General features: G+C 36.8%; 1 long non-coding RNA gene across 3 annotated transcripts; it reads left to right on the forward strand.

Annotated features, from left to right (window-relative positions):
* Positions 1–9,649: 9,649 nt before the first annotated feature.
* LOC134739423 (uncharacterized) lies at positions 9,650–58,815 on the forward strand. 3 transcript variants are annotated; one of them, XR_010126061.1, is made up of 5 exons: positions 9,650–9,930; positions 54,386–54,445; positions 54,815–54,882; positions 57,054–57,222; positions 57,494–58,815. It is a non-coding gene; the product is annotated as an uncharacterized LOC134739423 (long non-coding RNA). The 3 variants fall into 3 exon arrangements; XR_010126062.1 differs by having other exon boundaries at positions 9,650–9,902; XR_010126063.1 differs by lacking the exon at positions 9,650–9,930 and adding an exon at positions 33,105–33,143.
* The last annotated feature ends 13,274 nt before the right edge of the window (positions 58,816–72,089 follow it).

Below are 72,089 nucleotides of genomic sequence, written 5' to 3' on the forward strand. Positions count from 1 at the left end.
ATAGGAAGTAACATCAATTTAAACTTTTTGCAACACCAGTATTCAGCCTCTCAGTTTGCCAACAGTATTCTATCTGCTAGCTGCCTTTAGTTTAAGCACAAAGTTCTGATAATCATAATCAATCATACATTTCAAAAGCTTTAAGATATTCATATTGGAAAACACAGTATAATTCTATTTGTTAAGGGTGCTGTGAAATAATCAAAATCATGAAACATATTCCTATCAGAATGAAAATGCTAGTTACACAACTGTTTTATTCTAATAATATCAGGTACATTTAATTATGCCTCTCCAATCTCCTACCTTTGGAAAATAATAATTAGAAAGGTATGCTTATTATAATACTTAGTAAGTGTGATTCTGGTAAATAATTTTTCACACACTTGATATCCACTTTTGATCCATCCACCTTTTTCCATAATAAGTTCTAAATATAAGTCCTTTAAAGCATGAAAGATAGTTTTTGACCACTAGAAAGAATGACTATGTTTGTCTTGTCCCATGGTTTTAATCCCTTGGTAACAATATAAACAGTTTATATAACATATTGTATTTAGAGGTTATCACAAGTTTCATGGTAATTACGTGAATAGTAGGGCGGCTTACCCAATTATATTTCTATGACTAAATATCTCTAAAGCTATATGGCAGAACTGTCCTATACAGTAACATATAGAAAATTATCTGAGGACTCTGGGGCTTCAAAAAAAATTTGGGATAATCAGTGATAAAATCTACCCCTGAATATTGTATGAGCAAAACTGTACTCATGTTAAAAATATGTTTTATGAGATATATATCATGTAACATATGCCAGAAAACAATCATATTATACATATATAATTAAGCTATATTCTTGGTAGACTTTTATACAAAGAAGTGGTAATTAAAGAGAGTTAAAGGTAAAGGTGTTTGTACCCAATACAGCATTAATATATAAAAATTAAATTACAGTAATACTCAAAGTTGGAAATATGATTTGGGATAAATCTTGCATCCTCATCATTTCTGCTAAAATTTATATCCCAAGATACATTTTTCACTGCTGTACTCATCTAGAATAATTTTTTATATTATGATTTTTTCCTTATATATAGTGCTAAAAACTTTTTCTTCTTATTAAAAACTAATGGTGCCTCCCAATAAAACACCCAAGTTTCAAACATATATGCCTTTTCTATAAATTATAAGTGAAAGTCATGCTCAGTCATACTTGACACTAAGAGAAACCAAACAGGCAGGTGACAAGACAGAAACTAAAGAATAAAAGGTTTCATCTTTTGCTTGATCGTCACTGACTGATAAACCCATGTTAACTCCCAGAAGATAACTTAATGGAGAAAAAACCGAAATCTCTGTTTCTTCATAATCTCTCAATCCCTCTATATGAGTTTCAAAAACTTAATTCAGTTGAAATATTAGGTTGGTGCAAATGTAATTGCGGTTTTATATTTAAGTCTAAACTCAGTGGCTACATTTTATGGTGCTGGAAGAAAACTACCTAATAGAGCTATATTATAGCTCTATTAGAACAATGTCCTAAGGAGACGGAATGAAAATACAAATAATGCAGAAAGTGCATTAAAATTACTGTAATAACAAGTGCAAACACTTGGTGAATGCCAAGCTTCAACTATTACCATGAGGCTTAGGTTAAATACAGATCCTCTACTTAACAGATATCTATTTTTGATCACGTTTTTAAAATGAGAATTTAAAGTTGATGATTCGACTATTTTCCAAAATTCTTCAATAGGCACATTGCCACTCCCATTACCAAGATTCCCAGTGAAAACTGATGACCCATGTGTGTATGTATATATGTATGTATGTATGTATGTATGTATCCAATATTTCCCTCCACAAACTTGAACTCAACTTCAGTAGCATATTACAGGATTGTATCAGTCCAATAAACTTAACTGAAAACGCTCAGTACTGTACAAAGAGTATTTAGTGATTATATTTTTAAAGTCTCAAAATATGTAGAAATATATATGTCAAAGTTATATCAAAATTATGTCAATCTTATCAGCATTTCATTTATATTGAGTTTACAGAAAAACTTACAAGGCACCCGGTTTTCTCTGAAGATATATATCACATGAGCAATGGCCATAATATACCTACGTTTAACCTATTTTACTACGTTAACATTGCTTTGACCAGCTGATTTGTAAACTATCAATAAGAGTTATATTGGAGGAATTTAACACATTTAATAGAGATGATACATTAGTAAATGTCTGGTATTCATATTTTTAAACATTTAAATATGGCATAAAACTTTCAGCATCTTACACTGAAACCCTTTTGTTTTTGCCTGTGTAAAGGGGCATAAATTTAGGATGGAATAAATTTAGAAAAATCTATAATCATTTAATCTGTGTGGCAACAGGCGGGATAAAATTAGTTCTTTCAGAAAGGTAGTTATACTATTTTATAACACTGGGAGTTCCAAGCCTTCTTGGATATTATGCGAATGTGAAAGAAATATACTTTCAGAATGCATAAGTAAATACTTTGCTACAGACGTTATCTGAAGATTTAGAAAACAGTCACATATATTTTATAAACATGTGCCCTCAGCGTAAAGCATGTTTAATTCAAATGATTGCTAGTGCTATATTTTTCAATGGCATCGTGTCTGTCTCTAAATTCATTAAAATGTTTGCTGTATGGCTGTAACTTTTAAATTGCTAAATAATGACATTAAAGTAAGACCTAATAGGATTTTTTTCAGAGTAGTTAAGCTCAGTTCTCTGCCACGGTAAAATCTATGACAAAACACAATGAAAGGAGCAAGAGATGGGAGATGAGCAGATTAGACTGAAGAACCAGTTCTTTCCTGAAATGGTGCAACAAAGCAGGTGCCTGTCTTTGCCGTTCTGCCTGTGAAATGGGCAGCCCATTTGTCTCTGTTCACTTTAAAGCTATTTTTTCAGATGCATGACTGATTGCAAAGTTTTAAAATTTTTGTAGGAAGGCAGATTCTCTCCTGATGTTATTGTTAGCATAATATATCAATGTAAGGATTTTTTAAAGTGGCTTTTGAAGAATTTCGTCTTTGTCTCTGAAGGTAAAATGAATGTGACCAGATCACACCAGATCTAAATTTCATGAAATTTTGGGGAAGAAGGAACATCAATTCACAAGAATGACTAAAATGTTTTATTAACTTTTTCCTTCAATTTAAGCTGCAGTAAATTATTTGAAGAAATAAGTGTATTTAGCTATCTTAACTTTGCAACACACAAATTCAGTTGCATTTAGAATGCTAAAAAGTATTCAAAATGATGTTTGCTTACTTTCAAATGCAAGTTTTTATACTTTTAAACTATAACGCAATAATTAGACTTTTATTATGGCAGAAGGCATTGTTTTTCATGGTGTTGTGAGTCACCACAATATATAACCAAAGGACCAGTTGACATTTCTGACATGAATGAATCATCCTGTACTCTAATATGCACAAAAACTATTTTCAAATGCTTTATGAATGAAAAAGAAGCCTAAAGAATTGAAGTTTCTACAGTTATATTCCAATCATATTTCAGTAGACACAAAATTTTTTCCAAATATGACAGTAAAACCAGTGTCTCCCCTAAAGTGAGCTCCATACACATTTATTTGGCCTCTTTGTGATTACATTGGGATAAATGAGTGTTATGCAGGTTCCAGTATAGTTTTCCACTGCTCCATCTGCTGGATATGTCTACATCTCCTGCACCAAAGTGGTAACCTCTGAAAAGTAACATGAACTAATTCAGCAGGTGGCTTCAAAAGGCTCAAGCACGTGCTTGGAAACTTACTATGACTTCTAAATTTTCGTTTCACTAAAAACTTCCTACTTCACCGTAAGAAAAAAAATAATAATAATGAACCTATAACTATTACTAAAATAGTATGGCACGGAAGATACGTTTCCCAGTAGGTGATACGTTACAAACAAGAAGGCACTGGGCAATTCATTGCAGGTTTGCACACCGCTCCGATCTTACTGATTTTGGCATTTATCTAAGAGGTTTCAGAGTCGTTCACCTAATCTAGAAATGGAAACCGTATGCATAAAAGTTTTAAAGAGATTTTTAAGCGTGTCTGTTATTAAGCACATAAATATCACAAAAGGAAATCATGCCTCTCCAAACACGATTTACCAAGGATCTGGGAGCCCTTAGCATTTTCCCCCGCAGCGTCTTTGCAGGCAGCTCCCGAGTTGCGCTCTCCGACGAGGCAGCCCCACTTTTCCTCCTTCTCCCAGTCACAGAGGGGACAACGTGCAGCTGCCGCCACCGGCCAGGCCGCTGTCACCGCTGCCGCCGCCGCCGCTGCTTCAAAACCATAGCTGCTACTGCAAAGAAAGGGTTACTCCTCTCTTGGAGTCGTGGCTGCAAACTTCACCTGCTTTTCATGTACCTTCTCCTGCAAACTTGTACGTCCTTCCGTGCAGAAGGAGCAAGGAAAACCATTACCAGCATCACAGGGAACATCATAATGAAGGACACCCCCGGAAGGTAAGACCTGCGAGTTATTCCGAAATACGATCTTAATCCAGATGGGAACCACCGCTGCCAGCACATCCTCCCCCCCACCCTCCTCTCGGTTCCCATCAGCGACCGGAGCCCACACTGCCAGGGAGGGCGGCTGCAGCAGCCGCTGGCATGTGCGAGGTGGAGGTAAAGTTTGACAAATGATGACCACTCTGGGAAGGGGAAGAATCTAGGCAGCCAAAAATCCGCGCGGGGTGTGCTAGGGAAGAAGGCCCGCCGGGAAGCGCCACGTACCTTGCTGGGGTGCCAGGCGTGGAGGCTGAGGAGAGAGTCGGTGGAGGTGGCGGGGCGAGAGTCCAGCCCTGGCCGCGGGCTCCCTCCCGGGGCGAGCGGAGCCGCCGCCGCCGTGCCCGGGCGCAGGGCCAAGCGGCCGCCGCCTCGCCAAAGGCGCTGGCAACGCCACTCTCTTGGCCCGGGGAAGTTGGGCAGCCTCCGCCGCGGCCTCGGCACCCGGCGAGAGCAACACTTTTAGTTTGGACTTTCCAGCTCCAGTCCAGGCAAATCCACACTCACGCACACACACACACGCGCGCGCGCGCGGACAGCTTCTCAGAGGCGCGCGAGCCGGCCCCGGTGGCTCTCTGGTCGCGTCTTGTTCTCTCCCTTGCTCTTATTGGCGCGGAGGTTATTGTTTTATTTATTTATTTCCTCCTCCCGGCTCCATCCCCGCTCCCCGCGCCTCCTTCTCCGGCTTCCCCTCCCCCTCCCCCTCCCCCTGCCCCTGCCCCTCCCCCTGCCCCTCCTCCTCCTCCTCCTCCTCCCCGGTCTGCGGGACCGGCCGCGGCGGTAGCTCCAGCTGCAGCGTGGCGGGGCTGAGCGGCGCGACCCGGCCGGGGCGCACCGGGTGGGGGCGCTCCGGGTTGGGGCGCTCCGGGCGGGGGCGCGGGGCCGGGCGGGCGGGGGCGCCGGGCTGCCTCCTTGGCTGAGGTGAGGGAATGTGGGGGAGGCGAGGGGAGGACGCTGCCGCCTGCCGCACTGTGCTGTGCCGGGGGCACCCAGCCGGGTGCTGCCGGGGAGAAGCGGGGCGAACCCCGCGCCGCAGCCGAGGAACTGCGCGAGGGGCGGCTGGCTCGGCGCGCCCGGACCCGGCTCCCTCTTCCGCCGGCCAGGCGAGAAGGCTCAGTCGCCTCCTAGCCACCGCCACCCCGCTTCTTTTCCTGCTCTCCCCGGGGGCTCCCCACAGCCCCTCGGGGACGCTCGGACGCGCGCCGCCACCGTTTATCCACGGAAGACAGGGGTTTGCATTTGTGAATGGTGGTTTCAGCGCTACGCGGTTAGGCTGCCTCCACTTTCCAGCCGCCGCTGCCCCGACTCTCGGGAAAGGTGCAGCCACCGCCGGGTGGGGCGGGCTCAGGCCTCAGGGGCAATGAAGTGGGAGTCTGCGGACCACGGCCCCCGGCGCGAGTTGGGGTGCCTACGTGACACTCCAGACCCACCTACAAGAGCCAGGGCGGCAGTGGCTCTGCTGCTACCATTCTCCCCCAAAATGAGCTCTAAAAGGGCAATTGACCGCTGTTGCCACGGTCTTTCAGTCACGGCCTACCGGGCTCCCAAACCTGCGGGAGACGCGACCTGAAAGCCGGCCGCCCTCCCCCACCCCAGTTACCCAAAGGCCGAGCTGGAAAGAGCCCGGGGCAGAGACCCGGAGACCGGTGGGCGGCTCTCGGCTGCCTGCCCCGCTTCCCAGCGGCTTCTCCAACGCCAACCCTTCCAGGCTTCCCGTTAGGTAAACCTGTTTTGGCTTTTTTTTTTTTTTTTTTTTTTTTTTTTTGTCCTTTGGTTTGCTATTTATTTATTTTTAGGAATTCATGATTTCAGTCATGAAAGGGGGAAAGCTTAAAAGGAAGTAAGTCTACAATATCTGCATAAATACAGCCAGTTAACTAAGCAGCATCACAGAGGCTGCAATGTAAATCTCACGCCTTGGATTTGGAGGCAGGTTGGTTTCCTCAGCGTTTTGCCCGCCGAAGTCCTCACAGCCTTGGACTGCATTGTACAAGGTGTATAGATACAGGAAGAGGGTGACACTGGAGTGCTTGCCCTGATCCGTCACAGTATGCTTATGTATGTAAACGGTGCTTTCCTTTCTATCCAAACCTTCCAATTTCCCTGAAATTTATTCATTAGATATGCATTTCTTAGTCTTCTGGATCTTTTCTCAGAAATCCACCGTTAGGGGTACAAATACTACTTAAGGAGCCGGTTTTACATACTTTACATTTTCCTCGACATCCCGAGTAAGCCCCCCAGAGGTCAGACGGGGAACAGGTGAGGTCAGAAAATGGGAGAAGGTGGAAAAAAAAGTTTATCTTTTAGGTGGAAAAACAATGTTTATCTTTTCAGCATGTTCTAGTTCTCTTGCCCCAGCATAATAATGTGTACTTGCCATTTTCAAAGAAGGGAAACAGGAAATGCCCATTTCTGGACCTGTAACTACTCCCGTACTCATGAAACACCGGCTTATTACTGAGAAAAACGGCCACCCATAATTCAATTTAAGACCTTTATTGAATGGAGGAATCTAGAGATAATACCCAAAAGGCAGTAAAGTGCCTTACTGGTCAGCTGAGTGGCGGACTTGAAGATGTGCCCGTCTCTGATGACATCTGTGCCAGTGAGATAGTAAGAGTTTCACTCAAAATCTGAAAGAACCACGTGCACTTTTAAAGCCAAAGCTTTGGAAGCACATGTATTTCTCCAGAATTATTGTCCCCTGCTCCAGAGGTAGGCAGCCTCTAACATAGGGAAGTACCTATCTGATAATGATAGCTTCGATTGTGTTTTACATAGAACGTTTTCTGTATACACACACACATATACACGCACACACACACATATATGTGAATCTAACACACATACACACATATGCATGCACACATATATACATATGTGAATCTAACACACATACACACATATGCATGCACACATATATACATATGTATCTAACACACATACATACATACACACATATACAGGCACACACACATATATACATATGTATCTAACATATATACGTACATGTATATATATAATATACACACACACATACACACACGTATTCCCCACCCCACCACCATAGTTTGAACAACTCTTAAAACAGCATACTTTTTCTAATTTTCTCTTAGGGAATGCAACTGTTCTCCTTGTCCCTCCTCCCCATTTCCCCACAGACTTGCACCGAATATGCTTCTCTTCTCCAGTGTCCAGAGGTAGCAGTGTTCACTGAGTTTTGCAATCCACATTATGATGGCTGTATTCACTCTTACTAGAGAAACACACATTTGATGCTGAGAATGATACTGACTCTAGATGCAGCACACATCATTGTCACAGTTATTAGATGGAGAAAAGATGAAACCAGGAATTGATTTCATCATCACAGTAAAGAACTGAATATTGTATAATGTCTATTTTCTGGAAACATCATCTGTTTCAATGATTGTGTTTATGTTTGTACCCACAGCCTAAGGCCTGATTTATAGAAATTTAAAAATATGTGTAGGATGAATTAAAATTACGAATACATAAACAGGGTGGTTAGCCTATTTCTTTGTTAAGGTCACTGAATCAGAAGGAAAATGATATTAAACATAGGTAGTAAGGGATAACTTAATGTTTTCAGAGGTTATTGTCAGAAATACCAAAAATATACTATCTTTATGTAGAATATAAAAATGTATAACTGCATTGAATTGATTAAATTTATTTAAAAATATGATTTAATTTCTTACTAAAGGGATGGAAAATAAAAGGACATAGAAAGGTTCTGCAGGGGACAGAGGGATGAAAGTTGTGACTGTAAGGGAAGGAAGCTGCAATGGTGGTAGAAGAGGGGCACGATAAGAAGATAAGAAACATGGAGAGAAAGAAAAGTATGAGAATCCCTTGATTTCTGGCCGAGAACATCAGCAGTCATCAGAAAATCCCTCTTAAACCCTGCTTAATATCCTGCATTTGTGAAAATTTGCCTAAACAGTTAAGTTGCTTGTGTTACCACTGATAGAGCTACGTCATACAGGAGAGTGAAACCAAACCAATAATTCTCACTTCCACAGTCAAGAACTTCACTTTTCCCACTTTTTCATAAAAGGCACACTGAGTCATGAATGTATATGGTACAATAATTTTAGTTCAATTTTTTAAAGTTTATGAATGCACGTTGGCAAGTCACATAACTCCATCTTGTCCAGAGTCCCTACTTGTAATTTGCAACCGGTGATCTATTTATTTGTGTTTGCGTGTACATATGTATGTGTATGCAGACATATTATCAACATCTAACCGAAGGCACTGCAGTGTGTACATCTAGGTTACACATACGGAAACTGAAGCTCAAAAATAAAAATAAAAAATCTGTATTATTTGTCCCTGCTGGTAAAAAATATGTAAGCATTGCAATTTTGAATACCTAGGGTTAATACTAAACCATTTGCATGTTAGAAAATGACTACCAAAAAAAAAATCATTTAAAAAGGTGTTCTTGGCTGGGCACGATGGCTCAAGCCTGTAATCCCAGCACTTTGGGAGGCTGAGGAGGGCGAATCACGAGATCAGGAGATTGAGATCATTCTGGCTAACACGGTGAAACCCCGTCTCTACTAAACATACAAAAAAAATTAGCTGGTCCTGGTGGCCGGCGCCTGTAGTCCCAGTTACTCGGGTTGCAGTGAGCCGAGATCACGCCACTGCAGTCCAGCCTGGGGGACAGAGTGAGACTCCGTCTCAAAAACAAACAAACAAAAAACAAAACAAAAAAAAGATGTTCTTGATCTGTAATGTGTTTCGTCTCTTGCTTCTCCAAATTCTTCAGCATTTATCATTATGGTGAATCTAAAAAAAAAATCACTAACATAATATACTCATTTTTGATACATATTTGCACTTTATAAAACATAGATTTTCTAACTCTCCTATGTTCACTTTGCTTGTTAGAGTATACCCTCCACCACCATCCCCATCTCAGCTTTTTTTTTTCCTACATCTGACATATCCTGTATGTACATTCAGGACATTGGAACAAAGACAGGAAGACTTTAGACAAGCTCTTCAATTATATCTGAAGTCAGGGAGAAAGACGGGCAGTAGAATAGCTGTTAGGGAATTTAAGGTTGTAGAAATTCTGGGCAGTGAAAAAGTTAATTTGCCAGAGGGACAGCACCATTTTCCTTTATCTGTGTGAAGACAAATAGAATCTGTGTGCCAAGTGTGACTGTCACCAATCTCTTCCTTCCTATCCCACGAAAGGGCCTCATTTGATTCTTTCTTATTTTCTTCCTTCCAATGCAGGATCCTTGCAAATCCTGTTCCCTGTGCTAAGACTGCACCAATTTCCTCCACTATTCAGCTAAGGTAACTCTTATTCATCTCCAAGCTCCAGGTAAAGGAATATCCTAAGATAACAAACACTTCCGTGATTGGTTCTGGGACCCTATATTCGTTTTCATGACACTTACAGTTTTCCAATAGATTATACCAGACTACTTGTAATTCCATAGGTCTGAGATATTGTATTTAATGGGTATATTTTCTCCAGCACTGGAATATTTCCATGAGGGGATTTTTGATTGTATCTTCAGCATTCAGGGCAGTGCCTGACACAGAGTAGTTGTCAAAAGTACATACTTGTTAAATGAATATAGGAAGGAAAAATCAATACATTTCAGGCAGGCTGTATTCTGGATAGTGGAATGCTAGACAATTGGGATATGGTAGCATAAAAAAAAAAAGACAAACTACTTAATTTTATCCAAGTTGATTCTTTCTTCACCATTATTATGAAAACCCTTGGTGTTTTTTGAAGATCTATGGTCTATGAAGCTACTGTCAAGGTAAGAAGAGAGACTTTGTGCTGTATAAATTGCAACTTGTTTTTTGATAGCTGCATTTAAAAATTGGATTAGTGTGAACGTTATAGTTAGGAATATTTTGGCATTAAGCATGAGTGAAAACCTTAAGTTTAAATCATTTGAGATAGCCTTGATTTTACAATTCAGGGAGTTAGTGGTATCATTTTCACTGAGGATACTACAAAAGCCCTGTACTCTCAAATGCAGTTTACACACTGATAAATTCATGAATATTCAAACATAAAATGAAGGCTCTATATACTTTGAAACGTTAGTTAATTTTTATTTTCTCTTTTTGATATGGAGTTCCTCGCATGCATTTTAAATAATATATTTATCAAAATATTGTTTAAACATTATTTCTCCCTTATATGTGGTGATATTTTATTTAGCAAAAAATAAAGCCAATTTCAAAATGTTCTCCTTCGTTGATAGAGGGATCAAACATGCTAACATTAATCATGCCAAGAGCTAACCAATGTCTTTGTAAAAGGTGAAGTTTCTCAGAGCTTTTGAGATAACCTTTCAAAAAATTACTTTTAATATTTGTTTCTACTACAATAATTTTAAGACTAAGATTTTGAAAGCTGTGAAGGAGAGATGAATAGAGAAATCAAACTCGATAAAGAATTGAAATCTCACAAGTGCATCCCTGTTACCCAGAGCCCAACATAGGGTTCTCAGCTTGTAATTTAAGTACATTTTAATCTATCTTATAAAAGAACAAACACCAGGAGTTTGAGAGTGGGAAGAAGGGGAAAGAAAGAAAATAACATGTTATTTTATGCTGTATTCTATTGTCTTAGTCCACTCAGACTGCTATAATAACAAGATGCTGTAGATTGGGTAAGAAAATTATTTGTTACCATTCTACAGGCTAAGAAGTCCAAGATCAAGACACCAGCAGATTCAGTGCCCAGGGAGGACCTGTTCCTCCTAGACAGTGCCTTTTTACTGCGTCCTGACAGGGTAGAGGGAGGAAACAAGCTCCCTCAGGCCCCTTTTATAATGGCACCAATCCCTTTTAGGAGGACTCTGCCCTCATGACCTAATCATCTCAAGACTGCATTGGGGATTAGGTTTCAACTTATGAATTTGGGGCTGGGGGGACACAAACATTCAGATCATAGCATCTATGAGCCAAACAAACACGGAAATTTTCCAGGGCCAGGGCAAGGGTGAAGTTAGTAAAGCGCTCTCAGGCAGAAACTTTAAGTGAGTTGAAGGAGAGGTAGCGCCAATAATTGAGTTGGGTAATATTTACATGCAATATTTTCTAAATTGTGGCAAAATATTCATAACATACATGTTACTGTTTTATCCATTTTAAAGTCTACAGTTCAGTGGCATTAAGTAATTCACGTTATTGTGCAACTATTACCACCATCCATCTCTAGACATTTTCATCTTCCCAAACTGAAACTCTGCATAGTTTAAACAATTTGCCCCCATTCATTCCTTCTTCTAGCCCCCAACCCCCACTATTCCACTGTATCTATGAATTTAACTACCCTAGGAAACTCATTTAAGTATAATCATATGGTATTTGTCATTTTGTGACTATCTTGTTTTCACATAGTAAAATGTCTTCAAGGTTCATCCATACTGTAGCATATATTAGAATTTCCTTTTTTTCCCCTAAGGCTGAATAATGTTTCCTTGGATGTATATACCACATTTTGTTTATCCATTTACCCACTGATGGACACTTGGATGGATTCCACATTTTGGCTATTGTGAATAATGCTGCTGTGAACTTGAGTGTACAAATATTTGTTCAAGTCCCTGCTTTCAGTTTTTTTGGGTATAAACTCAAAGTGGAGTTGCTGGATCATATGGTAATTCTGTTTAATTTTTGAGGAAGCACCATACTGTTTTCTATAGAGGCTGTACTGCTTAGTGGCCCTGCTTTGCCACTAGCAGGGCACAAGAGTTCCAGTTTCTCTACATTCTCAGTGTCATTTGTTATTTTCTGTTTGATTTTAACCATTCTAATGGGTATGAAGTGGTATCTCATTGTGGTTTTAATTTGCGTTTCTCTAATAATAGTACGGTTGAGCATCCTTTCATGTCCTTATTGGCCATTTGGATAATATCCTCTTTGGAGAAATGTCTGTTCAATTTCTTGGCCCATATTTTAATTGGGTTGTTTGTTTTTTTTGTTTGTTTGCTTTTGAGATGGAGGAGTTTTTAAATATATACTGGATATTAACCCTTTATCAGATATATGAGTTTCAAATATTTTCTCACATTTCATGGTTGCTGTTTCACTTTATTATTTGAGTTCTTTGATGCACAAAAGTTTTTATTTTGATGTCATTCAATTTATCTATTTTTAATGCAATACATTTTTAAAAACAAGAATTAATTCAAAAACCGTGATGAACAAAACATCCAAATTTTAAATACAGATAGATCAGTATTACTGATTTTGTCTTTGCCTCAGGCTCCAATATGGCTAAGCACAGCAATGCTGTATGCATTTTCTACACTATGCATCATGAAACATAAGAAGTCCTGTGGATTCTAACACTTCTAGTATCACAAGTAGATAAATCATATAAAAAGATTCTAGAGATGTTCTGTGTTGTGCAATGAATAGCACCTGATTAATGTAAGGTCACAATTCTCTTTGTTTGCATTTTCTGTATTTTCAGGAGAGGATAAAAGGCAAAATCCAAGTCTACACTTGCAGCTTGCTTTTCTGAATAAATATGATTATTCTTGTTAGAAAGAAAATGGTCTCATCTCTTGATGAGAATTATAACTGGAAATGGTGCCCCAGGAGAGTTGCCTAAGGGCGGGGGTAGGTAGGCTGCAAAGTCAGTGAAAACCTATCTTCTGTATATTGTTGTGCCTAAAGCTTTTACTAACCCAAAGAAATCATGTTTTTATGTTATATAGGGAAATCACAAATCAAGAAGTCTGTAAATGTTCTAAAAGCTCACAGAAAGTTTCCTATATTAATAGATTTAACACATGTCATTTAAATTTTCCAAATGTCAGCATATGGCACTCTAAAGATTCCTTCTATCTTAATCACTAGTGACTTTATGTAGATTTACCTTGCTGAACAGAGCCCAGGCATTTCACATTGTTCTACAACTGTGTACCTCTACTTTTGTCAAATGTAAACAGGAAGCTAGATGAATGTTCTTTATAGTGTTTCCTATTGTCAACACTGAGACCTTCTTTCTTAAATTGTCGGTTCAATGTTTGACTTTGTTTTGAAGCATGTATTTAAGAAAATATTTAAAAATCATGAAGTTCATGCTCTTAACATCCTTAGAAATCAGTCCTCAAGGCCCATTGCCCCACTTGTCAATCTAGGGGACATTGCCATGTGACAGCAAAGATGCACCATGAAAGTTGCTTGTAAACTGCTTTTGAATTGAAGCAGTTTACTTTTTCAGTAAATGAGAACAGAGGATTTTTTTTTAATAAAATGAGATTCGATTTTTTACAGCTATCTGAGTCTTTTTAACTACTTTCTTTAAACATGCATAGTAAAACTTTCATGTGAATTTCATTAAGCTTCAAGGTCATTCAGGAGAAAATGATAAGCATATCAATGACAGAAGTGTTTTGCATGTAATGCAGGTGTTTGCCTATCAAATGGATTCATTAAGACAGAAGATCATTTATTCATTTTCTGTTATTACTATTATAATATTTAGAAAGAAATCTTAATATGCCATATATTCTCTCACTGTTTTTCGTAAGAGCATATCTACCATACAATAAATAAATGCCTTCATATCACTATTGTTATTTTTAATTTCAGTGAATTAGAAACAAAATAGTCTATAATTCCTTCAACTGATTTTAATTACATCTGAATGTCCAGGATTTTTCCATTAATATGGAGATATATATATATATATATATATATAAAATTGAAGGTTGGACTTTATATTGGAAAGATATTTTTACAAGTATATTAAAATTGTAGAAATTCACAATCTTCCCTTATTGTGTTTTTATAATATATATTCAAAATTTTAATTGAAACTAATGTTCACAGTGAAGAAAAACATTTGAAAAGTAAAATATTCTTAAAAGTTTTTTTTATTAAATTCATCCACTTGTTAGTCCAAGAATTTAAGTTTTTACTTGATTATTTTTATATGCTCATCTCGTGAAAAAGTATCTTTTAACAACACTTAATTATATGTATTAATATACTGTAATATTGATTAAAATTCTGTTCTACAGATGTCAATATATTGACTTTTTAAATACTTGAGAATTTCAGATATTATTTACTGGTATAATTTACTAGAGTTTCATGGTGATCATGAAAAGAGAAGACTTTCTTCGAGTAAATAAATAATTATAGTTCCAATAAATTTGTGATATGCTGTCCACACTGTATTGTTTACAATCTATTTGTTAGTTGGTATGCCTTGCTGATGGTGGGTGTGACTATCTGTGCAATTCTGAAGATGCATGGCTAGCAGAAAAAATGTCTACATTGAAGAAAACAAAATCACTTTGTCAGAATACTGAATAATTACAAAAATTACATTTTGCATTGAAGTAATTTGATGTGATATTTTTCCAAAACAAAAGGGTAGCTACAGTAGTGTCTGGATTAGCTAGAATTCTCCAGAATGGCTGTGTATAATTAATTAAATTTTTGATTAAGAGTTAATTGGCACAGCTATTGTTTCAATTGTTCATTAATTTTCTGTAAGTGTACAGTAGTTTCTCCCTTAGTAAATAAAGGATAGTAAACATTCTTAGCAAGATGATTTCTAGTCAAATTTGTTCATTATTTAAGCATAAATTGTTCTTGTACTGTGTCATGAAATGCTTTGAACGTTGTAAATACAAAGATGAATACATCTTAACTTCCTAACTGTTGGTATCACACATTTGGAAACTCATCAGAGATGTTGAGGATGACTGTGCTACATACAGTAGCCAAAACAGGCATTACCAACTTTTAAAAAATCATTGACAATCTCATAGGTAAAAAGGATATTTATTATAATTTAATATTAATGTATTTTATTAGCGTTAGCTTGTTCATTTTTCATCATTTAAAATTCATTTGTGGTGCTCATATTGTGAGCTGTCATTTCATATCCATTGCTCATTTTTTGGTTATACTGTTAGTTTCTTCCTAGTAATATGTGAAAGCTTTTTATATATTAGACTTGGATTATGGTGACTTCTTTGCCTTGTGTGTTTGTTATTAAAAACCTAGTCAAACTTATTGTTGTTTTCTTTTCTGGCCTTTGAATATTGTATTACACATAGAGAACCTTTCTTTGTCCTAACATTTTATATTATTTTCCCAAAATTCCTGTCACCTTTTGTAAGATTCATTTCTTTTATATTCAAATATTTAGTTTTTATGGTACAAGGTGGCATTAAGGATCAAACTTATTTTTTTCCCCTGGAATTTTCCCACTGGTTTGAAGTGTCCCTTAAATTATCTTATGAATTTTGCCTGCTTCTGGATTTCTGGTTGGTTAAATTGATCTGACTTTCTATACACATCCTATTATTTCCTGATTTAGTTATTATTTTATCATTTTATCAACATTAAAATTTGCTTTACTACAAAAACCAATATTGCTTCTCTTCTAATCCCAATTCCAAGTAATTTGCTTCGTCTGAGCTGCTACAAGTAATGCATAACCGTCTGAAATGAGGTCTGGAATATTATGGGGATCCCAAAAGAAAACTGGCTTGAGGCAGCTTCTCCTGACAGTTGGGCAAACATGTAAAGAACTGAATCAAAGATCAAGGTCAACACCTAGTAATTTGCAGATTCTTGGCAGGGTTTATACAGCAGAGACTTTCAAAAACCCACAGGGAAGATCAGTATTGGCCCCAGGTTAGCATGTTGAGCTTCTCCTATTATCAAGAAAATAAAAAATAGTGGAACCATGGGCAGATTACTGTATCACTTGAGACTGAAGATGTACAGAGGGCACATGCAGAGCCCCTTTCATCAGTTGTCCCAAACATGGATTGATGTCTTACCTACTTCACATCATTCTTTATTACCTTTGTGACTGCTGACCCTCAATGTAAACACAAATCCACACCTAAGCCCCCATGCCTTGAGAAAAAAAGAAAATTGCTGCATGTTTAAAAGGCCGTGTGTCAGTTTCCTATGGCTTCTGGAACAAATTACCATGAAATATATGATAAAACAACCCAATGTTATCCTTTTATGGTTCTAAAACTTAGAAGTCTGAAATGGCTCTTAGAGGGCTAAAACCAAGAAGAGAGCAGAGCTACACTTCCAGAGCCTCTAGGGTAGAATCTGTTTCCTTGCTCTTTCCAACTTCTTGATGCCACCTGTGTTTTTTGACTCATGACATCCTCCTCCATTTTCAAAACCAGCCATGGAGCACCCACTAGTCTCTCTTTCTCTTTCTGTCTCTCCCTCTCCCTCTTCCACCCCAACCTCTTTGCTTCTGTTCTCACACCACCTTCTCTCCCTATGCTTCTATTTTCACATCACCATCCCTGACTAACTCTTCCTGCATCCTTCCTATAAGGAACTTTACTAATCGTCAGGCATACTCAGATGACCCAGGATCTTGAACTTAATCATATATGCAAAGTCTCTTTTGCATGTAAGGCAACATTCACAGGTTCCTGGGATTAGGATGTGGATATCTTTGGGGGACATTATTCAACCTACCATAGATAGGCCAACAAAAGAATCTCAGTCACAAGATGCAAAACTGAAATATAGCTCATAGAGGAACGAGGTGAAAACTTCAATAAAAATAGGAGTAATTGAGGAAACAGGAGCAGTAGAAATGTACACACACACACACACACACTAACACAAACATAGACTTTTTTTTTAATTAAACAACTAAGTAGAATATTTGGAAGGAAAGAAAATCACATATATTGAAAAGAGAATTATAAACAGAAAATGGAAACTATAAGCAATTGTCAAATGGAAAAGGCAAGAAATAAAAATAGTAATATCAGAAATTAAGAATTCCTTCAATAAAATATCAGTGATGTCAAAAATAGTTAATAGTAATCATTCAAACTAACAAAGAAAGATTGTAAAAGAAGGTAAAAAAATGACCTGAACAGCCAAGAGCTGGGGGACAATATCAATGGTCTAATATACCATGAGTATACTTCCAGAAGGAGTAGAAAGAGAGAATGGGACAGAAGAAATGTTTGAAGAGAAAATAGCTGAAAATTTTTGGAAACAATGAAAGATGTCAAATCACAGATTCATAATACTCAAAGAAGATAAATACCCCCACTGTCCCACACACATATGTATTCACACCCAGATACACCAAAAGTAAACAGTAAATTTCGAATGCACTCAAAGAAAAGAGACAAAGAGGACTACAGGAGAACAAAGAGAACTAAGCATTCTCAATAGTCCCATTAGTGGTTATGAGTGACTTTGCACCCATCAGAAACCCAATGCTGAAAGAAAGAATACAGAGACAAAAAGAGGATAAACTGATGATTCAGCTTATGTTAAGTTCAAAAGCAGGTAGAACTAATCTATGTTGATAGAAGTAGAAGTGTGATGTCTTTCAGGGTATTGATTTATAGCAAGCACAGGGAACTCTCAGGGGTACTGGAAGTATTTTTCTGTCCTTATTTTGTACTTGAATTTGCCCACTTTTTTTTTGTAAATTTGGATGACTTTTTCTTCTTTTAGTTTTATATATTTTGTATGTTAGTCTTTTACAAAATTATGTATTGAAATATAGTCTTCAACTTATTCTTGTAACTCTTTTAAACTTTTTTCAATGTATAGTGATTCTTAATATTAAGAAAGCTCTGTTTATCATATTACATTTTTTCACCTTAAACTTAAGATGTATAAAATAAGTAAATTGTGTAAATAAGATATGACTGAATTAAAATTGAATAAATGTAAAAGGGAAAAAAGCCTAGGAAATATCAAGATCTCAATATAAATAAAAACAAGAAAAATTAATACACACTTTAAATTCTAATTATAATCTAAATAGTCTGTTTCAAATTGACACAGTAAGCTGTTGAGTTTGTGTTGAAGAGTAAATATCTAGTATTAACAATGTAATTTATGCAAATAGAAGACTGTTCAGCAGAGATATGCCTTACCATATGTGAAAAAAATACAAACCCCAGTAATCATGTCACTATGCTGTTGGCATAGACTTAGCCAAAGGTGAGTGGAGAGAACAGAGTTCAGAAATAGATTTCAGAATCAATAAATTTCAATATGTGAAAAAGAAGGTATTGCAATTAGGCAGGAAAATATTGGCTAATTTAATACTTGTGGCTGGCACAAGTGACTATTTGTTTGAAAGAAATTTATATAAAAGCCTACTCTACATCATATGAAAACATATTGCAGGTAAATTAAGCATTTCAATATAAAATAAAATCACAGAAATGTTGGGAAATTTTAGGAGACCAAACAAATAAACTAGAGATTAGGGAATCTCTTAAAACATGTTAGGAAGGCCTGGTGCCGTGGCTTACACCTGTAATCCCAGCACTTTGAGAGGCCCAGGCGGGCGGATCATGAGGTCAGGAGATCAAGACTATCCTGGCTAACATGGTGAAACCCCATCTCTACTAAAAATACAAAAAATTAGCTGGGCATGGTGGCAGGTGCCTGTAGTCCCAGCTACTCAGGAGGCTGAGGCAGAAGAATGGTGTGAACCTGGGAGGCAGAGCTTGCAGTGAGCTGAGATCATGTCACTGCACTCTAGCCTGGTTCCAGAGCAAGGCTCCGTCTCAAAAAAAAAAAAAAAAAAAAAAAGGAAAATTGTTGGCTATAACGAAACTATCAAAATTTTGTTCTATTAAACATAAAATTATAGGCAAGACACATTATAAGTGTAGTCAAAGGAAAACTATAGATTGGGAAAGTATTTACAATGCACATACTTGACATATGTACAATATTTATATTATCTCTCATATTCATTAGTGCTACCTTATTTCATGACATGATTTCAGTGGATATAAATTACATTGTGTTTTATGTCACCCCTAGAGACTGTAATGTGAATAGAAGCAGGGTAAGGCTCACAGGAGTTGTTCACTACCACAACCCTACTGCAAAGAGTTCCTACATGTTCATATGAGAAAGAAAGCCTTATAGAAAAGTTGGCAGAGGGTCTTTGACAGATCACATATGGAAGAGACAACCAAATACACACTAAACACAAAAATATTGTGGGACTCATTAGTAGACATTTTTTAATTGTATTAAAAGAATAACAGGGTAACTCTGTACAGGTTACCAAAAATAAAATAATAATCAGAACTGTCACCAATAGGTACAAAGGGTGAACGCACACATGTGTACATAACTGGTGAAAGATGATTTCGTAGAGCTTTTTTTGGAATATAATATGGCAATTTTATTTGATATTTATATCATATATATATGTTTATATCACAAACAAAGACTTCTGTAGCACAAGAAGAAGATTCCAGGAAATCTACAGGTTTATTTGCATTTACTTATTGGTATGGTAAAAATCTAGGACAGGGGTCACTAACACTAATGCTACAATACAATTTTATGAGGATAAATCTAGAAATGAGCTAAAGCACTAGTAAGTAGGGAAGCTGTTGACAAAATTATGGAACATTCATCCCACGGAAATGTGAAGTCTTTGCAAGGATGAGTTAAACGTTTATGAGTTGTCTTGAGAATATTTTATCATACAATTCTAAGTGAGAAAACCAAATTGCAGTAATGTATATATAATATAAGCTCAATTTAATACACAGAGAAGGGAAATACTTTTGTAGAAATTTTCACTTGAGTGTATGAACAAAGAGAGAATTTGGGTTAATGGAAAGAGCAAGGAGACACCACAAAAAAAGGAGATGATAAAAAAATGCTATATTAAAAATGCCAAGACAAAAAGCAAACTCATTAAAGATAAAATAAAAAACAGTATGTGTATATATGCATATATTTATTTCTCTCTTACGAAAAGGTTATTGCTGGTTATGTCTACTAATTGAAAATTTCAAGTGATTTTGACTTTCCTCTTACATTTTGCTATATTGTTTGAAGCATTTATAAAAAGCATGAATTATTTATATAATCAGAAAGAAACAAGGAAACATTTTTATTTAAAAAAGAAAATGTGTAATCCATGTGTAATATGTAAATTTGTATGACTCAGAATAAGTTAATCATTGTAATAGCCTACTTCTATTATTTGTCACATCAGAGAGCTCCATGCATTGGTAATTCCCTATCTACAACTATCTAGCTGTCTTTCTATCTCTGAGACATTCCAGGCTTTGCTTATTATGAGGGTAAACAGGTCTTATCACAGCAATTTCCCAGGACATACCTTGAAGCCACTGCGCACTTGATTACCAGATACTGTGCCACATAGAATAAATGGTACTGCTCTGCAATCTTCTGCTTCTAGTTTGTGATGCTTTCTTTCTTTGGTTTCATTGACTGCAGTTGCTCTGCCAGTACTGACTTCCCCTAGTAACCCCAGTCCTGTTCTCTTTCATGTAGTGAACAAGTCATTATTCTTTAAGTAATATGGTGCGATAGGATATTCTGCAATAATGGGAATGTTTACCTGTGCTGGCAATGTGGTGGGGACTGGCCACATGGAGCTCTCGAGCAGTTGAAATGTGGCTAATGACACTGAGAAACTAACTTTTAAAATTTTATTCAAGTTTTATTTATTTAAATTTAAGTAGCAAAAATGTGGCCTGTGGCTATTATTGAGCAGTGCCACTTTAAAATAAAATTTTCAGTGCTATTGGGATAGTAATAGCATTTTTCACCTATGTCTCATCTTTGGCTCTCCCAGACACACAAGCCTTGCAGGTGTGACTGTGCTGAGAGGTCACAGCCAGCTCGCATCAGGGGTCGCCAAGCCCCAGGCCATGGACTGGTACTGGTCCGTGGCCTGTTAGGAACTGGACCACATAGCAGGAAGTGAGCGGTGGTCAAGGGAGCACTACTGCCTGAGCTCCACCTTCTGTCAGATCAGCAGCGGCATTAGATAAGCACAAACCCTATTGTGAACTGCACATGTGAGGGGTCTAGGCTGTGTGCTCCTTATGAGAATGTAATGCCTGGTGATATGAGGTGGAACAGTTTCATCCTGAAACTGTGCCCACCCCACACCCCACCCCCGTCCTTCCATGGAAAAATTGTCTTCTATGAAACTGGTCCCTGGTGCCAAAAAAGCTCAGGACCATTGCTCTGTATTACTCTCAATTCTTCTTCGCTAGTGGTTATTTGTTTTTGGGGGTCCACATTATCTCCTCCAATCCAGAATCCACTGTGGAATCTCTACCATATAAAGAAGTTTGTTAATTTCCAAATTATCATATGGATTGAATATGAATTATTTTTCATAGATATTCTGAACCCCAACAACTTATGGGATATACTTGAGAACTTTTTTAATGTTGATATTTTGTCAATTATAATAACAAAATCCTAAACACGTTCTGAAAGAAGTTCATCTGCCAAAAGCACACTAGAAAGTGTTGTCCAATTCTTCCTCCAAGCCTATTAGAGCTTAATCTCTGAGCCAGGCAAAATTATACACATGTAACCATCCCACAATTAAGGAGCCCTACATTTACATTTAGATCAGGGAAATTTAAATGTTTTCTTCTTCTGCACTCACCACAAAGAAGAGCACCAGCATAGGCGCTGCAGCCCTTGTCTAAAGTTCATTTTCTCTGTCCCTATTCTGTCACCTCCCAGGAGGAGAACAAGTCTCATATGCAGAGTCAGAATTTACTCATGAATTTACAGCATCACAAATTCAGAGTGTCATTCAATTTCCCTTGCTCTACTCCAGGACACTTGACGGCTACTTCTTTTAGATTCTGGAAACACAAGTTGTCCACCCCTTTCTGAGCAACACATAGGCGCTGCATATAGCACAGAGGTTCAGTGTAAGAACACTGGAGACAGACTGACTGCTATCGAGACCGGGTTTCTCCATATCCTAGTTGTGTGTACTTGAGCAAATGTTGAACATCTGTCTCCCTGCCCTCATCTTTAAATGGGGAATAATAATCATATGTGGATTCCATAGGATGGTTGAAAGGATGAAATAAACTAATACCTAGTCATCCTTTGATATTTATGGGGGATTGGTTCCAGGACCCCCCTGCAGATATCAAAATCCATGGATGCTCAAGTCCCCTATGCGAAATGGCACAGTTTTTACTTATAACCTACATACATTCTCCGGTGTACTTTAAATAATCTCTTGATTACCTATAATACCTAATTCAACGTAAATGCTATGTAAATTGTTGTCATATGTATATTTTATTTATATTAATTATTATAGTATAGTTACTTTTTTTTTCTAATATTTAAAATCTGAGGTTGGTTGAATCTACAGGTGTGGAACAAATGTGTATGAAAGGCCAACTGCATAAAGCATTTATAACAATGCCTGGCAATACTACTGGCACTACTATGTGCAGTGTCTCATCATTTGCTCTCCACTTGCCAAAGTTGGCTGCCCTTTTAACCTTCAAGAAGGAAGCCATATTAACAAGGAATTTTCCTTCTATGGGCAAGTTACACATACAGGCAACCCTGGGATATATTGCAGATTTGGTTCCAGGCCACTGAAATAAAGCCAATAAGGCAATAAAGTGAGTTACACAGATATATCTTTTTTCTTTCTCAGTGCACATAAAAGTTATTTTTACACTATGCTGGAGTCTATTAATTCAATAGCACTATGTCTAAAAAATTTACATACCTTAATTAAAATATATTTTATTGCTGAAAAATGCTAAGTTTCTTCTGAGCCTTCAGCAAGTTATAATCCTTATGCTAGTGGAGGGTCTTGCCTCAATGTGGATGGCTGCTGACTGGTTAGGGTGGCGATGGTTCCTCAAGGTTGGGGTGTCTGGCAATTTCTTAAAACAAGACAACAATGAGATTTGCCACATTGATTGACTCTTCCTTTCATGAAAGATTTCTCTGTAGCATCTGATGCCATTTGATAGCATTTTACCCAAAGTAGAACTTTCAAAACCTGTCTCAAACCTTGACACTGCTTTATAAATTAAGTGTATGTAATATTCTAAATCATTTGTTGTCATTTCAAAGTGTTCATAGCATCTTCACCACTGGTGGATTCTATCTCAAAGAAGCCACTTTCTTTGCTCTTCCATAAGGAAAATCACCTCATTCTCTTCAAGTTTTATTATGAAATTGCAGCAATTCATTCACACCTTCAGGCTTCACTTCTAATTCTAGTTATCTTGCTATTTTGGCCAAATCTGAAATTAATGCCTGCACTGATGTCATGAACCCCTGAAAGTCATCTATGAGCATTAGAATAAACTTTTTCCAATCTCCAGCTAATGGTAATATTTTGACCTCCTCTCATGAATCACTTATGTTCTTAAGGGCATCTAGACTGGTGAATCCTTTCCTGGTTTTCAACTGACTTCTCCCAGATCCATCAGAGGAATCTCTATCTGTGGCAGCTATAGCCTTCTGAAATGTATTTCTTAAATAATAAGAATCAAGACTTGAAATTGCTCTTTTACCCATGGGCTACAGAATGGTTGTTGCGTTAGCAGGCATGAAAACAATGCTTATCTCTTTTTACCTCTCCATCAGAGCTCTTGGGTGACTAGGTACATTGTCAATGAGCAGTAATATTTTGAAAAGAACTTATTATTTTAAGCAGTAGGTCTTGAAAGTGGTCTTCAAATATCCAGTAAACCATGCTATTAACAGATGTGCTGTCATCCAGGCTTTGTTCTTCCGTTTATTGAGCACAGACGGGGTAGATTTACCATAATTCTTTAGAGCCCTAGGATTTTTAGAATTGTAAGTGAGCATTGGCTTCAACCTAAAGTCACCAGCTATCTTAGCCTCTAACAAGAGAGTCAGCCTGTCTTTTGAAAGTTTTCAGCCAGGCCTTGCTCTCTGTAGCTATGAAAGTTCTAGATGGTATCTTCTTCCAATAGAAGGCTGTTTGATCTACACTGAAAATCTGTTGTTTAGTGTAGTCACATTCACAATGATCTTACCTATGATTTTCTGGATAATTTGCTGCAGTTTCTACCTCAGCACTTGCTGTTTAACCTTGCACTTTTATGTTATAGAGATAGCTTCTTTCTTTAAACCCCATGAACCAAACTCTGCTGGCTTCCAATTTTGTCCCCTGCAGCCTCTTCACCTCTCTCAGCCTTCATAAAATTGAAGAGTGTTAAGACCTTGCTCTGGATCAGGTTTTGGCTTAAGGGAATGTTGTGCCTGGTTAGAACTTCTATTCAGATCTTTAAAACTTTCTCCATATCAGCAATAAGGCTGTTTCACTTTCCTATTACTCATGTGTTCATTGAAATAGCACTTTTAATTTCCTTCAAGAACTTTTTCTTTGCATTCACATCTTGGATAACTGGCACAAGAAGCCTAGCTTTTGCCCTATCTCAGCTTTCAACATGCGTTACTCACTAAGCTTAATAATTTCTAGCTTTTCATTTAAAGTGAGAGATGTGTGACTCTTCCTTTCACTTCAATACTTACAGTCCATTTTAGGGTTATTTATTGGCCTAATTTCAATATTGTTGTATTTCAAGGAATAAACAGGCCTGAGGAGAGGGAGAGCCAGGGAACAGCCAGTTGATGGAGCAGTCAGAACACACAAAACATTTATCAATTGCGTTCACTGTCTTATATGGTCACAGTTCTTGGTACCCCAAAATAATTACAATGGTAACATCAAATATCATTGATCACAGGTAATCACAACAGATATAATAATAATGAAAACTTTTGAAATATTGTGAGAATTATGAAAATGTAACAAAGAGACTAAAAGTGAGCACATGTTATAAGGAAAATGGCGCTGATACATTTGTTCAAGGAAAAGTTGCCACAAACCTTCAATTTTTGAAAAATGCAGTATCTGTAAAGTGCAATGAAAGTATGCTATATTCCAGGGATACTTACATCTTTCATCCTTGGCTGGAAAACACCTCTACTCACACAACATCTTCCCAAGGTAAATCACTGGGGTGTAACTTTTATAAATAAGATGTGATATTACTATTATGTCTGCCATTTGAGATGGAGAATAGTAATGCTGAAAATATACTTTAATTCAGAGTAAGTTTTCAGTTTTTAATGATGAGCTTAGCACCGCAGTTTTCACAAATGCCATATTGATAAATGAATGATCATAAATTATTAGTATAGCACAGAAATTGTTTTGTAGAATCAAACAAATTCAGGGACAGGGGTGTGGAAACCATAATTTGTGACCCTTTTTATGTTCACGTTAAATTATTTTAAAATTCTTTTGCCATGAAAATTTCTGTCTTGACTCTTGTGATTGTCCTTATAAATTGGAATGTAAAATATGGCTAACAGGTACATGTAATAGTGTTGCTAATGAATAATTGATGCCTTAATAGTCTTTGAAAATCTCATTACCTGATTGTTGCTAAGAATTTTCGGGTAAGGGCTGCCTACAAAACGGAGGAAAGGGAAATTCCTCTGACTTTTTACCAATGATAGAACCCTAGAGGTGATGTGCTTGAAGAGGGAGGCAAGACCTGATTTTGGATTTAAAATCTGAAAGGCAGATGTTTATTCAACTGATCTAACAAGCTATAGGGTCAATAGAGAAGTAAAATAAGAAAATGAATGAGGATTGTCAGAAGACATGGGAAAGCAAAGAAGAAGCCTATTATGAGTAATTCCAAAGCAATTTTATGACCCATGAATTGTTCTTTTTCTGTGCCAGCACACTTATTTCCAGACTTTAAATGTGTTATCAAGTTTGACTTATCTGTACTCCCTCATCCCTCAACTTACTTCTGGACCAGATCTTGGTTTATTTGGTGTGCAGGTGTCCCATAGCAGGAAATATGACTGAGATGAGTTTATACTTAGGAGATAAAACACCCAGCTGTAGATCTGCTGCTAAAGAGGTTAGCATAAGGAGAGGGGCTGGAACTTAGACTTTCTGAAACAAAGACTTGGATGATTCATTATAAAGCTGTCTGTCTCTCGAATTTCTCTTGGGTGGATGGTGATAATAGACAAGTCCAGTATGGTATTTTTGGTTTGGAATGAAGACTTTGGGTAAAGATGCTATAGGAACATTCTTCTTGTAGTGAGTGGTATATAGCAATTCAGCAGGTTGAGAGGTTAGCACCTTACTTATCATTACTTACTTACTTATCATTACCATGCTTACCTACCCTTCCAACAAATTGTTCACACACTTCTCTGGCAACCCATCTTAAGTGTCTTGTAATATACAGGCTCATTAGGATAGAAGTACCTTAATTAAGAACCTAAAGGAATTGACATGAATTGGGATACCTGGGATACCTAAAATGAAATGATGATACTGAATTATCCACACAGTTAAATAGCTGAAAAAAAAAATAGAACCAAGGTGTTCAGGGATGAAGAGGGTCCAGCATAAACCGGGGTTGTCTCCAGGATATGGGACTTTCCTGTTTTAAGACTGGGAAAACCCTGGGCAAACTAGGACAAGTTGTTCACCTTAGTCAAGCATCTAATGGTAGACTATTATCAAAATGACTGCCATGACTAAGATGGTTTCATGGACCTACAATAATAAATGATCTGAAGTAGAGTCAAATGAGGGAATCCTCCAGAGACATCCAAGAAATGGAGTCTTGCTCTTTCAGTTTTCCAGACAGCTTCATCTAAGAATATGTAGTACACATTGTATCTGGATTTCTAATATTTAGACATTCCTATAAGCCTGACTGAGTATTAGAAAATCTACTTCCAGAGAACTGAATAGAAGAAATGAAAAAGTTTGATGTAAACCATAATCTGGGCTTCTAAGGTAGGAATTCCTTTATGATAGCCTAATATAGGATGTGCCTGTTGGTAATAGAATTGTTTTCTAATATCTTGGAAAGATGTTTGCTGAAATGATGTCCTGTCAGTAAAACATCCTAGAACATTAAAAGTCTGAGTACTTAAAAAAATCCTGGAAACACAAAGATTATCAAGGATACATGAATAGACATAAAGCAAATACATGCCAGGAAGGTTATACCTCTATCAGGGAATTGGGATTTTCATGGTATCTCATATTTGTGAGTGGTATCTTCTTCACAGAAGCTTGTCTATGAAGCTTATTGGGACATAGTACTCACACTATAAATTTCTGCTCTCATAGCTAAGAATGAACAGAGGATTTCTTTTTATTACAAACACTCCTCTTCAGCTGTGGGTGCTGTCTGCACCTGCAATATGGGAGGGCAGTTGAGGAAACATGATTCATTGTATTTTGCCTCTCTGTTAGCCAAAGTGCTAGATTATCCCACAATTCCTTGAGAATTTTAGCAAACAGGATCACACTTGTTCAAGCTTAAATCATTTACCTAATTAAATACTTGGAAAGAATAAATAACAGCAACTAACAGTTCCCCAATCCTGCCAGAGGGCAGTGAATTACTTAATTTGTGCTCTCTGCTTGAGATGGACATCAAAAATCCTGGAGAGCTCTTTTAGGAATATCTTATAACATATGCAAGGAGAGATGTGTAGAAGCTTTTCTTCCCTTCCTCCCTCCCTTCCTTCCCACCTTTCCTCCCTCCCTCCCTCTCTCCCTCCTTCCCTTCCTCCCTCTATCCTCTCTTCCTCCCTTCCTTCCTTCCTGAAATATTATTTGAGCAAGGTACATACAGGCAGAAATACCATATTTTATAAGAATACAGAAAGAACTGCATGGAATCAAATTCCAGTTGACTTGCCGATATAAGTCAACATATTTTGATTGTTCCTTTTAAAGGGTTTCTTCATGCCTTGTGAAAAACAAGTTGGAGATCACCTGCTAACAGTGATAAGGGTAGCAAGGATGTTTGATGTTGGTTAAGTGGGGATGTAGGGAATATTTGTTGTGCAATTTTATCAAATAAATATTGAACAATGTGCAAGCCATATGGGAGGTCTAGTTATGGTGTGGGATCTTCAATTCATAGTAGTGCTAGTTTGTTAATTTAGGTGATTTTCTCTAGCTATGTTCAGCTGCCCAGAAAGCAAAAAAAGTCAGAAGAACAAGAGAAAATTATTAAATAATGGACCATATAATTGAACTCAGGGAAAAAAGTGAAGACAAAATAGAAAAATAATAAGGAAAAAGTATCAAGATGGTTAAAACATTAAGTGGGATTAGTTTGGTCAAGTGAGCTAGAAGGACAGAGAACACGATACATAAATTAGTGACTTGGGAAATAAAACAATGTTAGGCCCTGGAATTAAGGGCATAGAGGAATTTGCTCATAATATTTTATACAGCAGAAGAAAATGATGTAGAGGGAGGTAGGAATAGATATGAAGGTCAGAACCCAGGAAGCTAAGGAGCATTGTACAATGATAGCGTATTAAAGAACAGGCTGCCAGCCTAGGCTGTGAGCATGGGTGGGTGGAGACAATGCGGAGTGTGTTAATAATGGTTCTCAGATGCAAATAGTAGAACTTACTTGGGTTAGCTTGAACAGAAAAGGATTTAGTGAAGAACCAGTGAACTACAGTTAGATCCTATACAACTAAGAAACATACAGGCAGGAAGAACTCAGGAGAAACATACAGCTAATGACATCACTAGTGTCACTGTCCATGCTCAGAACTTCTGATGCTAGTGACTGGAAGATAAAAAGAAAAAAATAATCAGTTACCTTGAATAACTGGATGCCTCTGTGATGCTGGTTGCTCTGTGGAAGAAGGCTCTCATGCTAGTTGTTCTGTGCAAGAAGCTCCTGTGTCATGTTGATCACTTCCACATCTGAGAACAATGCAGATGTGTCTGTGCTGAGAAACGTATGTCACATGCAGAATCCTAGCTTCCCAGAGCTCTTTCAGCTTTCCAGCCCCCATAGTACATTAGATAAGGTGAGAATCAGTGCTAAGAGTGAATCTGCCATATCTGTCCCAGAATAGTTTATAATTGAATATTAATTGATAGAAAAATAAATGAGACTCATGATGAAGTTAGAGTCAAATGGAAAGAACTCTTTGCTTCCCAGCTTTTTGTATGGTTGGCCAGACAGCAGTGGTCACATGACAAAAGATTCAGTGTAGTGTATGTGCTCAGTTTTGACTTTTCAACTATGGACACTGCCAGTTCAAAAGATGGAAGTCTCTGTTTATATATATGAAGTATGGCCTCTTTTCTTTCTCTTTTTGATGTGGGGCATAAAGAATTATATGCATCACCTTGTATAAGAATTGACCATAGTTTTGAATATAACAAATAAAACTAAACAATTTTAAAGGAAATCATAGGAATATGTTACCATGGCCTTAGGTTAGGCAATTGTTTCACATATTTGACACATGTATAAGTTATGAAAGAAAAAAATACACAAATTGTACATCATCAAATTAAAAGATTTTGTAATTAAAAGGACATTATCAAAAAAGTGAAAAGATTTAGTTGTTAATTTAGGTGTCAATTTGACTGCATTAAGGAATACCTAGAGACTTGCAAAGAGTTATTTCTGGGTGGGTCTGTGAGGGTTTTTAAGAGGAGATTGGCATGTCAGTTACTGGACTGAGTAGGGAAGATCTACCCTCAATGTCAGCAGGAACCATCCAATCAGCTCGAGACCCAGATAAAACAAAAAAGGCAGCAGAAAGGTGAATTCAATCTCTCTCGCACACACACACACACCTGCTCTGCCCCATCAGTGCCCTCCCTCCATGGAATGACACAGCAAGAAGGCCCTCACCAGATGCCATCTTCTCGATCTTGAACTTTCCAGGCCCTAGAACCATAAACCAATTCATTTCTCTTCATTGTAAATTACTCAGTCTCAATATTCTGTGATAGCAGCACAAAACAGAATAAGACAAATGATAACCCACAAATGTGTGTGAAATACTTTAAAATCATATTTTTGATAAGGAACTTGTATTTATATACGAGCAATTCTCAAATTAAACAATAAAATATGCATAATATAAAACCAATTTCTAAATGGGTAAAAGATTTGAATAGACATTTCTCTAAAGAGGATATACAAGTGGCCAATAAGCACATGAAAAGTTGCTCAACATCATTAGTCCATAGGAAAATATAAATCAAAACCACAGTGAAATGTAACTTCTTATCCACAACGGTAGCTAAAACTTAGACAGACCACAAAAAGTATTATGAAGTGTATAGAGGAATGAGAACCCTTATACAATCCTGATGGGATAGTAAAATAGTGCAGTCACTTTGGGAAACAGTTTAGCAGTCCCTCAAAATGATAAATTATAAAGTCACTATATAATATGATGATTCTACTCATAGGTAGACTAGAGAGAAGTAAAGTCGTAAGTCCACACACAAAAATGTACACAGATGTCCATGTCAGCTTTATCCATAAGAATCAAAATGTAGAAACAACCCAAAGGTCCGTCAATGGAAAATAAAATGTGGACTATCTGTGCAATTGGATATTACCTGGCAATAAAAAGGAATTAAATATTTACACATGCTATGTAACATGGATTAACTTTGAAAGTATTATTCTTAGAGAAAGAAGCCAGTTAAGGAAGACCCCATATTATATGACTACATTTATATAAAATGTCCACAGTAGTCAAATTCATGGTGATGAAAATTCAATTAGTAGTTACTGAGGGCTATGGAAAGGTGGGAATGTGAAATGATTACTAATGGGTAGAGAATTTCCTTTTGTTGTGATAAAAATATTTTAATATTAGATCATGCTGATGATTGCACAATCCTGGGAATATAATAAAAGCCACTGAAATGCACACTTTATAATACGTTTAAAGTATAAATATGAAGCTATTATCAATATTAATATGTTTGTACATGTATATATTACACATATGGAATTTATATACATATAAGATACACATATATAAATATATACACATATATACATGCACACATATATTAATAACATGTATGTTACCTGTTTGTCAAATATATAATATATATTACACATACGTGATATTGTATATATATATTTCACATGCTCAGTTAACATACACTTACACTCCCCTAATGTGAACTAACAAAATACTAGATTCCCTGATAATTTTGGACATCCTTTGTTTCCATACTCTTTCTGCTTTGGTACTATCTTTGTGTAATTACAAATTCTCAATTCTGTCTTTATAATCTTTCTCCTGGACCCTTGCCCTTTACTTTCTTCTTAGTCTGCATTTGATTCTTCTATTTTCTACTTGTTGACTTCTGCTGTAGAACTTTCAATAATTGACCCACAGTCAGGTGTGATGGCCCACAGCTGTAATCCCAACAGTTTGGGAGGCTGAGGCAGGTGGATCTGTTAAGTCTAGGAGTTTGAGACTAGCCTGGGAAACATAGAGGGGACCTCATCTCTACAAAGAAAAAAAAAATCTTAGCCAGTTGTGGTGGGCACGTACCTGTGGTCCCAGCTACTAGGGAGGCTGAGGTGGGTGGATCGTTTGAGCCTGGGAGGTAGAGGTGCAGTAAGAAATGATCGCACCACTGCACTCCAGTATGGGTGGCAGAGCAAGAATCTGTCTCAAAAAAAGAAAACAAAAAACACAAGTAATTGACCCATTAGCTTAGGACCACCTGTGTGATGTAACTTACTCTAATGTTCTCTGTAGTATCTGCATCTTTGCCAGCTATTTTGTCTGACATTCTGGTATCAGGAACCTCCCACTTATAATAGCAACTATCACTCTCTAAAAATTGTTTCCAATGACCACTATGTTTAATGAGGAAACTGCATCCCAGTCTGTTCTGAGAGGGAAGAAATACATGTCAAAAATTACATGTCTGTGCATATCGATGCCATACCCTTCAATTTACAGGAGGGTTCTCACATCACCGTCATGCCACAGATTTTAAGGAATTGGAAACTGTTTCCTCAAGATCCATTTCCCTTATACAGATACAGATGCAATACACTGCTGTCATGCAGGGTGTCAATCTGTATGAAGATCTGTATATGTGATCATTATAATATCTTAGTATGGGAAGGTTGATAACTGAGCAGTCCCTTCTGCATCTTCCTTTGAGGATATTTCAAGAACATTTTTGGCTCTCCTTGCCTTTACATTTGACATACTTGCACAGATGATTTGTGGAATACAGCCCTTAGTGATTCTGCCTTGAGGATGAAGGATCTACTGCCAGGGCAACATGGGAATGATGCAGTTCATGACACATTTTTGAGTAGGCATCTCAAGATGAATGCCCCAAACTACTGAATATTATTAGTCTGTGGGAGACACAGCTTATGACATTCTCTGCTATTCATTACTATAGAAAGAGTCACTTCCAAAGAGGAAGAAATAAAAAGCAACATTGATGCATTGCCAGTTGACATCACCAGAGTGAGCATGTTGTGAGGTAGAATGGAAATATGTGTACTTTGGTGTTCAAGAGACATGCAGGTACTCCTTCTGCATGTACTGGACAAGAGTACAACCACTGCCTAGATATGACATTTCAGAAGTAACAGGGGAATCTGTGAGATTCAGCCTTGTGCTATCACTGAGACTGATTCTTCAGTCAGGCTAGCAAGGGTTTAATAGCTGGCCACATTGCCTATATTTTGAGCTCATGCAGATTTTCATCACAGTGATTTTAGCTGTGTTGCATAGGTTTACAACTTTGAATTTTTTCAACAATTTTAGCTCTTGAAAAACTTGTTATAATCATTAATATTTCTTTTGTTTCAGAGACACAAGACCATCCACAATTAAATGTATTCAAAAGTTCCTGTAGCTTGCCAGGTACCTTAACCTCCACTTTTTTTTTTTTTGCTTATCATTTTTATTAATGAGATTGCTTAAAAAGGGTTTGTCTTTAAAAAGCAATATGTTTTGCTGCTGCCACATGACAGAATTTAGAATCAGGCTGCCTCTGTATTGTGCAAATACTAGATCTGCCACATATTAACTGTATGTCCTTGGGCAAGATAATCTTTTTGCCTAACCTGATGCCTTCCTTATCTGAAAAATTACAGAGAAGGAGAATAATGGTTCTTAATAAGATTGTTAGGGTGTTAACTCGATTACTAATGTAAAGAGCATTTATTAAAGTATGTAATAAGTGTTCATTATAATTATCTTGCCTATTATTAGTGTATTGGCCTCTATATTTGATTTCTCTAGTGATTTTGGATCTTCCTTTTGGACTGTGGTACAAATCTTTCCCACTAACTCTTCCCACATTGGATTTCCTATGATGGTCCTTATTCAGTTCTAGAGAACCAACCCTCAGCTCCAATCTATGGATTATCTTGCAAATTCCTAGCGAGAACTAAGGGGGAAGGCACAACATTATTAGGTAGAGAAAGCGGGAGAGGTTTTCGGACTCAGATACTACTATATGTAAGTACTATTCTAAGCACAGGAAACACACAGCATCCACCAGGGGGTGCTTGTCTTGTAAAGATTGGTTAATTTTTGTCCAGCTCAGTCAGGGAAGATCCTTAAGAGACTAAAGTTGAACAGACACTAAAATGAATGTGTTCTTGAATATGACGTGGAATTTTGTGCTTGGTGCTCACTTGCCTGGACATAAAACTATTTTTGCAGCGTGAAGTCACATAATGAAGTTTTAATAGAGGCATTAGAATAGCATGAATACTCCATATAAGAGAAATATTTAACCATCCTCTCCTTTCAGCTCTACTTCCCCAACACACTAGCTCCTAAACACACACACACACACACACACACACACACACACTAACCTGGCCCATGAAACCCTACTTATTTACGTATATGATTTATTTTGTATGCTGAAAACTGTGATGTTTAGGACCCACTGTAACTTCCTATTTGGTCTCATTGAGTCAGAAGCTGGATGGTGCCTTTATTCCAAACAGAACCACATAATGCCATCCTGAATTTCATAAATACATCCTTCATATTTTATTATTTCATTAGTCACTTGAATTCTCTACATAACCTGTAGCAAGTTCTTTTGATTATTTATAAGGTACACTGTACTAATAAGATATATAGACCTGTGGGCTTTTGCCCTGATGGCACAGATGGAAAAGTAGTTTCAGTGACTAGATTAGGAAGAACCTATCACTTTGTTCCTGATAAATATTTATTAAAGACAAGCATTTTACAAAATTTAGAAAATTAAACTAATCCTGTTTTAGTGGGTTGCTTAAACAATTTTTTATAGGAATGTATGGATTTGAAATGCTTTTAAAATCTTATTTCATTAATATAATTACCATTCAAAATTAAGTTACACAGAGTATCTCAATTTGTTGCTCATGGGATATGATCTCTCTTAGTTTAAAATTACATTATACTCAGGAAAGCTTCAAACTATCAGGTTAGCTTGTTTGGCAGATTGTTAGATGAATTCTCTAATTCACTGAAACATCTATTACAATTTTCAAAAGAATTGACTATAATGAATTAGAGAGCTAATCTTAATAATTTATCACTCAAATGAGGTCATCACAGCTAGTGGAATATTCAAGACTACCAGCCCATTTCTAACATTTTCTTTATATGGAAAAATATATTTTACATTATGTTCTATCATATTTTTAATGGATTATAAAATATACTAAAGAGCTGCTGTATTATAAAATAAAAATTACTCATAATCAGCCTGTTATAAATTACTTGTATGAAATTATTAATTATAATCTTGGCAAATAGTTAATATGAGAGTGTGATGCATTGATAAACAGGGAACAATGGTATACTCAAGTTCTAAAATTTTAAGCATTTATTAGAAAATCCAGAGACAATTACAAACTACATTTGTTCACTGTGGGTATATTTCATTTAAAATAACAATAGTGACTGTTAATATATTTTTAAATAGTAGTATAAATATTTAACTGAAGTTTGTTAACATTTTAAATTCTCAAATATAACTGAAGTTTATAAAGAAATATTGGTCCAGATTTGCTTTTTTTGAATTTGAGAGATTTATAGGGAAATCTAGGAGACTAAGTTACAAAATGGCATGTTACTGAAACATTCACAATGAAGAGAAAATGGCCAAACAAACAACAATAAAAAATAAAACTAATCTTGATTTAAGCTAGACTAATATACTTCAAGCTCCGTGTCTTGGGAATCAGCACTGATTCATCAGAAAGGGTAGATTGCTCTGTCAGTTTGGACCAAAGCTTACACATTATTTTCTGCTGTTGTTCTTTAGAACTCCTGTCTTTTTACAACTACTGACATGTGCTTGTGTCCTGACACTCTTTCCTGATAAAATGTGCATCCTATGTCCTGTACAGTACAGTCTTTTTGTGTTTAGACTAGTCCCACTCTTTCTTTTTTTTTTTTTAATTTCCCTCATTCTCTACAGAAATCCATTCTACCTCCCCACTGGGAACACAGCCTGCCCCAAGTATCAGCCAGGAGCCAGGCACTGTTATGCACCCAAGAATAGCCTTTAAACTGCTTGTCTCTATACATTTTAATCTGCGTTGCTTCTATATACAATGTTTTCCTAAACTGCTTGCCAATCAGAATGTTACATATTATGTATCCCAAAATCCAATCTATATAGTTTTGTACAGTCTGAATTTACTGTGCTTTTTTTCTTTTTTCAGATAGCCCTCATTCAGTGTGTTTTAGTTCCTTATATTTCATGATGTTTTGGTCATAAGCTTATGTTTGTTAAGCATCCAGATGAGAGCTGAGCTCTGGGTGGCTCCTTGATTATAGTCAGAGGACATGGCTAAGCTGTACCTAGACTCCTAACCCACAAAAACTGTGGGATGATATATGTGTTTGTTTAAGCAACAATAGAAAAATGATATAATTAGCTTATCTTAACTCATATAAAATGTAAATATAAACAATTTAATGGAACAGAATTGTAGGTGAAGGAGCTGAGACACACAGATATAAGAAAATTTGGATCTTCAAATTATGTCAAAGAATAAACAATTCAGTAAGCAGTTTCAGAAAATAATATCCATTTGAAGAAAATTTATACTCTATTCATACTTAATATTGTATAGAATATAAATAAGGTAGATTAAATATCTAAATGTAAAAATTACAAAACATTTTTACATGTATGCATATAATACATTCATATATAATGTGGGAGAAATCACAAAATGAGATTTTTATAATATTGTGATGATTGATGCATTATTAAGATATGAAAAGGATGTTACATCTGACAATAATTAAAACTAATATGCATAAGCATATATTTCATTAATGCTTTGGTGGAAAAAGCATTCTTTTTATTTTTAACCTTTAATTTTGAGGTAATTACTGCATCACATACAGTTATAAGAAATAATAGAGAGAAGTCCAGTATACCCTTCACCTGGTTTCCAATTGGTAACATATTTCTTTTTTTCTGTTTTTTTTTCTGTTTTTTTAATTTATGTATTTATTATTATTATACTTTCAGTTTTAGGGTACATGTGCACAATGTGCAGGTTTGTTACATATGTATACATGTGCCATTCTGGTGCACTACACCCACTAACTCATCATCTAGCATTATGTATATCTCCCAGTGCTATCCCTCTCCCCTCCCTCCACCCCACAACAGTCCCCAGAGTGTGATGTTCCCCTTCCTGTGTCCATGTGTTCTCATTGTTCAATTCCCACCTATGAGTGAGAATATGCGGTGTTTGGTTTTTTGTTCTTGCGATAGTTTACTGAGAATGATGATTTCCAATTTCATCCATGTCCCTACAAAGGACGTGAACTCCTCATTTTTTATGGCTGCATAGTATTCCATGGTGTATCTGTGCCAAATTTTCTTAATCCAGTCTAGGCTTGTTGGACATTTGGGTTGGTTCCAAGTCTTTCCTATTGTGAATAATGCCGCAATAAACATACGTCTGCATGTGTCTTTATAGCAGTATGATTTATAGTCTTTTGGGTATATACCCAGTAATGGGATGGCTGGGTCAAATGGAATTTCTAGTTCTAGATCCCTGAGGAATTGCCACACTGACTTCCACAAGGGTTGAACTAGTTTACGGTCGTACCAACAGTGTAAAAGTGTTCCTATTTCTCCACATCCTCTCCAGCACCTGTTGTTTCCTGACTTTTGAATGATTGCCATTCTAACTGGTGTGAGATGGTATCTCATTGTGGTTTTGATTTGCATTTCTCTGATGGCCAGTGATGGTGAGCATTTTTTCATGTGTTTTTTGGCTGCATAAATGTCTTCTTTTGAGAAGTGTCTGTTCATGTCCTTCACCCACTATTTGATAGGGTTGTTTGTTTTTTTCTTGTAAATTTGTTTGAGTTCATTGTAGATTCCGGATATTAGCCCTTTGTCAGATGAGTAGGTTGTGAAAATTTTCTCCTATTCTGTAGGTTGCCTGTTCACTCTGATGGTAGTTTCTTTTGCTGTGCAGAAGCTCTTGAGTTTAATTAGATCCCATTTGTCAATTTTGGCTTTTGTTGCCATTGCTTTTGGTGTTTTAGACATGAAGACCTTGCACATGCCTATGTCCTGAATGGTAATGCCTAGGTTCTCTTCTAGGGTTTTTATGGTTTTAGGTCTAACATTTAAGTCTTTAATCCATCTTGAATTGATTTTTGTATAAGGTGTAAGGAAGGGATCCAGTTTCAGCTTTCTACATATGGCTAGACAGTTTTCCCAGCACCATTTATTAAATAGGGAATCCTTTCCCCATTGCTTTTTTTCTCAGGTTTGTCAAAGATCAGATAGTTGTAGATGTGCGGCGTTATTTCTGAGGGCTCTGTTCTGTTCCATTGATCTATATCTCTGTTTTGATCTATATCCCTGTTACCAGTACCAGGCTGTTTTGGTTACTGTTGCCTTGTAGTATAGTTTGAAGTCAGGTAGTGTGATGCCTCCAGCTTTGTTCTTTTGGCTTAGGATTGACTTGGCAATGCAGGCTCTTTTTTGGTTCCATATGAACTTTAAAGTAGATTTTTCCAATTCTGTGGGGAAAGTCATTGGTACCTTGATGGGGATGGCATTGAATCTGTAAATTACCTTGGGCAGTATGGCTATTTTCATGATATTGATTCTTCCTACCCATGAGCATGGAATGTTCTTCCATTTCTTTGTATCCTCTTTTATTTCCTTGAGCAGTGGTTTGTAGTTCTCCTTGAAGAGGTCCTTCACGTCCCTTGTAACTTGGATTCCTAGGTATTTTATTCCCTTTGAAGCAATTGTGAATGGGAGTTCACTCATGATTTCGCTCTCTGTCTGTTATTGGTGTATAAGAATGCTTGTGATTTTTGTACATTGATTTTGTATCCTGAGACTCTGCTGAAGTTGCTTATCAGCTTAAGGAGATTTTGGGCTGAGACAATGGGGTTTTCTAGATATACTATCATGTCATCTGCAAACAGGGACAATGTGACTTCCTCTTTTCCTAATTGAATACCCTTTATTTCCTTCTCCTGCCTAATTGCCCTGGCCAGAACTTCCAACACTATGTTGAATAGGAGTGGTGAGAGAGGGCATCCCTGTCTTGTGCCCGTTTTCAAAGGGAATGCTTCCAGTTTTTGGCCATTCAGTATGATATTGGCTGTGGGTTTGTCATAGATAGCTCTTATTATTTTGAGATACGTCCCATCATTACCTAATTTACTGAGAGTTTTTAGCATGAAACGTTGTTGAATTTTGTCAAAGGCCTTTTCTGCATCTATTGAGATAATCATGTGGTTTTTGTCTTTGGTTCTGTTTATATGCTGGATTACATTTATTGATTTGCATATATTGAACCAGCCTTGCATCCCAGGGATGAAGCCCACTTGATCATGGTGGATAAGCTTTTTGATGTGCTGCTGGATTTGGTTTGCCAGTATTTTATTGTAGATTTTTGCATCAATTTTCATCAAGGATATTGGTCTAAAATTCTCTTTTTTGGTTGTGTCTCTGCCTGGCTTTGGTATCAGGATGATTCTGGCCTCATAAAATGAGTTAGGGAGGATTCCCTCTTTTTCTATTTATTGGAATAGTTTCAGAAGGAATGGTACCAGTTCCTCCTTGTACCTCTGGTAGAATTCGGCTGTGAATCCATCTGGTCCTGGACTCTTTTTGGTTGGTAAGCTATTGATTATTGCCACAATTTCAGCTCCTGTTATTGGTCTATTCAGAGATTCAACTTCTTCCTGGTTTAGTCTTGGGAGAGTGTATGTGTCGAGGAATTTATCCATTTCTTCGAGATTTTCTTGTTTATTTGTGTAGAGGTGTTTGTAGTATTCTCTGATGGTAGTTTGTATTTCTGTGGGATCAGTGGTGATATCCCCTTTATCATTTTTTATTGCATCTATTTGATTCTTCTCTCTTTTTTTCTTTATTAATCTTGCTAGCAGTCTATCAGTTTTGTTGATCCTCTCAAAAAAACAGCTCCTGGACCCATTGATTTTTTCAAGGGTTTTTTGTGTCTCTATTTCCTTCAGTTCTGCTCCGATTTTAGTTATTTCTTGCCTTCTGCTAGCTTTTGAATGTGTTTGCTCTTGCCTTTCTAGTTCTTTTAATTGTGATGTTAGGGTGTCAATTTTGGATCTTTCCTGCTTTCTCTTGTGGGCATTTAGTGCTATAAATTTCCCTCTACACACTGCTTTGAATGCATCCCACAGATTCTGGTATGTTGTGTCTTGGTTCTCGTTGGTTTCAAAGAACATCTTTATTTCTGCCTTCATTTTGTTATGTACCCAGTAGTCATTCAGGAGCAGGTTGTTCAGTTTCCATGTAGTTGAGTGGTTTTGAGTGAGATTCTTAATCCTGAGTTCTAGCTTGATTGCACTATGATCTGAGAGATAGTTTGTTATAATTTCTGTTCTTTTACATTTACTGAGGAGAGCATTACTTCCAAGTATGTGGTCTATTTTGGAATAGGTGTGGTGTGGTGCTGAAAAAAATGTATATTCTGTTGATTTGGGGTGGAGAGCTCTGTAGATGTCTGTTAGATCTGCTTGGTGCAGAGCTGAGTTCAATTCCTGGGTATCCTTGTTAACTTTCTGTCTCGTTGATCTGTCTAATATTCACAGTGGGGTGTTAAAATCTCCCATTATTAATGTGTGGGAGTCTAAGTCTCTTTGTAGGTCACTCAGTACTTGCTTTATGAATGTGGGTGCTCCTTCATTGGGTGCACATATATTTAGGTTAGTTAGCTGTTCTTGTTGAATTGATCCCTTTACCGTTATGTAATGGCCTTCTTTGTCTCTTTTGATCTTTGTTGGTTTAAAGTCTGTTTTATCAGAGACTAGGATTGCAACCCCTGCCTTTTTTTGTTCTCCATTTGCTTGGTAGATCTTCCTCCATCCTTTTATTTTGAGCCTATGTGTGTCTCTGCCTGTGAGATGTGTTTCCTGAATACAGCACACTGATGGATCTTGACTCTTTATCCAATTTGCCAGTCTGTGTCTTTTAATTCGAGCATTTAGTCCATTTACATTTAAAGTTAATATTGTTATGTGTGAATTTGATCCTGTCATTATGATGTTAGCTGGTTATTTTGCTCATTAGTTGATGCAGTCTCTTCCTAGTCTCGATGGTCTTTACATTTTGGCATGATTTTGCAGCGGCTGGTACCGGTTGTGTCTTTCCATGTTTAGCGCTTCCTTCAGGAGCTCTTTTAGGGCAGGCCTGGTGGTGACAAAATCTCTCAGCATTTGTTTGTCTGTAAAGTATTTTATTTCTCCTTCACTTATGAAGCTTAGTTTGGCTGGGTATGAAATTCTGGGTTGAAAATTCTTTTCTTTAAGAATGTTGAATATTGGCCCCCACTCTCTTCTGGCTTGTAGAGTTTCTGCCAAGAGATCCACTGTTAGTCTGATGGGCCTCCCTTTGAGGGTAACCCGACCTTTCTCTCTGGCTGCCCTGAACATTTTTTCCTTCATTTCAACTTTGGTGAATCTGACAATTATGTGTCTTTGATTTGCTCTTCTCGAGGAGTATCTTTGTGGTGTTCTCTGTATTTCCTGAATCTGAGTGTTGGCCTGCCTTGCTAGATTGGGGAAGTTCTCCTGGATAATATCCTGCAGAGTGTTTTCCAACTTGGTTCCATTCTCCCTGTCACTTTCAGGTACACCAATCAGACGTAGATTTGGTCTTTTCACATAGTCCCATATTTCTTGGAGGCTTTGTTCATTTCTTTTTATTCTTTTTTCTCTAAACATCCCTTCTCCCTTCATTTCATTCATTTCATCTTCCATCACTGACACCCTTTCTTCCATTTGATTGCATCAGCTCCTGAGGCTTCTGCATTCTTCACGTAGTTCTTGAGCCTTGTTTTTCAGCTCCATCCGCTCCTTTAAGCACTTCTCTGTATTGGTTATTCTAGTTATACATTCTTCTAAATTTTTTTCAAAGTTTTCAACTTATTTGCCTTTGGTTTGAATATCCTCCCATAGCTCAAAGTAATTTGATCATCTGAAGCCTTCTTCTCTCAGCTCGTCAAAGTCATTCTCCATCCAGCTTTGTTCCATTGCTGGTTAGGAACTGCGTTCCTTTGGAGGAGGAGAGGCGCTCTGCTTTTTAGAGTTTCCAGTTTTTCTGCTCTGTTTTTTCCCCATCTTTGTGGTTTTATCTACTTTTGGTCTTTGATGATGGTGATGTACAGATGGGTTTTTGGTGTGTACATCCTTTCTGTTTGTTAGTTTTCCTTCTAACAGGCAGGATCCTCAGCTGCAAGTCTGTTGGAGTACCTGGCCGGCTGTGTGAGGTGTCAGTCTGCCCCTGCTGGGGGATGCCTCCCAGTTAGGCTGCTCGGGGGACCGGGGTCAAGGACCCACTTGAAGAGGCAGTCTGCCCATTCTCAGATCTCCAGCTGTGTGCTGGGAGAACCACTGCTCTCTTCAAAGCTTTCAGACAGGGACATTTAAGTCTGCAGAGGTTACTGCTGTCTTTTTGTTTGTCTGTGCCCTGCCCCCAGAGGTGGAGCCTTCAGAGGCAGGCAGGCCTCCTTGAGATGTGGTGGGCTCCACCCAGTTTAAGCTTCCCAGCTGCTTTGTTTACCTAAGCAAGCCTGGGCAATTGTGGGCGGCCCTCCCGCAGCCTAGCTGCCGCCTTGCAGTTTGATCTCAGACTGCTGTGCTAGCAATCAGTGAGACTCCATGGGTGTAGGACCCTCTGAGCCAGGTGTGGGATATAATCTCCTGGTGCACCATTTTTTAAGCCCGTCGGAATAGCGCAGTATTCGGGTGGGAGTGACCTGATTTTTCAGGTGCCATCTGTCACCCCTTTCTTTGACTAGGAAAGGGAACTCCCTGACCCCTTGCACTTCCTGAGTGAGGCAATGCCTCGCCCTTTTTCGGCTCATGCACAGTGCATGCACCCACTGACCTGCGCCCACTGTCTGGCACTCCCTAGTGAGATAAACCCGGTACCTCAGATGGAAATGCAGAAATCACCCGTCTTCTGCGTCACTCACGCTGGGAGGTGTAGACTGGAGCTGTTCCTATTCAGCCATCTTGGCTCCTTCCAAGCAATTTCTTAGGTAGTAAGAAATAGCAAATTCTAAAGAAACAAACGCATGCCTAATGTGAACAATTTCTTGTTAAAATTAAGCACTAACACAAGCAAATTCTGTTTTATATAGATAGACAGGAAATCAACCTCAATTAGCCAGTGGTTCTGAACCTTAATCTTAATTAACAATTAAATATGGTTTTTGTTCTTGTATTTGTTTTGCAAGAACAAAGTAGTGAAGATGTGTTTCACTGAGGCAGGTAGATAGAGCTATCTTCAGGGTGGAGAGCGAGGAGGGACTTTGCTTTATCTTAGAGACATGCAGATTCCTTCATCATGATCAATTTAAAAGCTATTGGCCTAAAATTTATTCTTATTCTAAAATTTTCACTCTAATATCTTGATTATGCACTAAAAAAGCTGGTATATTTATCTTGGAATATTATGGGAAAATAAAGAAGGGAGAAGATAAATAATGCAAAGAAATATCTATACTGGCAAAAATGTTTATTCAGTTCCCTCATCTTCCATGGGAACACCAACTCTTCCCCCATTTCTGACTTTCAATTCCAAAGACTCTGCTAGATTAGCCCAGAAGTTAGTACCTCAATTACAAGGACCTTCACTTTTTCTCCATTAATTTTATTTTTGTAACCAAGAGAAGTGTCTGTACTTTAGATATGTTTGCATTTCCCTGTGCCAGACATCCTGCAGAATGAATGCTTTCAGTTTTCAAGGAATTCTTGTCACCATGTCTCGCAGCCTTGACTACTTCATGCTCAGGGCAGCGGTCTGCATTCTGGAAAGCATCATTTTGCCAGGCGTTCTGCTCTTCCCTCACAATAATGTGTATTCTGTGTTTAAACTTAATTAAACCTGTTTTGTTTACCTTTCACACAAATTTGTAAAAAGGTGATTTTCCATTGTATGGTTTTCCTACTCTTCATAACGAACTATTTCTCAAATGTTCTGCCCCACAGGCACTTTTCTTCATTTCTCTTCCTTTCTTGCTCAAGACACCTGTCAGTACATTTAATATTTTCTATTATTTCTTAAACAGAAGGGGCCTCAGGCTGTCGCTTGACAAAGACACCCAAGGTTATTGACATCTCAAGTAGATCCAGCTGTCACTGCCTCCCCAGTCCTCTTGTTCAAAACAGAGAATGATTGAAGTGTTTGGTCCAATGATGTTTTAACATTTATTTTGGGCTTATTTTGTGTCAGGTCTTTAACATGTAAAAGATACAGGTCTACCCTCCAAGGAGCTTCCATTCCAAGATATTTGAAGAACATCTTGGATATTCTTCCAAGGAGCTTCCATTCCAAGATATTCGAAGAAGACAGACATGCAGAGGAGCTCTTTGTGAAATGTATTTTCCCCAAGTGCAAGAAAACATACATAGGAAAGAGATCTGAAAACACTAAAGGGCAATTTATGACAGAGGCAAAGGAAACCATGGTCTCTCTCCCTCTTGCCATTTTAATTCTAGAGCCAGACAGTCTTAAACAATGAAAATAATTTATGTTAAAGCATCACACTGGTTAAAATAAAACTGTATTATCATTTTATATTCTTCATATTTTATTTATTTTTTTTTGAGATGGAGTCTCGCTCTTTCTCCCAGGCTGGAGTGCAATGGTGCGATCTCCACTCACTGCAACCTCTGCCTCCCAAGTAATTCTCCTGCCTCAGCATCCCAAGTAGTTGGGATTACAGGTGCACACCACCACGCCCAGCTAATTTTTGTATTCTTAGTAGAGATGGGGTTTCACCACGTTGGTCAGGCCAGTCTTGAACTCCTGATCTCAGGTGATCTGCCCACCTCGGCCTCCCAAAGTGCTGGGATTACAGGCATGAGCCACTGTGCCTGGCCACATTCTTCATATTTTTATAAGGCTTCATGTATATATTGATTTGGAGATGGCAACCTAGGATGACTCATTTCAGGACAACTCTACTTGGAAAAAAATTGTTCTTTGTGGAAGTGGAAATATTTCTGTATTGTTTCATGTGGTAATGAATCTTAAAAAATTAGATAATTATTGGAAACTCTGGTGGCTTTCAAGTCTGGGAAACAGAAGAAGGGCAGATTTTAACTCTTTCTTAAATTGTAATCTTACTATAGGAGAAAAGGCAACATGAAAGGCATTGCGAGGCACACAGCAATGAAGGGCGGTACTGGCACTTTCAGTTCTGGATTTATGATAATGAGCAGTAGGGAACATACAGGAATTTCTCCCTATATCAGGGAAGAAGAATACGTTGTTAGGACATTTGACCTTTGGTAAGAGAGGACGAAAAGAAGATTTGAATTGTAGGGGGAAGAAAAAAACCTGGATTAAACCATAAAAAGAGATACCATGAAAAACAACATGTTATCATGAATAACAGAAAAATGCAATTATCAGAGTGAAAAATATAGGGGAAAAATGAAAATCATTTCTATAACCCATAATATCAGTATGTCCATAAGCAATCTAAAAGCAGAATTTTTAGGGGGGGAAACACATATAATGAGGTATTCTGGAACAAGGATGTGTAATTTCTTCCTCTCTGGCTCCAGATAGTAAATTTTTAGGCTTTGCAAACCATAAAGGTCTTTAGCAAATATTCAGTTCTGCTTACATAGCGTGAGGTAGTCATAAACAAGACATAAAGGCATGAGAGGAGCTATGTACCAATACAACTTTATTTCCAAAAACAGGTGGCTTGCCAGATTTGGTTCATGGTTTGCCAACTTCTCTTCTAGAACCATTGAAGTTATTTGTAAAATGACTCCAGGTTGATGTTTTTGATCCTTTATTTCTAAGATTTCACTCTACGGTATTTTAATTTTGATTTTAAGGGGCAGCTTTACAAAGAATAAATAATATCAAAAAATATGTTTTGTGAAGAACAATATCTTTTCAGCTAAAACTAGAGACCGTGTAAATTAAAAATAATTAGACCTTATGGTTTTTTATTTGAACAATTGATAAGTTTCAGGCCACCTCATCTACATCAATAAAATAGAATGCATTTAAATATCAACAGTGATTTAGGTCACATATAAGCACATACAATGACTGTAAGATCTTCTTAGTGTCATCTCACGTTTTTTTCTCACACAGTGCTCTCTGTGAACATCATTTCCATTGTATCTCCTGTCTTTTAGGCTAGACCGGTGGCACCTATTATACTCACAGGCAATTCCTTACTATGCCATTGAATATCAGCCATGCTCTGACTGGGCTCTGCACCCTGCTGAGTGATAATCACACAAGTGTGACCACAGGAGGATGGTCAGTGGACCCTGAATTAAGCTGAGCTTCTCAGGTCACAGTAGGCCTATAGCAAAGAATCATCTGATAATCCTATAGCATAGCTGGTATTCTTTCAATAATAGCTGTCAGATGTGTATCTATTCATGCTACAGCCACACTCACCCTCCCACAAAACCTCTTAACTGAGATAAATTTGAGATTTAGAAATGATTAAGAAACGGCAACTTTTGAAGAGTCAGCCCTGCATCAACCTCAACTAACTTCTTGACCTGTTTTATCCCCTACTGTGAAAAGTAACTGTCAGGACATGCAGGCTGATATGTGTGATTGCCTTGGTCTGGTCTCCCAAAGCCATGGGATCAAGTGCTTAAACAAAAAAGCATGCATACTTACCAATAACAATGTATTTTGAGCATATTGCACCTTAAATTCAGATTTAAGAGATGGGAATAAATCTCCAACATTTCAGAAACATAGTTCTGTTAGTAAACCTAAGTTGAGTTAATGAATTATGGTTAATGATGACATCACACTTTCTCCCAAGAACAATGAGGCTACTGGTTTTATATTCGTGTAAATAAGGGACTCCAATTAGTGATTTTCCCCAAATACACGGAAATCTGTCAAAGATACATTGAACTTCTACCTCTAGACATGTAAAACCATAGCGACATTGAAATACAGACAGTCTAGCTTTATAAAGACCAAGACTCAGTATTTACCAGGCACCCAATTCCAATACAATTAGATATGCCAGTTATTGACAGCAAATACCCTGCTGTAATCTCTGAGGAGAAACTGAAAGCTTTCAAGGGAAGTGAGTGTCAAAGTATCTGGAAACAATCATCGTCATAATCCCTTTGAAAGATGAAAATGCATTACAGGAGAACAAATGGAACTAACAGTTTAAATACCTATTCAAACAAAACAACATAGTTTACCCTTGCTGTTTCTTCTGCTTGGAATTTTCTTCCCCTATGAAATCTTTGTGGTTCACTCTCGCTTCCTCTAGGTCTTCGCTCCAATGACCTCTCAGTGAGACCTTCTCTAGGCACCTCTATCAGAGACTGAATCCTGCTTCCCTCCACACTCCATCCCTCTACCTTATTCTATTTTTCTCATTAGCACTCATTATCATCCTGTTTTATTCAACCCATTCATTAAATGATTTCCTCCAAAACCCTGGGATTGAAAGAGTGCTGTAAGAAGGCAAAGACTTTCACTTTGTACACTGTAGGTGTTCAGTAATTATTCGGTAAATAAATAAATGATTGAATTAATGAATATGTGAATAAATAATTCTTTTTCACCAAGAACCTCCGCCATTCCAATTTCTCTTCACCAACATTTAATATCAAGTTAGGATTTGAGGAGACTTATATGCAATTAAAAATACGCACTTCTACTTCAAGTCTGTCAATTGTCAACTGTTTTATTCTCTTTGCTAACTTAGATTTTTATCGTACTGGCTTCAGCATTTGATGCTTGATAATGATACTGCAGACAAACACTCAAATACTGTGACATTACATCAGAGTCCACATAATTCATGTAAAAATTTACTTTGTCTACTGATACAGAGAGAAAGAAGAAGAAAAATGATTAATTAGTAAAAGTTGTTCTACCCACATTTGCCTTAGCTGGTATAAGTGCCTGAGAGGCCCGTAGTGTAACCATCTCATCTTAAAGCACAGAGTGTTTTTCAAGGACATATCTACCTTCTTATTTATAATACATAATATAGAGTTTAATCCCCAAACACAAGCTTAAACGCATGCTACTTGTGCAAAAATTATTTCAATAAAAAAGTTAAAAATATAAAATTTTCAAAATAAATTTATAGAGTAAGACAAGGAACCATTTGAAGAATGGTATAAAAACATATTGAAAGTCACAAAATATCTGAGCAATGGAAACTATATTATGTGTTCCTGATGGAAAAACTTAAAATTAAAAACAGTTTTCACATAATATAGAAATAGAATCCAAATTTAATTAGAATACCAATAGATTTTTTAATTGGATAGAATAATCTGTAAATTTGTATGGAAAAACAAATACCTAAAAGTGACCATTGAATAAATGGCAATGAGGGAGGACTCCATTTGCCTAATTTTAGGGCACATTATATAATCGAATACATTAAACCAAATATTACAAAATCATATTAATATGATATTATTATAAGAAAACCAGACAAATCATGAGAACAATATGTGTATATATATACACACATATATATTTGTTTATGTGGATAGATAGAATAAATAGATACATGATCAGTGTGTCATTTATTAATATGTATTCTTAAAAAAGTAAAATGATAGCAAAACTGACATTTGGAAGAAAATGTTAATTCATTTAGAAGAAAATAAAACTACGCTCCTATCTTTCACCATATTCAAATAAGAAATACAATACAGATTAAGAACTTAAATTTTTTAAAACCTTAAAATCTTTAAAAATGTCTAGGACACTCTATATGTAATTTAGCAATAAAAACGTGTAATTGGCTATATAAAACTGAAAATATTTGTTTCAGAAAGAATACTGTGAACCAATAAATAGATCTACAGAAATGTAGGAAAATCTTCTTAAACAGATGTCGCCAATAGTTAAATGTATATAATATAAAGTAGCTAAGCCATACTGATGGGAAACATTGGCAAAAACACCAATGGAAAACGAGTCAGAAGGCTCGAATAGGTTTGTCACTGAGAAGCAAATGCTCATGGATAATATACCATATCATAAGTGACTCAAATGCATTCTTTGCTTGAGAATTGCTAATTAAAGTTGCCAGAAATCTCAAAATATACCCATAAACCTGACAGAAACTAAAAAGAACCACATCTATGACTGTTGGGATGTGAAGAAAAGATGCCTTCATATGTTACTAGTGAAAATATGCAATGCTATAGCCTTTCTGAAAAGAGAACAAGCCATATCGAGTACAATTAAAAACACATAGACTCTGATTCAGCTATACTATCCCGGAATCAAACTCACACACACAAAAGCCTCCGTACACAGAGCATGTGTACAAGGATGATTATTATAGCACTATTCAAAGGAAAAGTTAACTAAAATTTTGCTAGTATCCATGGATAAGGAAATGGCTGGGGAAATTATGGTAAATTCAAACTATGAAGTATCTTGAAGAGACTACATGTAATGAGTTCATCCTATGTCTGTTGACTTGGAGAGATTCATATTAGGAATAATTCAGTGAAGAAAGTGATATGCAGAAAAATGTGTTTATATGACAAAGTATATATGTATGTAAACAAACAAGTATATATGGATATACTATATGGGTATACATGCATATATGAGTATATGAACAGGTGACATGTATACTGTATAAGTATACAAACAGGTGACAAATATGGAAAGATACATGTTAATGGGTAAAATTGGAATACCTGATCTAGGCAGGTTGGGCAGGCATGAGTGTTGGGGAAAAGACAGAGAAATGGCAGAGTCATGTGAAAAGCAAAAAGACAAAGATGGTACTAAAAATAAGATGTATATAATATGGTGACAGCTATGCATCTATTTAAAATTATGCACAGACGCTTTAGCCATCAGGAAAATGCATATCGAAACCACAGGGATCCCATTTCACACCCACTGGGATGGTCATGCTGAAGAAAACTGAGAACAGGTGTTGGAAAAGATAAGGAGAAACTAGAACCCTCATACACAGCTGATGTGAATGTAAAGTAATGCCACTTTCTGTTATTTGTTTCTTTATTATTATTATTCTTATTTTGAGATGGAGTTTTGCTCTTGTCGCCCAGGCTGGAGTGCAGTGGCGTGATCTTGGCTCACTGCAACCTCCACCTCCTGGGTTCAAGCGTTTCTCCTGCCTCAGCCTCCCTAGTAGCTAGGATTACACCACCACACCCGGCTGATTTTTGTATTTTTAGTAGAAACAGGGTTTCATCATGTTGGCCAGGCTGGTCTCGAACTCCTGACCTCCGGTGATCAACCCGCCTCAGTCTCCCAAAGTGCTGGGATTACAGACATGAGCCACTGCACCCGGCTGGCGACAGCTTTAGAAAATACTCTGGCAGTTCCTCAAACAGTTTAACATAAACTTACCATATGACCCAGAAATTCCATTCCCAAGAATATACCCAAAAGAAATAAAAAAAAGTCCACACAAAAATGTACACAAAAGTTAATGGAGAATTATTTATAATGGCTAAACGTGGAAACAAAACAAGTGTCCATCAAATGATGCATAGACAGGTAACATGTGGTATAGCTACACCAACGAATATTATTCAGCCATGAAAATGAATGAAGTATCAAATTCTGCAACATGAATGAACCTGGAAAACATTATGCTGAGTGAAATAAGCTAGACAGAAAAGGTCACATACGATATAATTTCATGTGTATGAAATGTCCAGAACCGGCAAGTGTCTAGAGATAGAAAGTGGACTAGTGATTGCCTAAGGCTGGGGTGGATGGATGGATTAGGGGGTGATAGTTAAATGGAACAGTGTTTCTTTTGGGGATAGTGAAAATATTCTAAATCTGATTGTGGTAAAGGATGCACAACTCTGTCCATATGCTAAATGTCATTGTATGATATGTAAATTATGTTTTGTTTTGGTTTTGTTTTGAGAGGGATTCTCACTCTGTCACCCAGGCTGGGGTGTAGTGGGGTGATCGTGACTCACTGCAAGCTCCGCCTCCCGGGTTCAAGCAATTCTCCTGCCTCAGCCTCCCGAGTAGCTGGGATTACAAGCACCTGCCACCATGACTGGCTAATTTTTGTGTTTTAGTAGAGACAGGGTTTCAACGTGTTGGCTAGGCTGGTCTTGAACTCCTGACATCAGATGATCTGCCTGCCTTGGCCTCCCAAAGTGCTGGGATTACAGGCATGAGCCACTGCCCCTGGCAGTGAATTATATCTTAATAAAGCTCTTCAATTATATACACACATACATGTATGAACCCATCTTTGTTAGACAAACAGTACCCACAGATTATGTTAAACTACCAACTAAATGTAGAACTTTTTTTTGCTTGACCTGTAATATTGGCAAAATCGAATACATGTTTAACATCCTGGTTTGCTCATTGGAGCAATTGCTTGTTGGAAATGAAATATAACTGTGTTTGAATTCATTTACAGTTCAATTCAATACTGAATTGCTGCCCTATTACTGCAGACAGTGTTGTGCTAATGTTGCCACCTTCTGGTTCCTGATATCCAATTTTGTGCCCTTCTTCCCAACTGTATATTCAGCAACATTGCATTGACAGCTTCAAATAGACCATGGTGGTGTATTTATACCACAAAACCCCACAAATACTATAAGTTAGTCCCCATGCTCACCTCACCCCACCACACACTGATTTATCAGCACACACTGGTTACAGGTAAAGAGGCCCAAGGCTGAGGGAAAAAAGGCATGAAGGACCACAACATCTAAAGAAACCTTCCAGCTTGCCACTAGTAGTTAGATTTGGAACCTCCAAGAAAAGCTGGCTGACTGACTCTTTCTCACCAACTCTCACTATACCCCTGCCTTCCCAGTGGCAGCAGGCCATTTCACCCTTTTCCCTTGGGATAAGGGAGAAGGCTCACTTCTCCCTGAAGCCAGTTGAAAGGGAGTCCTAAGAGAATCCTCTTAAAGTCTGATGTGCACATCCTGGAACAGTAGACTTCAATCATCCTCCAGCGGGGTACTTGCCGAGCTGCTGGATGTCCATGCCCAACTTGGTGCCACCACTGGAGCAAAGTGTGCTCAGAGAGATCTTGGAAAGATGCCCCAGGGGACACAGGGTATGGTGCAGCTCATTTTTTCAGACCATCTCTCAATATAAGAACAATATGGGAAGTTTTCCTATGAGCCCACTGAGTTTTGGGTGAATACTTGAATATAAAGGTGGACATCCATTTTTGCAGAGCTTTCTGAATTCTGGAAGTCCTGTATTATAATAAGTGCCAGCATTTCTTTCATCCCTTTGGACTTAGTGTGCCTGGAAAGAAATAGGGGCAATCCCTATACCACGTCCATTCTCTGTAGCCCTCTAAGTGCGTAGAAGAAGACCTCAGAGTTGCTTGTAGCTTGATGGGCTAGAACAATGGGGTTTTCCAGGTGGCCGCTGTCTATTGAAGAGTGGCCAACACAAGAAAGGGTGGAGGGCCTATCTTTGACAAAGAAGGGAGTCATGGCTTGTCCTCTACAGAAATCTTCAATAGTAATGGAGATGGGTAAAGCCAATTACACTTCCAAGATGATATGGATACAACCAAAATGGAGGACACCACATAAGCGCGGTTCACCAGCATCAAATAGAAGGGTTCATGAACCAGCCTGAGGTAAGGGATGGCTTCCTACCAGCAATATGGCTGTCATGTAAGGGAACATTCTCCTCTGCTAGCACCCCCACTTTTTTGCTCCTAACAACAGCAGAGCTACAAGAAGGGGAGGAAGAAGACACCTCACTGTGACATCCTGCCCACACACCACCTCTATGCACTAGCCAGCCCCACAAACAAAGCTTGCACGGAGATTAGGAAGAGGTCAACATACTGCCACGTTTGTAATTAAAGTTTTACAAATAAATAGGAATGAGACTTAAGAGTCATTGAAAGTGTCAGGAGATTTATGGAATCTGAGGAAGCTATCTCTAAGGGACATACAACTCAGTGAGAAATCTAGATTCTACATAGTCTAGTCAAAATCTGTGTCTGGGCAAAATAAAATTAGTTAATGTTTATGTCCCAATGAGCTCTTCAATAAACTGGCTACAGTTTAATTATTGCTCTGCTTCCCAGCTAGATCACTTTCATCAGCTTTTAAAGATGCCCCCACCTTTTTTTCACAACAAACCAGAATTTTCTTTTTCTCTTCAGAGCTGACAATTTTATTGAAAGTTTATATTTGCTATTTTTAATTTATCTTATTTTCATTTTTCATCAGACTTTCATCACTCCACCAAAAATATCTGTACCACTCAGTCGTTAAATCCAGAGGACATATTTCAACCATCACCTAATTTAGACTCAAGGCAGTACATAATACAGTTAGCATGCTCTTAATTTAATTTATGTTATATTATAATATTCAAAAATATTTTAAAGTAAATCACCTACACCAATATATTCCATACCTAAATAGTTCAGAATATTTTTTCACACATCCACATAAATTCATACATAACTAATGCAATATTATAATGCTCTGAATAATTGGTAATCATTCCTTAAGATTATCTAATACTTAGTCTATAATCAAGATTCTATAATTGGCCCTAAAATATTCCTCATAATTAAGCCTTTCTTCTCAAAATACTCTCTTCTGTAAGCTTTTATGGCTCAACTATCTCTTGATATTTCTACTATCCATCAGCCTAGTTCTCCCCTGAGTCCTTTCAAGCCATTGAATATTTAGTTCCCTCAAATTCACTGCCCTGGAGATTTCTTCTCACTCTGGTCTGTGATCTCACCCATGTCTACGACTTTCATTACCACGTTATATGATATGGTTTGGCTGTGTCCCCACCCAAATCTCACCTTGAATTGTAGCCCCCATAATTCCCACGTGTTGTGAGGAACCCCATGGGAGAGAATTGAATCATGGGGATGGTTTCCTCCATACTATTCTCATGGTAGTGAATTAGTCTCATGAGATCTGATGGTTTTATAAGGGGTTTTGCCTTTCACTTGGTTCTTATTACCTCTTGCCTGCCACCATGTAAGACGTGCCTTGTGTCTTCCACCATAATTGTGAGGCCTTCCCAACCACATGGAACTGTGAGTCCATTAAGTGTCTTTTTCTTTGTAAATTACCCAGTCTCGGGTATGTCTTTAGCATCGGCATGAGAATGGACTAATACATTATATTAATATTGTAACACTGCAATTTTTATTCTCAATATCCAATTCATTGAAGATACTGTCTTTACAGCTTTTCCTTATTCACTTTTCTTACCTCTCTGCCCACTACCTTAGGATAAGTTATTTATCTCCTTGACCTCTGCTATTGAGGCCTTCTCATTGACACACTACTTATGGTTTTCCTTATTTTATTTACTTAGTCTTATATTTGACATTTCTAAATAATATTATTAGATATTTTATTATTTCTGAATAATATTATTTGATATTCTTATATTTGATATTTCTAAATGTTATTATTTATATATGCAGAATGTTTGCATTTTTCATCCAAACACAGGAGTAGTTTGAAAAACATTGGTAGTGGTTTGAAAAACATGGTAGTTGAGAAAACATTTTGTAGTAAAATAAATTAAAATATTTGACCATTTTCTTACTTAAGAACTTTAAGCAGCTTTCTATTTCTTTTAGGATAAAGTCCAAAATCCTTAACATGGACAACAACAACAAAGATCTTGTGTGATCTAACTTGTAAGTACCTCTGCAGTCTTATTTAAAAATATTTTCTTTCAAGTTTTCTTCTTTCTGTTTAGAGAGATCTCTTTTTTCAGTTCCTACAACCCACGGTATTTTTTTATTGTTACCTCTCTCCCGAATGTTCACCAGTCCCCACCACTTTCATCTCCCACAGATATCACATGTCAGCTCAAATATCTTGTTCTCAAGGAAGTCTCGGCAGATTTCTCTGTTACATTCTCTTAGGAAAGAATTATAGCAGTTAATAAATATGACTCCTTTGTGTGATTACAGACTGAGGGCCATCTCATCCATTAGTTTGTGAAGAACAAGAATTCCAGGAAGATGTCAGATTAAACCTATGATTTTTACCCTTGACTCTAGCACACAGCTCTGGTGTCATAGGCGATACTCCATGAATGCCTGTGGAATGGATAACCAAATGAAGGGAGGTACATGAATTATTGTTCACTTATCTGAGGCCTAATGTATTTTGATCATGTAGAACTTGCATGTAGGTTAATAATATTGAGTGAATGCATGATATTAAAAGTAGAATTTATTTAGTAAATATAACCTAACTTCCATGAATACACATTTGTCAAATGGGTCATGAAGTTTCGGAGGAAAAATGTTTTCAAAACTAGACCACAAAGAATACCTCAATAAATAGAAATTTTTTTATAAAGTCATCTTAGTTGTATGTATTAATAAATCTATATTGTGTAACAAAATGAGGAGCAACCAGAAATGAAATCACTAGCAGTATTTTTAACTAATAATCAATTCTTAATTCAAAGATAAAATCTGAAAAGGATAGACTATTTTTCAATTACACTTGATTCTAAACCCTAAAAAAAAAATTCCCCAAACAATACACTGAGGAGAATTAGTGACTTTTGACCCCGTAATGGGTGCCAAATGGAATTTAAATTTTACATTTTTACCTTGTACAAAAAATAGTTCCCAAGAGGTAACTACTAACTGAAGTACTTTTTAAAAATGAGTGAGTGAATCATCATACAGAAAGTTAAAATAGAAAAGAACAGAGATTATAGAAACATAGTTATAGCGACTAAGAAAACAAAGGGTCAGTATCTTTAGTAAGTAAATAGTTCAAATTAATAAATAAGAGAAATCTAAGGACAAGACAGTGAAGGAACAATATACAGCAAAAGGCAACTTGCTACAAGGCAAATATGCCTAGCAAGGTAATAACAATCAGGGAGCTTCAGACCTGGAGGATGAAGGTAACCACTGGAATTTAAATTTCTTCACTTACCCTTCAAAAGGATCATAAGTTCGACAAGGAATAAACATAAAATCATGCAAGATGTATACCTCAGGAATCAGTAGAAGACAGAGAACACCACAAAATTCAGACGAGCTATAAGCAGTAAACTCTAAATCCCAACATAGCTCTCCCTGCCACTGCAAGCCTGTGGGTAAGACAGCCAGGAGAGGGAGGCGAAAGAGGAACCATGAAAAAGAGGAGAGGAAAAGTGGTAACTTAGACAAAAAGTACAACAAAGAATCTCCTTAGAAGTTGGGCACTAGGCATGAACATTGTCAAAACATTTCTGGGACACGTAGTTCCCAATACCAATTACAGAAAAGGGGCTCGAAATGAGGGGGATGGAGGTGACAGCCTTGATGAGGTACAGCTTCAAAGGCAGAAGCAGGTAGGGAACGGGGCTCCTTGAGGACATGGCAGTGAAATCAAAGAAGAAAGAAAAGGGGAAATTGAGGAATCTGTAGAAACCAGAGAGAAACAAGAACCTCCAAAACTTCTCTTCCTGCTCTTACCACCACGGCCAACTTCATCCATTAAGGAAACTGAATGTCACTATAGTGCAGAAAGGGGCACTCTTTCTAGTGTGTGAGTAGAAATAGAATGTTTTTTAAAATAATTTAACATCTTGTAAGAAAAAAAACCCAGGAAGTATAAGTCATATCATTTTAGTTAATAAAATCAATGCTTTTTATCCCCCAAAGAAACAAAAATCAAATAAGAGCAAAAGAAAGTTGTAATACAACATTCCAAGCTGAATTATATATTCTCCAACAAGCATATGGAGATAAGGAAACACGAAAGAAAATAAATACAATACCAAATGCGAAAACCAAGAACAGAAATAGACTAAAATGACAAAACCACAGAAAAAAAATGCAGTGAGGGTTGATTGAAGTCATGAAAGGAATTAAAGATAAAGACGAAATCATCTCAGACGAGGAACAAATTAAAATTAGCTGGAATGATCAACTTTGAGATATATCTTAGTAAAATCATCAAACTTGATGGCAAAGCTATCCTCAGGGAAAGCAAACAAAAGTTTAAAATGTTTAAAGGGTAACATGAATAGGTTCCATTCCAGCTGTGTGTTTTCTGCTTCTCTTCTACTAGTTTTGTGGTTCAGTGAGAAACGGGTCCTTGTTTGGGAACCCGCAGCTGAAAAGACTATGCTGTTTACCATGGTGAGTGAAAAAACAAGGAAGGGTTCAGGACAGATAAAATTATCATATTAAATTGCAGGTTTCAGAGCAACATAATTCTATGCTGCACTTTAAGACCAAGAGGTGTGCACCGCTTTGTAAACTAATGAAAGTCTGTTGTGATTGACAGTTTACCAGTGGAACAGATCAGATTCAGATTTGATGAGCAGCAAATCAATGAAACAGACACATCACCACAGTTGAAAATGGAAGATGGAGAAAAATTGATATAATAGAGGACAGTATAGAATACCAAAAAAATTGACCTGAGACTTCATAATTCTGTTCCTGTAAACAAGGTACATCTTCAAGTAATGAACAATTTGATTCCACCACCACCACATCCTTGCTGCTTTAATACTGTCTTCTCTCCATCCTCATTTCTTTATTTTATACAAGATAACTTTTATATACATATATGAATGTGAATTTTGAAAATGTTGCATTGTTTTATTTTATTGTTTTACTAAAATGACCAATGGTATGTTTTGGTGGACATGATATATAAATAAGATAAGAGAGAAAAAAAAAACTCCTGGTTTTATAAAAATCCCTCTCTTTCTCCTTTAGGGCCTTCAGGTTTTAAATAACATACTAGACATTGTTATTCCTTCTGTGTAGCAGATACAAGAGGCAATATTTTCACTTTTATGTTGGAGGTGATGTCGTGGCATACCTCGGACCACTGGAGCTAACTGAATGTTACATCCTGAATCTTCATAAGGTTTCTCTCCCATCCTCTGGAGTGCCTGTGTCTTACTGAGCCTACAGCAGTACAAGCTAGAAGCCAACTCTTGCTCACCTTGCCTGCTCAACATGATGTCATCAATGCAGTGGATTAAAGTGAAGTACCACGTGATGTCCAGATGGCCTGGACTCTTCAGATTTTATTACGATGGCGTGCATGAGCACTGATACAGCTCCAGGGAAAAACTCTGAGTAATTCTGTTGTCCATTGCACATGAAAGTTAACTTTCTGATTATTTCTTTTGATTCTAATAGAAAAACATGTATTCAATCAGGTAATGATCATATACCACATACCTGAGGCTTTGCTAATCTGCTTCAGCCATGCTACAAAATCCTGCAATCAGGATTACTATTTGATTGAGCTGGCAGTAATCATTTTTGTGGATCATCTGGATTCTTCTTCTGAGAAACAAATTGTGAATCAAATTTCTGACTGGATCACTCACCCATGCATGCATCCTGAAACTTTAATAGTAGCATTACTATCTGCCATACACACACACACACACCAAACATGCACATGCTTAATGAGGTGGGATTTTGTTTTTGATCTACATAAAATGTTGGCAACTGGGAGGTTTCAGAGGATTTCACCTGTCTTCCTCATTGAAATATTAGGGCCCTTTTATGGGTGTTATTCCAAATGTCTAATATGTAAGCATAAATTTCATACTTGGGAATCAGAGAATTAAGTTGACAAGCACGTGGGTGGTCAGAGAGTGGATCCATTATAGGCCAGAATTTAACCGGCACTCTATCAATTACCTGGTTCCATATGCATCCACTCTAACCAGAGAACAATGGTTTGCATCACATCAATGTCAACTTAGATATGTGTCCCTTAGTTCACACATGGTCTGGATGTTCCCTTTTTCTCAATGTGCAGAAACTGACATAGTTTCTTTGAGTAAGGAAAATAATTCCAATATATATTTGTTGGGGTGCGGCAGAGTTCTTCCACCTAGAGACCTAGCTATCGCTTTAGTTCATGAGTTCCAGATTTAAAACTGGGCTGTTTCTCAAATGGAGCAAGGGACACAGCTGGCTACCTAATTAATGGGTCTCATAATTAATGGGTCTCAATGGAAATCAAATTGTGAGGTCCCTTATTGAAAAAGCAGAAAACAGAGCTGTTGACAGTAGTGCTATACTAATACCTGGGGCTGTTTCCTTTCTTTTGCTGTGTCTCATTATTTGTCATGACACTTTATATTTGTTACCTGATGTTTTCCAAGAAAAACAATTAATTTAAAATATTTTTAAAAAATAATTATTTTGAAATATTTTCTAAAAAATAGAAGTAGAAAATATGAAACTTGGAGATCTACCTGAAGTAGCAAAGTTGGAAATCAGTGGTGATGAGTTCCTCAATTTTCTTCTGAAACTACTGTGGCTATTTAATAATAAAAATGATGCAGAGTATCTTTACTGAGTTATCTAAAATTATCATATTATTAGAATGGCTTTCTCCTCAGAGTTTTACTTTAATTTGTGAAGAAATAGCTAGTACTGTTGAAGATTTCAGAGAAGGTTTCAGAAGTTTCAAAAGAGGCAGGGAGCGGTGGCTCTCGCCTCTAATCCCAACTCTTTCGGAGGCCGAGGAGGGTGGATCATTTGAGGTCAGGAGTTCTAGACCAGCCTGGCCAATGTGGCAAAACCCCATCTCTACTAAAAATATAAAATTAGCCAGGCATGGTGGTGCATGCCTGTAATCCCAGCTACTCAGGAGGCCGAAGCAGGAGAATCATTTGAACCCGGGAGGCGGAGGTTGCAGTGAACTGAGATTGCAACACTGCACTCGAGCCTGGGAAAACAGTGAGACTCTGTCTCAAAAAAAAAAAAAAAAGAAGAAGAAGAAGAAGTTGCAAAAGAAACAGAAAAACTGATTGAATTCATACACCGTCAATGGAAGATGTATCTACATGGAATTGTGGAATTTTGAAGAAAACAGCTGTTACAGTGCTCCATATGGATTTGAGATTTTTTGTTTCATCTGCATACTGACTTTACAGAGAAAATAATTCCAATATTTTTTCTGAGCAATGTATGTATGTATTTTGTCATCCTAAACTATTTTTGAAAAGTTATCTTTAACATTTTGGCACAATATAACAATTTTTTTTGCAAATACTCCGTAGAAAAAAATATGATAGCATAAGCCAGAGGCTTTTCTCATATAAAGGGGTTTGTCTGAGTTATAAATATAATGCAATTGTATTTATGTTGATTTTTATCAAGGAATAATTATAAATATTTTTAAATAAAAAATAAAAATAATTGACTGGGCATAGTGGCTCACGTCTGTAGTTCCAGCAGTTTTGTAGGCTGAGACAGGTGGATCACCTGAGGTCAGGAGTTTGAGACCAGCCTGGGCAACATGGCAAAACCCCATCTCTACTAAAAATACAAAAATTAGCTAAGCACAGCTGCATGAACTTCTAGTCCCAGTTACTTGGGAGGCTAAGGTGGGAGGATCACTTGAGCCCTGGAGGCACAGGCTGTGGTGAGCTGAGATTATGCCACTTCACTCCAGCCTGGGCAACAGAGTGAGACCCTTTCTCAAACAATAATAATAATAATAAATTTTCTGCATGGATGTTATAATGTAATGTGCCTTTGTATTGTACTATGTGATTTTTAATTGCAAAGAATGAGAGCATTTCATTGATATAAGAAATCACTGAAATTACTCAATTTGTATTTTATAACTCTGACATGGCTCTGTATTTCATTCTTAAAAGAACAGTGGAAACACTGCACAAATGTAACTCTCTCTCTTAATACATTCACATTCTACCAACGCTCTGTAAGATGTGCACTTTATACTCACTTTGAGTCTCCCACACAGTGTGGGTGCACTGGAGTTCTATGCTCGGGGGCATCATGAACTTTGTATGTGAGTGAGGTGGCAAGGACTTGTAGGATATGTGCACACGGCATAAACCTCCTTTTCTCAGGGACAAGCTTGATTGGCCCATTAGACTTCACTTACAAAATACAAGTTCAAAGGAAAAGTTGGCAATAATTTTAAGGTGTAAATAGTGGAGCATTAAATTAAATGCGAGGCCATTTTGAGCATGGGACCCTGTGTGACTACACTGGTAACACACTCAAGAATCCAGTCTTGGTCTTGAAACAGAATTTTTAATTTGTATGAATTAGCTGGCATCAGGCTTCTCCTCCTCCTCTTTTGTCCCTACAGGTGCTATGTTCAGTTAAATACTACAGGGAACAACTCTCTGCAGGCCTAGCCCCACAACTACCGGCTCCTGCCCCTCCATTGTCCCTATGACTTGGGAGTCCCATCACCCCCACAGTGTCACCATTTCTCTTAAACAGCCTGAAATTCCCAAAAAAGCATTTTACCATTCAACATTGCACTTCCTGGAAACTGAACTAAACCTAACTTTATTTTCCTTAAAAAGTAGTTATTTCACCAAGATTCCAAATTTATTTGTATGGAACTCTGCTGGTCTTTGCTAGTGTCATGTGGCTATTGAGGACTTGAATTGTGGCTCGTCTAACTTGAGATTTGCTGTAAGTGTAAAATGAGCACTAAATTTGTAACATAGATGCTCTTCAACTTATGATGGAGTTTGCAGAGCCTTAGCAACCTTTGGGACTATAACAAAGATTTAACATTTATGTCATAGGAGTCTTAAAAAGAGATGAGAAAGAGAGTAAGGCTGAAAAAGGATTCGAAAAATTAATAGCTGGGAACTTCAAATTTTGGCAAAAGATGTAAATATACTGATACAAGAGTAAGGGAATCCAAAAAAGGATGAATTCAAAGAAATATACAACAAGGCACATCATAATTAAACTTCTGAAAACTAAAGATAAAGATAAATGTTGAAAACATCTAGAGAAAAAGGACACCTTACCTATAGGACAAAAAAAAATTCAAATGACAGCAGGTTTTTCAAATCACAAAGGACATGGCACACCATTTTTCTGGCATGCCAGAAGGACATGGCACACCATTTTTCACATTCTGAAAGAAAAAGATTGTTACTCTATAATCTCATATCCAGCAAAATTATTCTTTCTGGTAAGAGAAGGAAATTAAGACATGCTCAGATAAAGGAAAACTAAGAGAATCTGTTGCCAGCAGTCTTACTCTAGAAGAATGGCTTACTGCAGTTCTCTAAATAGAGAAAGCCAAAAGAAAAGGAACTTGAGAACATTGAGGAGAAAGAAAGAACATGCTAAGCAAAACCATGAGTAAATATAACACAATTTTCTTCTCTAGTTTTCTAAATTAGTCTGATGCTGAAGCAAAAATTATAATACTTAACACTGTCTGATGTATTTCTAAATATATATAGAAGAAACATTTAAAATAATTATAAGAGGTGAAGGGTAAAGAGATGTAAAAGGAGGTGAGGTTTCTATATTTTACTCAAACTGGTAAAAAAATATCAGTAGACTGGGATAAGTTCTGTATGCATAACTAAATTAAAAAGCTATACAAAAACACATACTCAAAAATACTATGGATAAGTAAAAATGAAATTGTAAAATATGTTTAAGTAACCCATAGAATGGTATACCCACAAAAAAAAAAACAGGATAAAAACAGTGGTAATAAACATAAAACCAAAAAATGAAATGAAATGGCAGACAAGTGCTAACATATCAATAATAAAATTAAATGTAAATGGTCTAAACATCCTAATTAAAAAACACAGATTTTCAAAATGGATTAAAAGACGTCTCAACTATATGTTGTCTATAAAACTCATTTAAAATATAAAAACCTATATAAGTTGAAAATAAAAAATGGAAAAGATAAATCATGCTACAGTTAGGCTGAAATATGTCCCCCAAAGATAACAGGTGGTAATTCCTGGAATCTATGATACCTGATTTGGGAAAGAGGTCTTTGATGTAATGGTAAATGAAGGATCTTGAGAGGATGAGCTTATCTCAAATTATGTAGATGTGCCCTAAATGCCATCATAAGTGTCCTTATGAGAAAAAGGAGCAGAGAGATTAAACAAACAGAAGAGGAGGTAACATGATCTTCGAAGCAGAGATTGCAGTGATGTAACCATTGGATGCTGGAAGAGGCAAGGAACAGACTCACCCCTAGAGAGAATGTACCCCTGCCAACACCATAATTCCAGACTTTTGGCCTCCAGAACTGTGTGAGAGAAATTTCTGTTATTTTAAGCCACCAGTTTGTGTTAATTTGTTAAAGCTGCCACAGAAAATGAATACACATGTCAACATTAATAAAAAGAAAACGGGAATGACTTTATTAATATCATATAGAATATATTCAGAGCTAAGAATATGACCAGGGAGAGAACAGGACAATATAGAATGTTAAAAAGCAAGCCATCAAGAAAACATAGCAATTCTAAATCTGTATTACCCAAACAAGAGGCCTACAAAATGTGTGAAGCAAAAATGAATAGAAGAAAAAAAATAGTCAAATCAGGTATTATATCTGGAAACTTAACACTCACTCTCAGCAATGAATAGAACAATTAGAAAATAGACAAAAATGTAAAAGGACTAAACAATACTATTAGGAGGACTTAATCAACAGTTACAGAAAACTCTGCTCAAGCACCGTAGAATACATGTGACTGTCAAATGTCTGAAGAAAGTGTACTAATATTGGCCCAGCCATCAAACAAATCTCAACAAATTTAAAACATATGCTGTGTCCTCCAAACACAATGGATTTAAATTAAAAATCAATAAGAGAAAGATAATAGAAAAATCTCCAAGTACATAAACTAAACAACAGACTTAAAAAAAAAATCCATGGGTAAGGCAAAAGTCTTGTACATGTACCCACTGAATCTAAAATAAAACTTTAAAAAAAAATCCATGGTTAAAAGAGAAATTTTGAAGAAAAATTTAAAAAATACATTTAATCCAATAAAAATTCAACATACTAAAATTGGGCAGATACAACCAAGGCAGTGCTGAAATGGAAATTGAAAAAACTAAGTGCATACATTAGAAAATAGGAAAAAGTCTCAAATCAGTAATCTAAGCTTCAACCTCACAAGACTGGAAACAAAGAGCAAAATTATTGCAAATCAAGGAGGAGGAAGGAAATAAATGTAAGAGCAGAAATTAATGAAATTTAAAATAAGAAAATAACAAGTAATAGCAATCAAACAGAAAAAGCTGGTTATTTTAAAAGTTCTGTAAAACTGAAAATCCTCTAATAAGACAGATAAAGAATAAAAGAGACAAGAAATAAATTGTCAATATCAAGTCTGATATAGGTCTACTGACCCTGCAAACATCAAAATGATAATAAGGAAATAATACAGACATCTCCACACACATAAATTTGACAACTAAATAAAATAGCCTGATTTCAAAAATAAAAAATCACATCTTACCTCATGTGGAATAGTTAATTTGAAGCCACATAACTCAAGGAATATGTAACTTTGAAATCCTAAAAATGAAATCTCTTAGCCCAGATAGTTTACTTTTGAATTAATTTGAAGCCACATAACTCAAGGAATTTGAATATGTAACTTTGAAATCCTAAAAATGAAATCTCTTAGCCCAGATAGTTTTACTTTTGAATTATATCAGACCTTTAACATTTCTATACACTGTCATCCAGCAAAGAGAATATAAGGGAACACTTCCCAATTTATCTTATGAAACTAGTATTACTCTGATAACAAACTAGACAAAGTCAGTACCAAAAAAAAAGTAAGGAAGAAAGAAAACTACCAAATATTAACTTTCATGAATATAGACAGAAAAATCCTTAACAGGATATTATCACATACAATTCTTCACCTCACTAATCAAATGGATGCATTCCAGCCAGGGATGTAGTTTGGTTCAATGTTTGACTATCAATCAATATTATTCACCATGTTAAAAGGATAAGGAAGATCCTATCAATCAATGTAGAGAAGGCATTTGACAAAATTCACACCCATTCATGATGAAAACTCTCAGAAAACTACTAATAAACAACAATAAGCACATAGGGAAAATCTACAAGTAACATTGTACTTAACGAGGCAAGATTGAATATTTTCCTCCTACAATTGGGAATAGGACAAAAACATTCACTCTCAGCACTGTCATCCAACATAGTGCTGGAACTTCTAGCCAGTAGAAGAAAACAAAATAAGTGGCCCGAGTGTGGTGGCTCATGCCTGTAATCCCAGCACTTTGGGAGGCTGAGGTGCATGGATCACGAGGTCAGGAGTTCGAGACCAGCCTAACCAACATGGTGAAACCTGTCTCTACTAAAAATACAAAAGTTAGCCCGGCATGGTGGCGGGTATGTGTAGTCCCAGCTACTTGGGAGGCTGAGGCAGGAGAATTACTTGAACCTGGAAGGCGGAGGTTGCAGTAACCTAAGATGGCACCACTGCACTCCTGCCTGGGCAACAGAGTGGGACTCCCTCTCAAAAAATAAATAAATAAATAAATAAATAAATAAAAGCATACAGATAGGAGAAGAAGAAATAAAACTGCCTTTATTTACAAATGAAATGGTTGTCTATGTAGAAGATACAAAGGAATTTAAAAAAAAATAGAAGTAACAAGTGAATTCAGCAAAGTCACAGAATATAAGCTAAACATTTTTTAATCATGTTTTTATATACTAGCAAGGAGAACATGAAGCCTGGAATTAAAAATACATTTGCATTTGCAATCAATAAAAAAAGAAATATTTATGTGCAAATGTAACAAAACACATAGACCACTTCTATGCTGAAATCTACATAATGCTAATGAAGGAAATAAATGAAGTAAATAAACAAAGAAATATACACTTTTCATGCATTGGAAGAGTCAGCCTTGTAAAGATGTCAATTCACTTTCCATTGACGTACAGGTTGACTGTAATTTCTAAGAAAAGCCCAGAATGATTTTTTTGAACTATAGACAAGTTTATTCTAAAATTTATTTGAAAATTTAAAATACTAGAATAGATAAATCTATTTTCAAAAGAAGAATAAACTGAGAGAAATCAGTCTACCTATTTTCAAGACCCATTGGATAGCTACAGTAATCAAGACTGTGATAGTAGCACAGAAATAGACATGTAGATGAATGGAACAGAATACAGAACCCAGAAAGGCCTGTGCAAATACTGTCAACTTATCTATGACTAAGCTTCAAAAGCAACTCAGTAGAGAAAAGATAAACTTCTCAACAAATTTTGCTAGAGCAATTGAACATTTCTGGAGAGACAAAAAAGATAATTAACCTTAACCCAAGTTTCACACCTTACACAAATCAATCTTAGAGCTAAAATGTAAAATGTACAACTGTAAAAGTTTTAGAGAAAATAAAGATAAAATATTTGAGATCTAAAGCTAAGGGAAGAGTTGTTAGACAACACCGAAAAGCATGATTCATTAAAAAAACACAAAAATTTGACTTTATTAAAACTAGAAGTTTTGCTCTATGAAAGACCCTGTTAAAAGAATGAAAAGACAATTTAAAAAGTAGGAGAAAATATAGGCAGACTACATATAGAAAAAAGGACTAGTATCTGAAATATATTTTTTGAAAGCTATCAAAACTCAACTGTTAAATTCTAAACAATCCAATTACAACATGAGCAAAACACAGAAAGAAACACTTTCCCAAAGACATACTGATGGCAAATAAAGACATGAAAAGATGTTCAACATCAACAATAGGTCAATGCAAATTAAAATCACACTGAGATATCACTCTATGCCTATTCAAATGGCTAAACAAAAAATAGCATCTATAACAAATGACGGCAAGGATGCAGAGAAAATGGATCCTCACATTGCTGTTGGAAACGTGACTTGGTACCACCAGCATTACCACTAGAAAGCATTTTGGCAGTTTCTTTAAAAATTAAACGTGTAACTATTACATGACATAGCAATTTCACCCTTGCTGGGGGCATTGATCCCAAATAAATAATCTTTATTTTACTGCTAGTGATGTGTTAATGTTTCCTGTTGTTAACATGTTCCTATTTCTTCTCAATCTCTGGTATTTTCTTTTTTGTATATGTAATTAATGTGTATTTGTGAGAATATGTGGGTATTTGGGCATATTTAAAGCACTGATGATCATAATTGTTGTATAACAATTCTGAATTGTTTTTATTACTAATCATAGTCTTTTTCTCATTTACTGCTTTTCATCTGAACTATATTTGTTCCGATATAAAATTCTCAATCCGTGTTTTTTTATTGTTTCATTTGCCTGGCGGGTTTTTGTTCATCCCTCTGTTTTTAGTCCTTTCGAATCACTGTTTTAGGTGTGTTCCCTAAGACTGGGTTTACCTTGATAAACCACTCTGAAAATCTTTGTTGTGAATTATTAATAGTAAAACACACTCATGTTTATTGATGACATATTGTCCTCAACTTTGTCATATATTTGTATTATCACTCCTGGATTATAATGATAAATGTCATCATCAAATTTGTAAGGGTAATTATTTATTTATTTATTTATTTTGTTATATTTTAAATTTACTTTTGAACTTTTTAAAAGGCTTTTATTTTTATTTTTATTTTAGTAGTTCCTTTGCATTTACAAGTTTGATAGAGACATTTTTTCTTGCTTAACATTTTATAATGGAGTCTGTCAGTTTTGAATGGCCATTTTAATTCTTACTTATTCTCTACAACACAGTCAATGACGCCAATATACTTTTTCTTTTCTTTCTGTGTTCTCCTTTTTTGGTAATGATGCACTATTTCTGTGTTGTCAAACATAAAATGTTTTCATACTTTTCTTCACCCATATCCTTATCTTCAGCTTGGTATTACAATTAAATATATTTAAGGTTTACATCAGACTTTTGCTATAACTTCCCCAGTTTTCTTTTGATTGATTAACTTCATCCTCCAGTAGATTCTTCCAGAAGCACATGTGTATGCATTATTTCCTGAGTTAATTCATATTCCAAACTACATTCTGAAGGCTTATATATCTAAAACTCATTTAAATACAAATTCCTTAGTTTATACCTTTTTTCTCAAACCTCTTGAAATTACTACTTCTCTTTTGCCTTGACTTCTATGTTATCTTGAGGAAAGTAATGTCACTTGTTATCTCAAGCAAGAAATTCACTTAAATAACAAATTCTATGACATAAAGGGAAACAATCCAGGAATCATTTATTTAGAGTAATTGCCCCTACATAAAGATCAGTGTCGGTCAGTCATGGTGGCTCACGCCTGTAATCCCAGCCCTTTGGGAGGCCAAGGAGGGCAGATCACAAAGTCAGGAGTTTGAGACTAGCCTGGCCAACATAGTGAAACCCCATCTCTAGTAAAAATACAAAAAAATAGCCAGATAGATTGATAGCTGTGGGTAAGACAAATGGAGAAAGGTTAGTGGAAGAGGGAGGTGAGTATCATTTGTAGCCCTAAAATTAACTGCAGAGCTGGGAGCTGCATAGCATCTTACTAACTTTCTTCTAATTTCTTCCTCTAGAAGACAAGCCCACGGGAACTGTGGAGGAGGTGCTCTGCAAATATGCGAGTAGATTTGAATCTGTGCAGTAGAAAGGATGAACTATCTAGAGGGGGCATCACCCTTTTTCTTAACCTCAGCACATGATTTGAAGATAAGAAGGCTTACCAAAACTTCTTGCTCCAAACTGTGTGTTTGCATTTCAGAACTAAAAGGCAGAAGCATGTCTTGTATTTTAAAAGATTGCTTTTAAAAAGATTCTCCCAAGCCCTATATTTTTCTAGAGAACAAAATGGAGATGAGTCCATGAATAGAAAAGACCTAATCTTTCTTTTGATTCATGCTTATATATCTGGAATAAAGCACGGAGATGTCTAACGATTTTATGATAATATCAACTATTTTTCCTGACTTCTTTTATTCAGCAAGGCAGAGTTGCTTCTGATGGAATTCTGAAATATTCTTCCTGAAACTAGGAACTATTAACTAAGAAGTGTATTTGAGGTTCTTAGCACTTAATTTGGTATAATCATGCTTTATGAAGTAATAGTCAAGAAGCTGTATAGTGTTTCCAGCTGTCAGACATTTTTATAAGAAAGGGTCATGTTCTTCCCATCCAGACATAGGGCTTCACACCCATCTTGTTTCCTGGGCCCTCCAACATAATATAGTAGCTCTGCAATTAGCCTTCAGGATATGACTTATTGTCTCTCTACTCTAACATTATCTTAGTTGTGATACGGAGGTAGACTATAATTTTCAGAAAAACAATCCATACTATACAAACAATATCATTATAGCACACTGGAACCCAAAAGCTCTTTATTACCACATGTAGGGTGAAGCCCACAAGAGCTTGAGGGCTTGAGAAATGTTTCTCACAAGTGAGTCACGGAAAGTTCTCTGAAGAGGAAAACTGGGAAAGGAATGAGAGTCTCTCTCAATCTTCTGTCTGCTCCCTCCTTCGCTTTCCCTTTGATTTCCTCCCTCCTTCATTCCTCCTGCTCTCTCATTATCTCTTCACTCCATTTATCCTCCTTCCGTCCTTCTCTCCCTCTTCTTGCCTCAATACTTTCTCTCTGTCCCTTCCTTTATCCTTTGCTTCTATTTCTGCCTTATTTAGAATTGTGAATGGAAATCAGCTTCACCTTAAGCTAAATTGTCTTATTTACAAATATTTAAAATAACTTAAAAGACTATAAAATTTCTAGCAAAAAGAACTTTTGCTATATAGGATAAGTATGGACTATCCTTTTACCTATTTTTACCTTTAAACTATTTCTTCTATTAGAAGTAACTTGCATGTGTTCATGTCTAGAGAGCAAGTGGTGGTTTAAAAAAGACATATTTTTAATCTTTTTTTGATTTCTTTCATTCCAAGACATTACATTATTAAATGTGATATAAATACCAGAAAGAAGCAAAAAGTTCTCATAAAACTGTAACTATTTAACAAAACTTACTAAGGTATTTTCACACACAGACACCCACCAGAGTGCTGTGAAATGAACCTATCACAGTGCCCTTGGTGAGTGAGCGATGGGTGGTTATGCCCCGTTTCTCCTGCAGAGGGCAGCTCCAGACACCTCAGAGCTAAGGCAGTTTCTGTAACCTCCTGGCCTGCAACTGGGATGATTCCTTTAGCTGGAGCTAAGACATCATGGCCTGAAAACTACTCCTACCGGCTGCCTGAAAGGGGTATCCACCAGACACCTCTGATTGGGGCCAACACAATGGGGACTCAGTTGTTTTCAACCAATACAGAATAAATGGGTGTGAATTCTTCAATTGCATATATGGGCCTGATTGTGAACTAGGGTGGAAATTGTCACTAAGCCAGTTCCACTCTTTGCTCTCCCAAAGGAACTTTCCCATTAACAAAAGAAGTTGTGTCTCCTTATCTTCAAATTGCTTTTTTTTTTTTTTTTTTTAAAAAAATAAAGCTTTCCTTTGCTTTTCCTTGGGGGTACCTCGTGATCTTTTCTTTTTTTTTTTTTTTTTTGAGACGGAGTCTCGCTCTGTTGCCCAGGCTGGAGTGCAGTGGCACGATCTCGGCTCACTGCAAGCTCCGCCTCCCGGGTTCACACCATTCTCCTGCCTCAGCCTCCCGAGTAGCTGGGACTACAGGCGTCCGCCATGACGCCCGGCTAATTTTTTGTATTTTTAGTAGAGACGAGGTTTCGCTGTGTTAGCCAGGATGGTCTCGATCTCCTGACCTCGTGATCTGCCCTCCTCGGCCTCCCAAAGTGCTGGGATTACAAGCGTGAGCCACCGCGCCCGGCGTGATCTTTTCTTAACAGTATATATACACATTAAAAAGGCAGACACAGAGAGAGAGAGAGAGGGAGACAGACTTTAATATACATTATCCATAATTGTTAGTGGAGAGTATATTATGTATATTTTCTATAATATGTGCTAATAGAATGATCTCTCATATCCATAGATCGATAGCTCCAAGTCAAAGGTTGCAATAGCTATAGCCTATTATTACATGGACAGTTAAATTGCCTGGAAATATAGCCTCCTCTCCCAGCTTCTCTTTTTAGTGAGTGTTCCCCAAAGAAACTTTGTAAAACAAAAGTTTCATTTCATTCATATACCTGCTAATATCCTTGACTGGATATATATTAAAGTCAACATGTACTAAAGATAACAATTTATTATCTAGTTGCTATCTTTTAAAACAGCAATATGGAGCCTCTTAACATCTAAACATCTCAAATATATTTCTAAAGATAAATTGTATGCATGCACTGTACCTATAAAATTGTATATTTGCACTACTATTGTCACTAATTATACAAAACACACATAAACCTATCCTATAAACTATGTACTAAAAATACACGAATGTACCTTGAACTATATCAAAGTGGGGCTATATATATTTTTTCTGGTTTTAAGATTATATGATTTGTTATAGTCTTAGTCCTTCCCTGTCTTTATACCCATTCCCAAATGTGGGATGAAAGAGAAATAGAAAAATAGCATATGAGGTGAAGAGTTTTTTTATAATGATAAGTAAGAAAATGATACACCAGTTTGAAATGCAGCGTTTCAATCAGTCGCTTTCATTGTTATTCTGAATATTCAAATAAAAAAGAATAATCTCAGTGGATTCTTTTGGAAAAACAAATAAATTACAAAATGAGGAATGTGTATTTGCCCATCCATGCATTTTGCAGCCATAATGACAAATTGTTGATTTGATACCATGGGCATTATTAAAATCAAAGTCCTTCCAATCCAGCTTTCATACATAACAGATTATACTAATTATCTATTGGGGCCAAATTCACACTCTAGCTATTAACTCTTATTTACCTGAATAGAAAAATCAAGTACCCACAATATAAAAAGCCAGCAATGTCCAAAACAAAAAATAATTGGACTGGAAGATGACATTAACTGCCTAATACATTCTGATATCAATTTCATTTCCAATTTTTAAAAAATTGAAAAAACATTGTACTACTTTGAATCAGGCTTTCTGATACTGAATAGCCCTTCTAGTCTTATTACTCCAAACAAGCCAGTGAGTGACTAAATTTTAAATTTCGACCTCTCCAGCAATATTCTTTAATTTATCTGAGCACCTGTGTTTTCCCTCAGTTTCATTTCTGTTCTCTCTGGATGAAATAAGGAAAGGATATAGTGTGTATATCCTCTGGTGGATAAATTAAATTAATGAATTAATGAATATTTGTTTAGCAATCATTTACCAAGTGTATATTATGTGTCTGATAATCTAGAGTCTATTCCTCATGAATTTAAATTATATTATTATTAAGATCGAAGTGTTCCCAATCTCTATGCTCTCTAATGTAAGAGATCCATTCTTTCATGAACCACTCCTATCTAAATACTTAATAAAAGTTCCAGGTGGGCTTACATTAAGATCCTATTATCCGTTCTCACTGCAGTCCTAGGCTGGACAGTATCACCACATTTTCATTCACAAGTGCCCATTGGTGCTGCTGCTATCATCCTG

Source organism: Pongo pygmaeus, chromosome 3 (genome assembly GCF_028885625.2).
Source record: "Pongo pygmaeus isolate AG05252 chromosome 3, NHGRI_mPonPyg2-v2.0_pri, whole genome shotgun sequence".
NCBI classification, from domain to species: Eukaryota; Metazoa; Chordata; class Mammalia; order Primates; family Hominidae; genus Pongo; species Pongo pygmaeus.